Below are 72,089 nucleotides of genomic sequence, written 5' to 3' on the forward strand. Positions count from 1 at the left end.
GGCTCAGGTCATGATCTCATGGTTTGTGGGATCAAGCCCCGTGTTGGGCTCTGCACTGACAGTGTGGAGCCTGATTGGGATACTCTCTCTCCCCTCTTTGCCCCTTCCAACTCATGCACACGCTCTCTCTCTTTCTCTGTCTCTCTCTCTGTCTCTCTGTCTCTCTCTCTCTCTCTCTCTCTCTCACACACACACACACACACACACACACACAAATAAATAAACATTAAAAAAAAAACTACCAACAAACAAAGGTCCAAGACAAGATGGCTTCACAGGCAAATTCTACCAAAGATATAAAGAAGACTTAATGCCTATTCTCATGAAACTCTTCCACAAATTAGAAAAAGGAGGGGAAATTCCAAATCATTCTATGAATCCATCATTACCCTGATATCAAAACCAGATGAAGTTGCCACTAAAAAAAGACCTATAGGCCAATATTCCTGATGAACGTGGATGGAAAAATTCTCAATAAAATGCTTGCAAACTGAATACAACAATACATTAAAAACTCATTCACCATGATGAAGTTGGATTTATTCCTGGATTGTAAGAGAGGTTCAATATCAACAAATAAACCAATGTGGTACATCACATCAATAAAAGAAAATATAAAAATGTATGATTTGTTTCATTCAGCAAAATTTTGACAAAGTAAGATATCACTTCATGATAAAAAAAAAACTCTCGACAAAATAGGTATAGAGGGAACATTTCTCAAAACAATTAAGACTATAAAAACCACATAGCTAATATCCCCAATGGGGAAAAACTGAGAGCTCTTCCTTTATAGTCAGAAACAAGAAAGGGATGTTCAGTCTCACCACTGATACTGAACATAGTACTGGAAGTCCTATCTACAGCAATAGGAAACAAAGAGAAATAAAAGGCATCCAAATTGGTAAGGAAGTAGTAAAACTTTCTGTAGTGGCAGATGACATAATATTCCATATAGAAACACCAAAAGACTCCATCCCAAAATTGATAAAACTGATAAACGAATTCAGCAAATTTTCAGGATGCAAAATCAACATACAGAAAACTGGCATTTGTATACACAAACAATGGAACAGCAGAGAAAGAAAATAAGGAAACAATTCCACTTACAATTGCACAAAAAAACAATAAGATATCTATGAATAAACCTAACCAAAGAGGTGGAAGACCTGTACTCTGAATATTATAAAATACTGATGAAAGAAATTAAAGGTTACACGATGAAATGTAAAGGCAGTCCATGCCCATGGGTCGGAAGAACAAATATTATTAAAATGTCTGTACTACCCAAAGCAAACCAAATAATCTAAAATATCCCTATGAAAATACCAACAGTATTTTTCACAAAGCTATAACAATCTTATAATTTGTTTCAATCCACAAAGGACCCCAAAAGCTAAAGCAACCTTGAAAAAGAAAAGCAGAGCTGGAGGCATCACAATGTTGGACTTCAAGTTATACTGCACAGATGTAGTGAGCAAAAGGGTATGTTACTGCCACAAAAATAGACATAATAGATCAATGTAACAGAGTAGAAAATCCATAAATTAACCCATGCTTATATGGTCAAATAATGTTCAACAAAGCAGGAAAGAATGCCTAGTGGGAAAAAGACAGTCTCTTCAATAAACGGTGTTGGGAAAACTGGACTGCAACATGCAAAGGAATGAAACTGGATTACATTCTTACACCAGACATAAAAATAAATTCAAAATGGATTAAAGATTTATTAAAAAAAATTTTAATGTTTATTTATTTTTGAGACAGAGAGAAACAGAGCATGAGCAGGGAGGGGGCAGAAAAAGAAGGAGACACAGAATGTGAATCAGGCTCCAGGCTCTGAGCTGTCAGCACAGAGCCTGATGCGGGGCTCGAACTCACGGACTGTGAGATCATGACCTGAGCCGAAGTAGGACGCTTAACCGACTGAGCCACCCAGGCACCCCAAAATGGATTAAAGATTTAAATGTGAGACAGGAAACCATCAAAATCCTAGAGAACACAGGCAGCAACATCTTTGGCATTGGCCATAGCAACTTCTTCTTAGATATGTTTCCTGAGGCAAGGGGGAAAAAAAGCAAAAATATATTATTGGGACTTCTTCAAAATAAAAAGCTTCTGCACAGTAAAGGAAACAATCATCAAAACTAAAAGACACACTACGGGATGGGAGAAGATATTTGCAAATGACCTACATGATAAAGGATTAGTATCCAAAATATATAAAGAACTTATAAGACAACTCCCAGAAAATGAATAATCCAGTTAAAAAATGGTCAGAAGACACGAATAGAGAATTTCCCAAAGATGACATCCAGAATGGCAACAGACACATAAAGAGTTGTTCAACATTATTTATCATGAGAGAAATGCAATTCATAACTATCATGATATATCACCTCACACCTGTCAGAATGGATAAATCAACAATACATGAAACTACAGTTGTTAGTGAGGATATGGAGATTATATATATATATATATATGGAGATTATTATATAAATGTAAATATAAATCTATAAGTATAAATATATATAAATAACTATATGATTTCTCAGCCATAAAAGGAATGAAATCATGTAATTTTCAAGCACATGGATGGATATATAGATTATTATGCTAAGTGAAATAGGTCAGTAAGAGAAAGACAAATTCCATATGATTACATTCATATGTTGAATTTAAGAAACAAAAGAAGCAAAGGGGAAAAAAAGAGAGAGGGGCAAACCAAGAAACAAACTATTAACTATAGAGAACAAACTGATGGTTACCAGAATGGAGATGTGTGTGTGGGGGGGGGGCGGGGGGGATGGGTTAAAAAGGTGATGGGAATTAAGGAGCAGACATGTGATGAGTAGTAGTATATGGAAGTGTTGAATCATTATGTTGTACACCTGGTACTATATTACATTGTATGTTAACTAACTGGAATTTAAGTACATACTTAAAAAAATTTTAATCAACATTTGAGTTTACTACATTTTATCCCATTACTCCTCAGTATGCATACCCAATTTTGCTATTATAACTATTTCCCTACCTCCAGTACACGGAGGCTATAATCCTATATTTGACTCCTCTATTAGTCACGGTTCTCCAATGAAGCAGAACTAACAGTGTGTGTGTGTGTGTGTGTGTGTGTGTACATGTGTGTGTGTGTATGTGTGTGTGTATGTGTGTACATGTGTATGTGCGTCAACAAGAATTGACTCACTTGATTTTATAGGTTGACAAGTGTAAATTCTGCAAGGTAGGTAAGCAGGTTGCAGACCCAGAGGAGAGTTGGTGTTTCAGCTGAAGTTCAAGACAGTGTGGAAACAAAATTTCTTTTTCCTCAAAGGATCTCAGTTTATTTTCCCTTAAGGCCTTCAACTGATTGGATGAGATCCACCTACATTATGTAGGGTAATCTTTATCCAAAGTCTACAAATTTAAACATTCATCTTATCAGGGGCACCTTGATGGCTCAGTTGGTTAAGTGTCAGACTTCAGCTCAGGTCATGATCTCCTGGTTTGAGTGCAAGCACCACATTGGTCTCTGTGCTGAAACCCTGGAGCCTGCTTTGCATTCTGTGTCTCCCTCTCTCTGTGCTCCCTGCTCACACTCTGTCTGTCTCTCTTTTTCAAAAATAAATACACATTTAAAAATTTAAAGATTTATCTTATCTGAAAAACAAACAAACAAACAAAAAACAAAACAAAAGTATGTAACATCAAGACTAGTGTTTGACCAAATATCTGGTTAAAATGGCATGGTCATATTGACACGTTAAAAAAAAATTAACAACTTTATTGAGATATAATTTATATACCATGAAGTGGTCTTATTTGAAGTATACAATTCAAATGCTTTTACTATATTTATTTATTTATTTTTAAATATGAAATTTATTGTCAACTTGGTTTCCATACAACCCCCAGTGCTCATCCCAGCAGGTGCCCTCCTCAATGCCCATCACCCACTTTCTCCTCCCTCCCACCCCACATCAACCCTCAGTTTGTTCTCAGTTTTTAAGAGTCTCTTATGGTTTGGCCCTCTCACTCTTTATTTTTTTCCTTCCCCTCCCCCACGGTCTTCTGTTAAGTTTCTCAGGATCCACACAAGCGTGAAAACATATGGTATCTGTCTTTCTCTGTATGACTTATTTCACTTAGCATGACACTCTCCAGTTCCATTCACATTGTTACAAAAGGCTATATTTCATTATTTCTCATTGCCAAGTAGTATTCCATTGTGTATATAAACCACAATTTCTTTATCCATTCATCAGTTGATGGACATTTAGGCTCTTTCCATAATTTGGCTATTGTTGAGAGTGCTGCTATCAACATTGGGGTACAAGTGCCCCTATGCATCAGCACTCCTGTATCTCTTGGGTAAATTCCTAGCACTGCTATTGATGGCATGGTATTGGCACAAAAACAGACACATAGACCAAAGGAATAGAATACAGACTCCAGAATTGGACCCACAAAAGTATGGCCAACTAATTTTTGACAAAGCAGGAAAGAATATCCAATGGAAAAAAGACAGTCTCTTTAACAAATGGTGCTGGGAGAACTGGACAGCAACATGCAGAAGAATGAAACTAGACCACTTTCTTACACCATTCACAAAAGTAAACTCAAAATGGATAAAGGACCTGAATGGGAGACAGGAAACCATCCAAACCCTAGAGGAGAAAGCAGGAAAAGACTTCTCTGATCTCAGCTGCAGCAATTTCTTACTTGACACATCTCCAAAGGCAAGGGAATTAAACCAAAAATGAACTCTCGGGACCTCATGAAGATAAAAAGTTTCTGCACTGCAAAGGAAACAATCAACAAAACTAAAAGGCAGTTAATGGAATGGGAAAGATGTTTGCAAATGACATATCAGACAAAGGGCTAGTATCCAAAATCTATAAAGAACTCACCAAAATCCACACCCGAAAAACAAATAACCCAGTAAAGAAAATGGCAGAAAACATGAATAGACACTTCTCTAAAGAAGACATCCAGATGGCCAACAGGCACATGAAAAGATGCTCAACGTCACTCCTCATCAGGGAAATACAAATCAAAACCACACTCAGATACCACCTCATGCCAGTCAGAGTGGCTAAAATGAACAATTCAGGAATCTATAGATGCTGGAGAGGATGTGGAGAAACAGGAACCGTCTTGCACTGTTGGTGGGAATGCAAACTGGTGCAACCACTCTGGAAAACAGTGTGGAGGTTCCTCAAAAAATTAAAAATAGTTCTACCCTATGACACGTAAAATTAAATATCACACTTTTCTCAAATATTATTTGACCAAATAAAATATATTTTATTGTTTACATGTGTCAACCCCAATAGCCTTTAAATGTTTTTGTTGTTGTTTTTTCTTTAATCTGTCCTATTTCTATGCTTGGTGACGATTTGTAAAATGCCAGTCAGTCATAAATAAAGTCTCAACTATAAATATAAGGCTAAGTGCACGAACCATTGTTCTATTACAAACAAGTAAAAAAGCTTCAGCCTCGCCTGGGTGGCGCAGTCGGTTGAGCGTCCGACTTCAGCCAGGTCACGATCTCGCGGTCCGTGAGTTCGAGCCCCGCGTCGGGCTCTGGGCTAACGGCTCGGAGCCTGGAGCCTGTTTCCGATTCTGTGTCTCCCTCTCTCTCTGCCCCTCCCCCGTTCATGCTCTGTCTCTCTCTGTCCCAAAAATAAATAAAAAACGTTGAAAAAAAAAATTAAAAAAAAAAAAAAAAAAAAAGCTTCAGCCCCTGTTCTTATTGTATATTACTATAGAACTATGACTTTTAAATGATTTCATACATTTTCTATGTTGCAACCAGAGCAAGAAACATCTAACATCACAGCATCATTGTGAAAATTATGCATAATGTGCTTTGGTCAATTGCATGCTGTGTGCAAGATCTTGGAATAGAGCCATGAACTATAGGCAGAATGTTGGCATATCTGTTTGTTATATCACAATTCATTTATCTTTTTAAAATTTCTTAATTTACAGTGGGGCCTAATGTTGAAAGGCACATTTTAAGTGGATAATAAATGCCTATTTACAGTTTAAAATTGTTCAGCAATCTAATAAACAGCCAATACATCTCAGTATATTGAGGAATCACATTACATGATCAATTTATATGAATGTTCTTGGCTATTAAAATTTGCTTAGGGGGAACATGGGTGACTCATTTGATTAAGCATCTGATTCTTGACTTTGACTCAGGTCATGATATCAGGGTTTGTGAGTTAGAACCCCATATCAGGCTCTGCGTTGACAGTGTGGACGCTGCTTGGGATTCTCTCTTTTTCCCTCTATGATACTCCCCCACTCACTCTCTCTCTCTCAAAACATATAAATAAACTTCAAAAAATTGCTCATATTTGAGTTTACCGCATATACTTATTCTCCCTCTCCCTCTTTTTCTGCTCCTCCCCTTCTCTCTCTCTCTCTCCCTCTCTCTCTCTCTCTCTCTCAAAACAAATAAATAAACTTAAAAAAATGTTTATATTTGAGTTTACCACATATAGGTATTCTCCAGTGGAAAAGTATAGAAAAAAAGTCATTGTTCAAAAGCATCCATGCTGTTTTCTAAGTGGACTTATTCACGTGACAGCAATTTATAAGTGCTGAAATTATCTCAGTTATGTTTATTAGCTAAAACTGAAAATATTTTCTCTTTGTAGAAGCACAGTTCAAAAATGCACTCAAAGACACAAATTTTAATTGGAATCAAGTTATATGAAACTGCAGAATTAACCGTTGAAATTTTTTTTGAAAAATCTAGGTTTAATTCTTATGTTAGTTAACATTATTAGTTAGATTTATCCAGAATTATTTTACTGGCGTGAGATTCTTATTTGAGCTCTCCTTCCTGTATCACCTTCTCTAAGTACTTACTGTTACTCAGGTAAGCAAAACTCTACTTGCCCCTAATGTATTAATAACTATGTTATCTTTTCAACCAGCCTAAGCCTGATTACATTAGTTTTCTGTCCCCACTCTTTCTTTTTTATATTTTATTATTTTCAGGCATTCAAAAAAACAGGATGTGTTACTTGCTTACGTTATCAAATATAAAGTATGGAATAACATATAAAAAAAAACTTTATTAAGCAGAACTCAGTGGACTAAAACCATCAATTAATAACTTTTGTGGAAAAACTTAAGTCACAAGCAAATAAGGGAAGAATGTGAACTTGCCTAAAGCAACTATGAGTTCAAGTCATGGAGTTACAAGACCTTGAAAATTCAATTAATACACCTTTTTTTCCATTCTAATAACTTTTTCTTTTCAAATACGAGTATGTAATGACATGCTGCATTAGAGATAACCCGAAATTATCAATACCCAACTCAAAAAAAAAAAAAAAAGCTAGGGAACAAGCAGAGCACGAAAAGCCTAAACATGCAGCAAAATGACAGTTAAAAATGAGGTGGACGGGGGCCTGGATGGCTCAGTCTGTTGAGCATCCGACTTCAGTTCAGGTCATGAGCTCACGGTTTGTGAGTTTGAGCCATGCGTCGGGCTCTGTGCTGACAGCTCAGAGCCTGGAGCCTGCTTCTGATTCCGTGTCTCCCTCTCTCTCTGCCTCTCCCCAAACTCTCTCTCTCTCTCAAAAATAAATAAACATTGCAATTTTTTAAATGCGGTGGGAACAGAATTGCTTATTAGAAATGCAAATTAGATAATCTCACATCTACCTAGTCAAAGGGCTAAAGTTAGGATCCAAATGGAAGTAACTTTGTAAATGCCATGGGTCTATTCTTTCCCTGTGGGTGTTTCCTGTCTGGGTTCATGATGCCTGATGAGAGTAGGATTTTGCATTTATTATCTCATAATCACACTATGTAATAATGGGGAAAGCATTGTTATTGTGGTTCTCCCACTAGTTTATAAGTTCCCAGAGGCCAAAAATCATGGCATACTTTTGTATGTTCACTGAATTTGCCACATAGAAGTTACATAATGTAAGTTTGTGAATGACTTAGCACACATTTAGCCTGATTCCTGTTGGTATTTACATGTTTTCTTTTATTGATAACTTTTTAAAACAAGAGAAAGAATCTTCATATTATTGAAAACATGCATTTATGTTTATTTTAGTGTTAAGTATACATATGTCAGAAAAGTTTTAAAAAGTGAAAATTAAAACAAAAGACATTTTACTTAAGTCCGGCTTAATAAACTGATTAAATCAGACTACCATAGTCACAAACCCCTTCTACAATCTTTCTATAGTTTATTAAACTTCAGTATGCTGACATATAACCTATTTACCCAAACTAATAGTATTAAAATTTTCAAAATTGTTAATAGTATGCATAATTAGTGTTGCCTTCCCAATTAATTCCTACCATCAAAATCTGACTAATAAAAATAAAATTGATTACAAATAGCATTTTACCTTAATCCTGAGTAAATTTGGACCCCTCTTCATAAAAAGTGTGAAGCATTAAAAAAAAAGTGTGAATCATTTATCTAATGCTATCTAGCTCAGGATTCATAGTTAAAATTTACCCCTCATCAATTTAGATTTATTCACTTTCACTCATGACAAACAATTAAAAAAAAACATTTTTCTGTGCCTATTATCTATTAGGCAATACTCTGCAGTAGATATGGATTAAGCATCCAAGGAACAGCATAAGATTTTGAATAACTAATGATTTATGGGAAAGAAAAGCACAAGTTAGAAGAATATTTCTATAAAGAGAAGCGTGAATAGTCAAAGACTTTAATAATTTTATTCCTTTTTATGATATATATCTAATAGTTACATTCAGGATTAATATTATTCACTATAACACTTGGGTCTGTATTCATTCTCCTGGATTGTATTATAATTTCTGAGAATACTAGCCTCACCAAGCTCTACCACCAGAATGTCTTAGATAATGGGTAAAGTTCCTATACATGGATGCTTATGGCTCACATGTGAAATAGTAATTTGGGAAAAAAAGGAACTTCTACTGGCAAAAGTTTTGATGCTAACAACAGGCTAATGCAAGAGAGATATGTTTTGAAGATCATGTGCTTCTTAAAGATGAAGACCAATTATTCTATTTATTCGAAAGAAAACCCTGGGGCGCCAGACTAGCTCAGTCCATGAAACATCCCACTCTTGATTTTGGCTTAGGTCACAATCTCACAGTTCATGGGTTCCAGTCCTGCATCGGGCTCTGCGCTGATGTCATGGACCATGCTTGGGATTCTGCCTCTCCCTCTATCTTACCCTCTTCTGCTTGTGCTTTCTCTCAAAAAAAATAAACAAACTTAAAAAATTCTGAGAAAGATGGGCAAGAATTAACATATGTATTACCATTGTTACTGCTGTGTGGTATCAATAGTAATATTAATTACCTGAAAACTGTGTTGGTATAAAGTCAAGGATCTGATTTAAAACAATTAAAATCTGATTAAAAGATTAAACTAAATTTTTAAGAACTTGGAAACTACAAGAATTTTTACTATTTGGCTTTTATTAAAATGAGTTTTTGTACTTCCACTATCAACTTAGGATGTAGAAATCTTCAAAGAGTACTACATCTACACTTATAAAAAGGAAAAATGCCAATCTCTAAATTCACACACACACACACACACACACACACACACACAAATGACCCATTAAAGATGTAGGGCACCATGGCAACAAAATGACACAAAATCTAAGGAAACAAATGCTTTCAAGGAGAGATGATATGTAAATATTTGTTTGCCTGGAGACGGTGCCACCGAAAGCTATACTATCCAATAAGAAGAATCTTCTTAAATGTTAAATGAATACCTACAGCTTGAGTGAGAAATACATTGAGAATATAATCTGTGAATTCCAGCCACAAGAAATATTCACACCCACTTGTAAACGTTTTGCCATGGACGTAACTGAGTGCTCACCAGAAAAACTGGGAACAGGAAAAGATGCCTGAGAAAGCATGCCTCATGGTGCAGATCTATGAGAAGAAAACATCAGTCTCTGTGAGAAAATCATGACATTCAACCTGTGTCATTTTTTTCTATCTCCTCTATGAAAGAAACAAAAGCCTTTTAAAAAGGCTTAAACCACTGGGAGGGGGGGAGCAGTAAATCTTGTTGTAAAGATATTCAATAAAGACACATTTTCTTGTAAAGATATTCAATAAAGGCACATTTTAGCAGGTGGGGAAGGAAAAGGAAGAGAAAAACTCTATCCTTGAAGAAGGGCAGGGATGCCTGTTGGACCCAGACTATTAAAAGTTTGCTACAGATGAGAGCAAAGCAAAATCATGGAGAAGGTACCCACCCCTGAGACCCAGGAACATAGGACCCACTTAGAAAGAGGATAAATGTAGACAACAGAGAGCATCACTAGAATACCCTACCACTGTGCCTCTAATTGTCAACTAATAAGTGAAAGCAATATATTTCTGGAAAATTAGTAACTGTGTAAACAAAGACCCTACCTGAGAAACAGGCAAAGATAGAAAACATACACTGATGGTGAAGCAGACAATGTGGAAAAACACTGGCAAACTAGTACCCACGGTAGTACCAGGTAATGACACAGGATTTAAAGTCTGTGGTATGTTTAGGCTAGCATAGTAACTACAAAATTCAAGCCCAATGTGGTAAGCAGAATTCAAAAGGTTTATTTCCAAGATTCCCACCCCCCTGGTTATTCAGTCAAACCTCCAGTCTAGGAAGTAACTTTGCAGATTTTTCTGGCTTATATAGTTGTGCTCAATCTAATCACTTGAATCTTTTAAAGCAGAGAAATTTATTTTTTTCTGGCTGGACGTAGAGAGGTGTAGCAGAAAAGGTAAGCGAGGAAATGAGGCAGAGAGAGAGTTCAGAGTTATTCAAAGAGTGGGAATGACTTGATATACCATTGCTGTCTTTGAAGATAGAGCCATAGAACCATGTGAAAAGGAATGTGGGTGACTTCTAGAAATTTAGTAGATTTCCAGCTGAAACCCAGCAAAGAAACAGGACCTTAATCCTACCAACATGTGGAAATAAATTCTTCCAACAATCTGAATGAACTAAGAAGTACAATCTACCCCTAGATAATTGGCTGCAAATAAGCACTAAAAGCAGTTGATATATTGATTTCAGCCTTGTGAAACCCTCAGTGGAGAGCTCAGTCAAGTTCACTGAACTTCTGATCTACAACAGACTAAGATAATAGATATTTAATCCACTATTTATGTAGCAACTTTTATGGCAACACTAGGTAACTAATGCACTCAACTCAACTCCTGACCACACTGACTCAAACTTTTTATGAAGAGGTTAGGAGAAGAAAAAGCATGTACATCTGACCATAAGAAAATATTTACTTCAGAGCAGGAAACCTGCTTTGGGTGAGTCCCACTTCTCTCTCTCTCTCTCTCTCTCTGTCTTTTCTCTGAGCACAAGCCCCATTTCGGGTTAACTTGAGCCCTCCTTCTGGTGAACATGAGCCCCGCTTTGGGTGAGCCCCAACTTCCCTTTCTCTCTTTCTCTCTCTGTCATCCCCCCTCTTTCTCTCCACCCTCATTCACTTGTGTCCTTTCTCTCTCTCTCTCAAAAAAAAACAAACTATTTACCTCAGTTTCTAATGTACTACACAAAGTGTCCAACTTTCAGCAAAAAAACTATAAGGCAAAAAAAAAAAAGAAGAATAAAACAAAATGGTGTTAGGAAATAAACAACAAAAATCAACAGAAAAACACAATATAACATAGGTGTTGGAATTACTAAGCAGGAAATGTTAAATAACTAAGATTAATGCATAAGGCTTTATAGAAAAGATAAACACCATGAATGATGATATAAGTAATTTTAGTAGATAAAGAAGGTGTGAGAAATAATCTAATGTAAATGCAAGAAACAGAAATCACAGTAACACAAATGAAGAATGACTTCTACAGGCTGATCAGTAGCATTGGCACAGCCAAAGAAAGAATGAGTAAGCTTTAAGATTGGTCAGTAGGGGCGCCTGGGTGGCTCAGTGGGTTGAGCGGCCGACTTCGGCTCAGGTCACAATCTCGCAGTCTGTGAGTTCGAGCCCCGCTCGGGCTGTGTGCTGACAGCTCGGGGCCTGGAGCCTGTTTCGGATTCTGTGTCTCCCTCTCTCTGACCCTCCCCCGTTCATGCTCTGTCTCTCTCTGTCTCAAAAATAAATAAACGCTGAAAAAAATGTAAAAAAAAAAAAAGATTGGTCAGTAAAAATTAATCAAAAAGGGATAAAGTAATGAAAAAAGAAAAAGAAAAAGACCATCCAAGAACTATGGGATAATATTAAAACATCTATTATATGCGGAACTGGAATCCCTTGATATTAGGGAGACAATGGGGTGAAAGAAATGTTTGGGAAAACAATGTTATAAAACACCAAATGCATAATTCATCAAACAACTCAAATTGAACTTCATTAAAATTGAAAACTGCTCTGCGAAAGACACTCTTAAGAGAATTAAAAGACAAACCATCAACTGGGGGAAAAACATTTGCAAAACAAATAACAGATAAAGACTTGCATGCAAAATATACAAAGAATTTTTTTTAATTCAACAATAAGAAAACAATTAGCACACTAAAAATAGACAAAAGACTTGAGCTGACACCTTACCAAAGAAGATACAAAAGTGGCAAATACTGAAATGATGTCCAGCCTCACATGTCTTTAGGGATTTACAAATTAAAACAGAATGAGATACACTACATATCTTATTAGAAAAGTTAAAATGTAAATTCCTGACAGTGCTAAATTCAGGCAATAATGTAGAATAACCATGACATCAAAAATAGTTGGTGGGAATGAAAAGTGGTAATCCACTTTGAAAGACAGTGTGGCAGGTCCTTACAGAACTAAACATACTCTTACCATACGATCATGCAATCTTACTCCTCGGTATTACCAAAACAAATTGAAAATTTATCTCCAAACACTTGTACATACATGTTTGTATCAGCTCTATTCATAATTGCCCCAAATTTAAAGCCACAAAGATGTTGGATAGGTTGGAAGACTGATGGATAAACGAAGTGCAGCACATCCATACAGTAGAAAATTATTCAGCAATAAAAATAAGTGAGCTATGAAGCCACAAAAAAGATATGGAGAAATTTAGAAGTACATTACTAAGTGAAAGAAGACAGTCTGAAAAGGCTCCATACTGTATGATTTAAAATATGTTACATTTGGAAAAATGAAAAACTGTGGTGAAAGTAAAAGGATGAGTGGTTACCAGAGATTTGGGAGGAGAAATTATGGAATGAATAGGTGAGCACAGAGAATTTTTAGGGCAGTGAACCTATTATTCTTTTTTAAACTGCAATGGTGGACATGTGTCATTATACCTTTCTCAAAACCCATAAAATGTTCATCACAAAAAAACACTGGGGTAAGGTACAGACTTTAGTCAATAATAGTGTATCAATGTAGGTTTATCAGTTTTAACAAATGTACCACACTAATATGGGAAAAATATAAGAAATGGAGGAGTATGTGGCAACTCTAATTTTGCTAAATTTTTGTTTAAGTCTAAAATATCTCAAAAATATTAAATAATTATCTTTTACAACTAAAAAATGTCATAATTTTCCAATTTTCAAATTCACCAGAGACCTATATACATGATAAAGCATACACAGATTCAAGAAGATGATAGAACACGAAAAAATTAGGAAAACAACAATAATACCACATTCTGACATATTTTATTCCAAACATTTAAGAAAGAAAAAGGCAGGATAGAGAGAGAGAGAAACCAAAGACAAAGCATATATTATATATATTGGGAAAAAGATACAAATTTCAACAGACTTCTCATCAGACATTTTGCAAACCAAAAGACATCTTAAAAGTGCTGAAATAAAATAACTGTTGCTTAGATTTCTGTATCAAATAAAACTTTCATTGAAAAATTAAGGCAAATTAAAAACATTTTTCAGGGTCACCTGAGTGGGTCAGCTGGTTAAGCATCTGACTCTTGATTTTCACTCAGATCATGATATCTTTGTTGGTTGGATTGAGCCCCAAGTCAGGCTGTGCACTGGGAGCATGGAGCCTGCTTTGGATTCTATCTCTCACTCTCTCTCTGCCCCTTCCCCCCTCTCCATCTTTCTCTCAAAATAAATAAATAAACATTTAATAAAACATTTTTAAGGCAACAAAATCTTACAAAATTTATTGACAGACCTACACTACAAGAAATATTAAAGTTCTTTAAACAAAAAAAATATAAACAAATTAACACCTGGGATCTATACAAGTAAATGAAGAGCACTGGAAGCATCATAAATGAATTCAAATATAAAATTCATTTTGTTCTCATTTTTAACTGTTCTAAAGATAACTTACTGTTTAAAGTAAAAATAGTAGCAGGAAGTTGTGTGTCTATAACATATGTGAAATAAAATTGGGGTGCCTGGGTGGCACAGTTGGTCAAGTGTCTGACTCTTGATTTTGACTCAAGTTATGATCTCACAGTTTGCGAGAATGAACCCTGTGTTAGGCTCTGCACTGACAGCAAGAAGCCTGCTTGGGATTCTCTCTTTCTCTCTTTCTCTTCCCATCCCCCCACTCATACTCTCACTCTCTCTCTCAAAATAAATAAACATTTAAAAAATATTATTGACAATAGTAGCACAAAATATAAAGGAAGGATTGGACATAGACTATGGTAAAGAATAAAGATTTAGGAGTATACTACAGTAAAGGTGAAAGGATTTGGAATATATTACAGTAAGTCCTTTGCAGTACACATGAAGTGGTCTAGTAGTATTGGAAAGTTGACTATGATTGATTAAAGATGTGTATTATAAAGCCTAGGTCAACCACTAATCAAATTAAAAATGTGTTAATACTAATAACTTAATGGAGATAAAAAGAAATAAAAATAAATAATTGCTTAAAAATAAGTAATTGATTAATTGAAAGCAAGAAATACAAATATTAAGAAAAAAACAAAGAAATGAAGGAAATAATAAAATAGAGCAATATAGTAGATTTTATTACTTGTTATGTAAAAAGTCAATCACTATATAAAGAAAATAAATTGTCTGAACTTACCAATTTAAAAAAGTTTTTTATATTGGGGGGGAAAAAGGAGCACCCAACTGTATCTGATCTTAAGGAAACCAACTATATAAAGTCATAAATATGTTAAAAACAAAGAATATTATTTAAAAGCTAATAGATGGATGAAAGGCATTTGAAAACTCCAACATCCATTCCTGATTTAAAAAAAAAATGAAACTCTCAGAAAACTAGGAATAAAAGGGTCTTTTCTCAGTCTGATAAAAAGCACCTTAAAAATATTACAGCTAGTACCTTAGTTAATGATGACAATACTGAATGCCCCACACCTACAATAGGGAACAAGGCAAGGATATTTACTTATGACTTCCTCTCATCATGGTACTGGTACAGTGCAATAAGGCAAGAAAAACATAAAAAGTATACATATCAGAAAGAATAAAATAAAACTCTCTCTATTCACAGATATGATTTTTTATTTAGGAAATCCCATCCCAAGTAATCCACAAAGAAGGTGCTAGAAAGTGAGTTCAGCAGCATCACAGGTCAATAACCACACACAAAGCGTTTCTTTTTTTTTTTTTAAACACGTTTTATTATTTTTTTAAGTTTATTTACTTATTTTGAGAGAGACAGAGACAGAGACAGTGACAGTGGAGAAAGGACAGAAAGAGAGGCAGACAGAATCCTAAACAGGCTCCACACTGTCAGCATGGAGCCCAATGCAGGACTTGAACCCATGAAATCATGAGATCATGACCTGCACTGAAACCAAAGTTGGACAGTTAACTGACTAAGCTACCCAGGTGCCCCACAAAACATTTCTATAAGACAGTAACATACTATTGAAAATGGAAATAAAAATAATATCATTTATAATAGAAACATAAAACACACAAAAATGGATACATATTACAACATATATGGAATATCTGCATGTTGAAAACTAGAAAATACTAATGAAAAAATCTAAGTCTATGAAAATACAAATATAGAATGCTAGTAAATTGGAAGACTCAATATTGTTATGATGTCAACTCTCTCCAAAATTATCATTTATTTTATTGTATTTCCAATCAAAATCCTGCAGGATTTTTTTTATGGAACTTGACAAGCAGATTCTAAACATTATATGAGAATTCAATGCAAGTAAAATATACAAAGAAATTTTGAAAAGGAAGAAGTTGGCAAAATGTCATCAGCAAAATATCTAAAACAATAATGCAAACAAAATAAATGAAATGAAATACACTTGGAAAAAATAGCAGTCTAGATGCAACAGAGGAATGAATTAATGACCTGGAAGAGAGAGTAATTGAATGCAACTAGGCTAAGTAAAGGAGAGGAAAGAGAATTATGAAAGTTGAGAATAGTTATAGGGAATTCAGTGACTCCATCAAGCATAATAACATTTGTATTATAAGGATCTCAGAGGAAGAGAGAGAGATAAGAGGGCAGAAATTGTATTTAAAGAAATAATAACTGAAAACTTCCTTAAATCTGGGGAAGTAAACAGATATCCACGTCTAGGAGACACATAGATCCCCCCAAAAAATTCAACTCAATGAGATTCACACCAAGACACATAGTAAATAAAATGGCAATAAAAATAGAGACAGAAAAAATAAAAGCAGAAATACAAAAGAAAACAGTTACAAGGAAATTCTCATGAGGCTATTACTGGACATGTTAGCAGAAAATATGCAGGCCAGATGGAAGTGGCATGGCATACATATACAATGTGTGGAAAGGGGAAAATTTGCAGCCAAGGATGCTCTAGCCAGCAAAGGTATCATTCAGAATAGAAGGAGAGATAAAGAGCTTCTCAAACAAAAACTAAAGGAGTTTATGACCACTAAATCAGGCCTACAAGATATATTAAAAAGGGCACTTTGAGTGGAAAGGAAAGACCATAAATTAGAGTATGAAAGGTAAACAACATAAAAATAGTAAAAATAAATGCCTGTAAAAATCATGCAAGGTACTCATAATATAAAATGATGTTAAAGATGAAACCATATACCTAAAATCTGGAAAAGAAAGGAATAGAACACGAGTTCAAACTTAAGTGACCATTGACTTAATATAGACTGCTATATGTAAGAAATGTTATATACAAACAAATGGTAACCATATATCAAAAACCCAGTAATGATACACAAATAAGGAGAAATAAATCCAAGTATTTCACACACACACACACACACACACACACACACACACACAAAATATGAAAGAGAGAAAGACGAAAAAGAATCACAGAAAATCTATGGAACAACAACAAAACAAGTAAAAATTGCAATAAATGTATATCTATCAATAAATACTTTGAATTTAAATGGATTAAATTTTCCAGTCAGAAGACTTAGGGTGATAGAGTGGATTAAAAAAAATCCATCTATATGCAACTTGTAAGAGACAGATTTCCACCCAAAAGACACCTGAAAATTGAAAGTGAGTGTATGAAGAAACATCTATCATGAAAGTGGATATAAAAAGAAAGCTGGGGTAGCAATACTATTTCAGACAAAATAGACTTTAAAACAAAGACTGTAACAGGAGACAAGGACACTATAAAATAAAAAAAGAGAATAAACCAACAAGACAATATAGCAATTAAATATTTAGGCACCCAACATGGAAGGACCCAAATACATAAAACTTTTAATAACCAACATAAAAGTAACAATCAATAATAATACAAGAATAGTACAGAGGGAGCATGGAAGATGATGGTGTAGAAGGATGCTGGGCTCACCTCATCCTGCTGATCACTTAGATTCCACCCACATCTGCCAAAATAATCCAGAAAACCACCAGAAGCCTAGCAGAACAGACTCTCCAGAGCCAAGCATAGACAAGAGGCCCACGGAAGAGGGTAGGAAGGGTAGAGAGGTGGTGTATGCTACATGGACTGGCAGGAGGGACCCTGGGCAGTGGAGGGGCAGCCTGACTGGCAAGACACAGCCCCGAAGTCTGCTTGCAAAAGATGAGGGGCCTGACTCCGTGAGGTTTGACAGCCAGAGGGACTTAACATCTGGAATGTTAAAAGTCAATAGGTCTGCTCACAGAGAGTAGGGAGGGTGAGAGGACACCGGGAGGGAGAATTACTGAGCCCCGGAAGACAGAGCTCAGCTTGGCGGGGGAACAAAGGTGCTGGCAATTGCCATTTTCCTCTCCCATCCCCCAGCTGACATTCCAAAGAGAACCAGTTCCCCTCACCGAACTTGCTTGCACCACTCAAACGCCCAATGCTGTGCCTCTGTGGATCCATCCCTCCAACAGGCTGGTCTCCCTCTCTGTGCTGCAGGGTCCCTACTGCAGGGGACCACCTATGGCAAAGCTAGCTATGCTGCCCCTTCAGCCCCTGTGCAGCTTGTGGATCTACCCTGTCTAATACGCCTTTGGCCAGATCCCATCCAAGAAGCACCAGAAGCCTGGCAGTGTGCAAGCAGCCCAGACATGGGCCACACCCTTCCACAGTGAGTCCTGCCCCTGGGAGATGGGAATATAAGGCACACACCAGTCCGACTGTGGCCCCAGCTGTGGGCTGTGAGCAGATATCAGGTATGACTGCAGCCCCGCCCACCAACAGAAGTAACTCCTAACAGCACAGCAGAAGTGCCCTGCAGTTTGGAGCCACCACAGGGACAACTCAAAATGATGAAACAGAAAAAATTTCCTCAAAAGAGACTCCAGGAATTTGTGACAGATAACAAATTGATCAAAACTGATTTAAGCAATATAACAGAACAAGAATTTAGAATAATAGTCATAAAATTAATCACTGGGCTTGAAAAAAGCATAGGGGACAACCGAGACTCTATTGCTACAGACATCAAGGGACTAAAAAATCAGTCATGAGGAACTAAAAAATGATATAAATGAGGTGTGAATATAAAATGGAGGCAGCCATAGTACGGACTGAAGAGGCAGAGGAGAAAATAGGTGAATTAGAAGATAAAATTATGGAAAAAGAGAAAGCTGAGAAAGAGAGAGATAAAAAAAATCCACAAGTACAAGGGGAGAATTAGACAACTAATTGATGCAATCAAACGGAACAATATCCGTATCATAGGAACCCAGAAGAAAAAGATACAAACGGGCTGAAGGTGTACTTGAACAAAATATAGCTGAGAACTTCTCATACCTGGGGAAGGGAAAAGGCATTGAAATCCAAGAGGCACAGAGAATTCCCTTCAGATGTAACTTGAATCAATCTTCTGCACAACATATCAGAGTGAAACTGGCAAAATACAAGGATAAAGAGAAAATTCTGAAAGCAGCTAGGGATAAACATGCTGTAACTTACAAAGAGAGACACATAAGGGTAGTAGCAGACCTATTTACTGAAACCTGGCAGGTCAGAAAGGAATGGCAGGAAATTTTCAATGTGATGAACAGAAAAAATATGCAGCCAAGAATCCTTTATCCAGCAACTCTGTCATTCAGAATACAAGGAGAGATAAAGGTTTTCCCAAACAAACAAAAACTGAAGGAATTCATCACCACTAAACCAGCCCTACAAGAGATCCTAAGGGGGACTCTGTGAGTGAAATGTTTCAAGGACCACAAGCACCAGAGACATCTCTACAAGCATGAAACCTACAGACATCACAATGACTCTAAACCCGTATCTTTCCAAATAACACTGAATGTAAATGGACTAAAAGCTCCAACAAAAAGACATAGGGTTTCACAATGGATGAAAAGACAAGACCCATCTATTTGCTGTCTACAAAGGACTCATTTTAGACCTGAGGACACCTTCAGATTGAGAGTGAGGGGATGGAGAACTATTTATCATGCCACTAGAAGTCAAAAGAAATCTGGAGTAGCCATACTTATATCAGACAAACTAGACTTTAAAGTAAAGGCTGTAACAAGAGTTGAAGAAGGGCATTATATAATAATTACAGGGTCTATCCATCAGGAAGAGCTAACAATTATAAATATCTGTGAGCTGAATAGAGGACCCCCCAAATATATACAACAATTAATCACAAGCATAAGCAACCTTATTGTTAAGAATGTGGTAATTTCAGGGGACTTTAATACTCCACTTACAACAATGCATAGATCATCTAGACACAGGATCAATAAAGAAACAAGGGCCCTGAATGATACACTGTACCAGATGGACTTGACAGATCTATTTAGAGCTCTGCAGCCCAAAGCAACAGAATAGACTTCCTTCTCGAGTGCACATGGAACATTCTCCAAGATAGATCATATACTGGGTCACAAAACAGACCTTTATAAGTATACAAGAATTGAGATCATACCATGCATACTTTCAGACCACAATGCTATGAAGCTTGAAATCAACCACAAGAAAAAGTCTGGAAAACCTCCAAAACCATGGATGTTAAAGAACACCCTACTAAAGAATGAATGGGTCAACCAGGCAATTAGAGAAGAAATTAAGGAATATATGGGGACAAATGAAAATGAAAATACAACAATCCAAATGCTTTGGCATGCACTGAAGGCAGTCCTGAGAGGAAAACACATTGCAATCCAGGCCTATCTCAAGAAACAAGAAAAATCCCAAACACAAAATCTAACAGCACACCTAAAGGAAACAGAAACAGAACAGCAAAGAAATCCCAAGGCCAGCAGAAGAGAAACAATAAAGATCAGAGCAGAAATAAACAATATAGAATCTTAAAAAAAATCGTAGAGCAGATCAATGAAACTCAGAGTTGGTTTTTTGAAAAAATAAATGAAATTGATGAACCTCTAGCCAGGCTTGTTAAAAAGAGGGGGAGGTGACCCAAATAGATAAAATCATGGATAAAAATGGAATTATTACAACCAATACCTCAGAAATACAAACAACTACAAGGGAATACTAGGAAAAATTATTTGCCAACCAACTGGACAACATGGAAGTAAAGGACAAATTCCTAAGCACCCACACACTTCCAAAACTCAAACAGGAAGAAATAGAAAACTTGAACAGACCCATAAACTAGCAAATAAATTGAATCAGTTATCAAAAATCTCCCAACAAATAAGAGTGCAGGACCCGATGGCTTCCCTGGGGATTTCTACCAGACTTTTAAAGCAGAGATAATACCTATCCTTCTCAAGTAGTTCGAGAAAATAGAAAGGGAAAGAAAACGTCCAGACTCATTCCATGAAGCCAGAATTCCTTTGATTCTCAAACCAGAGAGCCAGCAAAAAAAAAGAGAACTACAGGCCAATATTCCTGATGAATATGGATGCTAATTTTCCCAAGATACTAGCAAATCAAATTCAACGACATATAAAAAGAATCATTCACCATGATCAAGTGGGATTCATTCCTGGGCTGCAGGAATGGTTCAACATTCGCAAATCAATCAATATGATACATCACATTAAGAAAAGAAAAGATAAGAACCATATGATCCTGTCGATGCAGATAAAGCATTTGAAAAATTCAGCATCCTTTCTTAATCAAAACCCTCGAGAAAGTCGGGATAGAAGGAACAATACTTAAACATCATCAAAGCCATTTATGAAAAGCCCACAGCTAATATCATCCTCAATGGGGAAAAAAACTGAGAGCTTTCCTCCTGAGATCAGGAATATGAGAGGGATGTGCACTCTCACCACTGTTATTTAACATAGTGTTGGAAGTGCTAGCATCAGAAGTCAGACAACAAAAGGAAATCAAAGGCATCAAAATTGGCAAAAATGAAGTCAAGCTTTCACTTTTAGCAGTAGACATGATATTATACATGGAAAACCTTATAGACTCCACCCAACGGTCTGCTAGAACTCATACATGAATTCAGCAAAGTCGGAGGATACAAAATTAATGTACAGAAATCAGTTGCATTCTTTTTTTTTTTTTTTAAATTTTTTTTTCAACGTTTTTTATTTATTTTTGGGACAGAGAGAGACAGAGCATGAACGGGGGAGGGGCAGAGAGAGAGGGAGACACAGAATTGGAAACAGGCTCCAGGCTCCGAGCCATCAGCCCAGAGCCTGACGCGGGGCTCGAACTCACGGACCGCGAGATCGTGACCTGGCTGAAGTCGGACGCTTAACCGACTGCGCCACCCAGGCGCCCCGAAATCAGTTGCATTCTTATACACTAATAACTAAACAACAGAAAGACAAATCAAGAAACTGACCCCATTCACAATTGCACCAAGAAGCATAAAATACCTAGGAATAAACCTAAGTAAATATATAAAAGATCTGTATGCTGACAACTGTAGAAAGCTTATGATGGAAATTGAAGAAGATACAAAGAAATGGAAAAACATTCCATGCTCATGGATTGGAAGAAGAAATATGATTACAATGTCAATACTACCCAAAGCAATCTGCACATTCAATGCAATCCCAATCAAATTTGCACCAGCATTCTCAAAGCTAGAACAAGCAATCCGAAAATTTGTATGGAACCACAAAAGACACTGAATAGCCAAAGTAATATTGAAGAAGAAGACCAAAGCAGGAGACATCACAATCCCAGACTTTAGCCTCTACTACAAAGCGGTAACCATCAAGACAGCATGTTATTGGCAGAGAAACAGACACATAGACCAAAGGAATAGAATAGGGACTCCAGAATTGGACCCACAAAAGTATGACCAACTAATTTTTGACAAAGCAGGAAAGAATATCCAAAGAAAAAAAGACAGTCTCTTTAACAATTGGTGCTGGGAGAACTGGACAGCAACATGCAGAAGAATGAAACTAGACCACTTTCTTACACCATTCATAAAAATGAACTGAAAATAGATGAAGGACCTGAATGTTTCCTGTCTAGGAAACCATCAAAATCCTAGAGGAGAAAGCAAGAAAAAACTTCTCTGACCTCAGCCACAGAAATTTCTCACTTGACACATCTACAAAGGCAATGGAATCAAAATAAAAAAATGAACTCTCGGGACCTCATGAAGATGAAAAGTTGCTGCACTGCAAAAGAAACAATCATCAAAACTAAAAGGCAACCAACAGAATGGGAAAAGATATTTGCAAATGACATATCAGACAAAAGGCTAGTATCCAAAATCTATAAAGAACTCACCAAACTCTACACCCGAAAAACAAATAATCCTGTGAAGAAATGGGCAGAAAACATGAATAGACACTTCTCTAAAGAAGACATCCAGATGGCCAACAGGCACATGAAAAGATGCTCAACGTCACTCCTCATCAGGGAAATACAAATCAAAACCACACTCAGATATCACCTCACGCTGGTCAGATTGGCTAAAGTGAACAAATCAGGAGACTATAGATGCTGGACAGGATGTGAAGAAACGGGAACCCTCTTGCACTTTTGGTGGGAATGCAAATTGGTGCAGCCACTCTGGAAAACAATGTGAAGGTTCGTCAAGAAATTAAAAATAGATCTTCCCTATGACCCAACAATAGAACTGCTAGGAATTTACCCAAGGGATACAGGAATGCTGATGCATAGGGGCACTTGTACCCCAATGTTTATAGCAGCCCTGTCAACAATAGCCAAAATTTGGAAAGAGCCTAAATGTCCATCAACTGATGAATGGAGAAAGAAATTGTGGTTTACATACACAATGGAATACTACCTGGCAATGAGAAAGAATGGAATATAGCCATTTGTGGCAACATGCATGGAACTGGAGAGTGTTATGCTAAGTGAAATAAGTCATACAGAGAAAGAGAGATACCATATGTTTTCACACTTATGTGGATCTTGAGAAACTTAACAGAAGAACATGGGGGAGGGGAAGGGGAAAAAAGTTAGAGAGGGATGGAGGCAAACCATAAGAGACTCTTAAAACTGAGAATAAACTGAAGGTTGATGAGGGGTGGGAGGGGAGGGTGGGTGATGGGCATTCAGGAGGGCACCTGATGAGATGAGCACTGGGTGTTACATGGAAACCAATTTGACAATCAATTTCATATTAAAAAAAAGAATAGTAGGGGTGTATAACACCCCACTTACATTGATCATGGAAACAAAATAAATAAGATATTGGTGAATTTGAATGACACACTGGACCAGATGATGTTTAACAGACATATTCAGAACATTCCATCCTAAAAGAGCAGAATACACATTGTTTTCAATTGTACAGATAGCATTTTCCAGAATAGATTACATAGTAGGCCACTGAACACATCTCAACAAATACAGAAATAATCAATGTTATCCCATACATCCTTGCTGACCATAGTGCTATGAAACTAGAAAGCAGCCACCAGAAAAAATGTGGAAAGAGGTAGTATACATTGGGGTTAAATAACACACTTCTCAACAATAAGTGGTCAACAAACAAATCAAAGAAGAAATAAAAATTTAAATAGAAACAAATGAAAATGAGAAGGCAATGGTTCAAAATCCTTTGGGATTCAGGAAAAGCCATTCTAAGAGAGAAGTTTTTTATAACAAAACAGGCCTACCTCCAGAAGCGGGAAAAACTCCAATAAACCATCTAATCTTACACCTAAGGGAGCTAAAATAGAAGAACAATCAACACCCAAACCCAGCAGAAATAAGAAAATAATAAAATTCAGAGCAGAAACAAGTGATATAGGAACGAAAAAATAAAGCACAATAGAACAGATTAAGGTAACTAGCAGCTGATTCTTTCAAAACGTACACAAAAATAATAAACCTCTAGAATGACTCATTAAAGGGGCTCCTGGGTGGCTCAGTCGGTTAAGCATCCGACTTCAGCTCAGGTCACGATCTCGCGGTCCATGAGTTCAAGCCCCGCATAGGGCTCTGGGCTGATGGCTCAGAGCCTGGAGCCTTCTTCCGATTCCGTGTCTCCCTCTCTCTCTCTGCCCCTTCCCCGTTCATGCTCTGTCTCTCTCTCTGTCTCAAAAATAAATAATATGTTAAAAAAATTTTAAAAAAAAGAATGACTCATTAAAAAATAGAGGACCAAAATAAAATCACTAATGAATGAGGAGAAATAACAAGAAACACTACTGAAATAGAACAATTTAACACAACAGTATGAAAACCTATATGCCAACAAATTGGACAACTTGCAAGAAATGGATAAATTCCTAGAAACATATAACCTACCAAAACTAAAGCAAGAAGAAATAGAAATTTTTAACAGACCAATTACCAGCAATAAAATTGAATCACTAATCCAAAAAATCCCTAAAACTCAGAAGTCTAGGACCAGACGGCTTCATAGGCAAATTCTACAAAACATTTAAAGAAGGGATATTACCTATCCATTTCAAACTATTCCAAAACATACAAGAGGAAGGAGAACTTGCAATTTAATTCTATTAGGGCAGTATCATCCTGATACCAAAACCAGATGAAGACACCACAAAACAATAGATGTACAGGCCAGTATCTCTGAAGAATATACATGCAAATATCCTCAACACAATGTTAGCAAAAAGAATCCAATAATACATTCAAAAATATGACACAATCAGGTGAGATTTATTCCCAGTATGCAGTGTGGTTTAAAATTTGCAAAAACAATTAAAGTGATGCGTTGCATCAATAAGAGAAAGGACAAAAACCATATGATCATTTCAATAGAGGCAGAAAAAAGAATGTGAAAAAGTAAAATATCCGTTCATGATAAAAACCCTCTGCAAAGTAGTTCTAAAGGCAACATATCTCAACATAATAAAGGCCTTAATGAAAACCCACAGCCAATATCATACTCATTGGTTAAAAACTGAGACCTTTTCCCCCAAGGTCAGGAAGAAGACAAGCATGTGCACTCTCACTAATTTTATTCAATATAGTAGTGGAAGCCCTAGTCACAACAGTTAGACAACATAGAGAAATAAAACGCATCCAAATGGGTAAAGAAGTAAAACTCTATTTGCAGATGATGTGATACTATGTAGAAAACCCTAAAGCCCCCACCAAATAATTGCTAAAACTAATAAGTCAATTTAGTAAAACCACAGGATACAATATTAATATGCAGAAATTTGTCGCCTTTCTATACACTAAACTGGAGCTGCAGAAAGAGAAATTAAGAAACCAATCCCATTTGCAATTGCACCAAAAATAATAAGATATGTAGGAATAAACCTAACCAAAGAAGTGAAGGTATATATGCTAAAAACTATAAAACACTGGTAAAATAATTTCAAGATGATAGAAATAAATGTGAAGACATTCCACGTTCATGGTTTGGAAGAAAAAAATACTGTTACAATGATTATACCACACGAAGCAATCTACATATTAAATCTACATTAATATACTACATTAATAATCTACATTATGTAGATTACTACATAATCTACATTAATATAATCCCCATCTAAATACCAACAGCATTTTTCACAAATCTAGAACAATCCTAAAGTTTGAATGGAACCAGAAAAGACCCTGAATAACCAAAGCAATATTAAAAAAGAAAACAAAAAAAAACAAAGTTGGAAATATCACAATTCCGGACTTCAAGTTATCCTATATAATGTTGTACTAATGAAAACAGTATGGTACTGGCACAAAAATAGACACATGTGTCAATGAAAAAAAGTAGAAAACCCAGAAACTAACCCAAAACTATATAGTCAATTAATCTTTGACAAAAGAGGCAAGAATATCCAATGGAGAAAAGACAATCTCTTCAACAAATGGTATTGGTAAAACTGGAAAGCAACATGCAAAAGTATAAAACTGGACCACTTTCTTACACCATGCACAAAAATAAACTAAAACAGATTAAAGACATAAATATGAGACCTGATACCACAAAAATCCTAGAAAGGAGCAAGCACAGACAGCAATTTCCATGACATTGGCAGTAGGAACATTTTTCTAAGTATGTCTTCTGAGGAAAGAGAAATAAAAGTAAAAATAAACTGCTGGGACTACATCAAAATTAAAAAAACAAACAACTTTTGCACAAAAAAGGAAACAATCAAGAAAACTAAAAGATAACCCACTGAATGGAAGAATATATTTGCAAATAACATATCTGATAAAAAGTTAGTATTCAAAATATATATAAAGAACTCGTACAACTCCAACTCAACAGCAGAGCACAACCCAAATAATCCAATTAAAAATGGGCAGAAGACATGAAAAGACATTTTTTCTTTTGTTTAAATTTTTATTTATTTTTGAGAGAGTGAGCGAACAAGTGCAGGGGAAGGGCAGAGAGAGAGAGAGGGAGACACAGAATCGGAAGACGGCTCCAGGATCTGAGCTGTCAGCACAGATCCAGATGCAGGGCTCAAACTCACAAACCCGTGAGATCATGACCTGAGCTGAAGTCAGATGCTGAACTGACTGAACTGGACAGCAACATGCAGAAGAATGAAACTAGACCACTTTCTTACACCATTCACAAAAATAGACTCAAAATGGATAAAGGACATGAATGTGAGACAGGAAACCATCCAAACCCTAGAGGAGAAAGCAGGAAAAAACCTCTCTGACCTCAGTCGCAGCAATTTCTTACTTGACACATCCCTAAATGCAAGGGAATTAGAAGCAAAATTGAACTATTGGGACCTCATGAAGATAAAAAGCTTCTGCACAGCAAAGGAAACCATCAACAAAACTAAAAGGCAAACAATGGAATGGGAGAAGATATTTGCAAATGACATATCGGACAAAGGGCTAGTATCTAAAATCTATAAAAAGCTCACCAAAGTCCACATCCGAAAAACCAATAATCCAGGAAAGAAATGGGCAGAAAACATGAATAGACACTTCTCTAAAGAAGACATCCGGATGGCCAACAGGCACATGAAAAGATGCTCAACGTCGATCCTCATCAGGGAAATACAAATCAAAACCATACTCAGATATCACCTCACGCCAGTCAGAGTAGCTAAAATGAACAAATCAGGAGACTATAGATGCTGGAGAGGATGTGGAGAAATGGGAACCCTCTTGCACTGTTGGTGGGAATGCAAACTGGTGCAGCCGCTCCGGAAAACAGTGTGGAGGTTCCTCAAAAATTAAGAATAGATCTGCCCTATAACCCAGCAATAGCACTGCTAGGAATTTACCAAAGGGATACAGGAGTGCTGATACATAGGGGCACTTTTACCCCAATGTGTATAGCAGCACTTTCAACAATAGCCAAATTATGGAAAGAGGCTAAATGTCCATCAGCTGATGAATGGATAAAGAAATTGTGGTTTATATGGGGCGCCTGGGTGGCTCAGTCGGTTAAACGTCCGACTTCGGCTGAGGTCACGATCTTGCGGTCCGTGAGTTCGAGCCCCGCGTCGGGTTCTGGGCTGATGGCTCAGAGCCTGGAGCCTGCTTCCGATTCTGTGTCTCCCTCTCTCTCTGCCCCTCCCCCGTTCATGCTCTGTCTCTCTCTGTCTCAAAAATAAATAAAACGTTAAAAAAATAAATTGTGGTTTATATACACAATGGAATACTATGTGGCAGTGAGAAAGAATGAAATATGGTCTTTTGTAGCAATGTGGATGGAACTTGAGAGTGTTATGCTGAGTGAAATAAGCCATACAGAGAAAGACAGATACCATATATTTTCACTCTTCTGTAGATCCTGAGAAACTTAACAGAAGACCATGGGGGAGAGGAAGAAAAAAAAAAGGTTAGAGATGGAGGGAGCCAAAACATAAATGTCTCTTAAAAACTGAGAACAAACTGAGGGTTGATGGGGGGTGGGAGGTAGGGGAGGGTGGGTGATGGGTATTGAGGAGGGCACCTGTTTGGATGAGCACTGGGTGTTGTATGGAAACCAATTTGAGAATAAATTTCATATTTAGATAAAATAAAGAAGATATATATACATATATATAAACAAAATAAAAATAATATAATAATTCAAATTCAAAATACTCACAATCATTAAGCATAACTTAGTTTTCTTTTTTTCTAACTATGGTTGTTTCAGGCAAGAGAAGATTGCAAAGATGATCTTCAGGTACAGTTTAAGTTCAGCATTTTCCAGGGGATTTGATAGATTTTAATGTTTCTATGGAACTGATGACTCCTATATAATGAAAAGGGGAAACTAATCAGTACTGAAAGGGAAGTCTTTCAATTTCCATCCTATATTAGCAATAAGTTCTTCTGAAGTCTGACTGAAAACCATTAATATAATGACTAGAGTAGTTCGAACTTCTTTAGTCTTTAATGCAAGCTTACCTACTCTTTAAAGTATAACACAGATGGGGGCGTCTGGGTGGCTCAATCAGTTAAGCTCTGACTTCAGCTCAGTCATGATCTTGCAGTTTGTGGGTTTGAGCCCCGTATTGTGCTCTGTGCTCACAGTGTGGATCCTACTTGGGATTCTCTCTCTCTTGTTCTCTGCCCATGTCCCACTCTCTCTCTCAAAATAAATAAACTTAAAATAATAAAGTATAACACAGATGAAAAAATAAATGAAGTATCAACTTGATGAGTACTGCTACCAAACAAGTTTTCCTGACTCTTATAAAATATGGGATAGGCTCTTCAGTACATTCTTATTTGTAATATCAACCTGCATCTAACTTGGGAATAGTCATATTTGTTACTATGTGCTTGTTTCTCATAATGTTCAGCAAAAGAATACCTTTATTAAAATAATACATCTCCAAAGAACTTTTCAGAATTGAATGAGGCTAAAAGGCTGAGATATATTCTTTCATGATTTCAACAGAATTCACATGAGAAATATTTCCTTCTTAGGTATTACGGATTCCCCAATACCCAATATATGAACTATTATTAGTGCAAAAAGAAATAATAATTACTATAAACATTCCATCTACAAACACATATTGTTCTATATTTTTTAAAACCTGTTAACAGGTTTTAGGTAGGTTTTCCTGTGTCATTCTACTATTGTTTTCATTTTATGCAGAGAAGGCATTTTAACATAATAGAAAAAGTATGACTTTGTAACCTATCAGGCCACAATTCTTATATTTATTGTTTACTAAGTGCATGAAATAAGGCTAATTAATTGATCTTTCTGTGGGTGTTTCTTCATCTGTGAAACAGGATTGTTATATGATAAATTCAGTTATGGAAGCATGATAATGACTACATTAATTGCATGACTCCTCTGTGTCACTTACTGTGCCAAAATCTTTTATCTATTTGAGAGATTTAATATTAATTAAGGGAACATTTGGAGTCATATCTGAGATTAATTCCTAATTCTACTGCTTATTAGCTGTGTAATATTGAGAATATTATTTAACTTTTCTTATCTTCAGGTTCCTCAGTGACATTGTGAAAATATAAATGCCTGTCTCACAGGGAGATTGTCTCACAAAATCAAATGAGTTTTTAAAACTTTAAACTTTATTATATCCAAAATATATAAATAGTTTATGCAACTCAACACCAATCCCCCCCAAATAATCCATTCAAAATGGGCAGAATGCATGAATAGACATGTTTTTTTTTTCAAAGAAGACATGTAGATGGTCAACAGAAAAATAAAGAAATGCTCAATATCATTAACCATTAGGGAAATGCAAATCAAAACAAGACAATATCACCTAACACCTGTCAAAATGGCTAAAATAAGAAGACAAGAAATATCAAGTACTATTTAAAATATCTGAAATATGAAAGCAATCTAAGTGCCTATCCATAGATGATGAATGGATAAAGAAAATACATACACACATACACACACAGTGGAATATTACTCAGCCATAAAAAATGAATTCTTGCTATTTGCAACAGCATTGATGTATCTAGAAGATATGATGCTAAGTGAAATAAGCCAGTTAGAGAAATACAAATCCCATATGATTTAACTCATATGTGGAATTTAAGAAGCAAAACAAACAAACAAAAAGACAAAAAACAGATCTTGAATATAGAGAAGAAACAGGTGGTTGCCAGGGGACGGGGGGAGGGTTGGGTGGATGGGTGAAATATGTGAAGAGGATTAAGAGTACACTTATCATGATGAGCACTGAGTAATGTATAGAATTGCTGAGTAACTATATTGCACACCTGCAACTAATATAAAACTATGTTAATTATACTTGAATTAAAAAATAAAGTATTAACCTTTTTAAAATGTTTAATTTTGAGAGAGAAAACACAATTGGGGGAGGGGCAGAGAGAGAATGGAGAGAGAGAATCCCAAGCAGGCTCCATGACAGCAGCGAGCCTGACGTGGGGTTCGAACTCACGAACTGTGAGATCATGACCTGAGCTGAAGTTGGATACTCAACCGGCGGAGCCACCCAGTTGTGCCAAAGAATTAACCTCTTAATTCTTCATTATAAGTCTGTTATCTCCATTACAATTATCACCATTTGATATTATGTTGCATATATTCTTATTTATTCACTTTTTGTTCTCCCAATAGTATGTAAGCTCCATGAGGAAAAGGATTATATCACTATATTCTTAGTAACATGGTTTATCTAATTGAAGATACTCAAATATTTATCAAATTAATGAGTGAATGTCAAGGGTTTGATGCCAATATATTTAAAAATAAAAATTCAATAAGTGTTCACTTGTCTTATTAAAATACATAGAAAGAATAAATAAGATCCCAAGGCAGCATATTTGCTCAGTAACTGGGAGAAATTAGAACTCAGATTTCTTTAGTTTAGTTCTTTATGCTATTCCAGTTGTTCTCTAAGTGTGATCCAAGGAAAGATAATAAAACATTACCTTGGAAATTTTTTAGAAACACAAATTCTCAGGCCCCAACCCAGACCTATTAAGGTAGAAACATTTGGGGTGAGGGTAAGCACTCTTTGTTCTAACAAGAGCTCTTGGTACTTCTTATACATGGTAAAGCTTTATAACCATGGTACTATAAATCCCAATACTTTCTAGTACCATGATCACTTTCTAATACCATACCTTGTTCAATGTCAAATTGGGCCAAATGATTATCATTAAATTTAGACCAAAGATTCATTACTTGTTATAAAGATTAAGCCATTCAACTATAAGTAAAATGTTTTTCTATTAGAACGAAACAAAATAGCCCTGGTTTTATCTAATCCTTGGTTTCAGCAAAACCCGAGAATGAATTATTATAAGACTATGTCCACATAAATTTTCCCTTTTAAGGTGATATGTCAGTCCTTTGACAGATAAAATTCTATATTTAGATCAGTTAATTCTTTGCTACTCGATCAAATGTGCCATGTGTATTCAATATTTTTAAATATTTTCTTATGCAGAGAATTTGCAAAATCTACTTTGATCCAGCTTTCCTGAATAACTATTGTCATATTTCTTAAATAGTTTTTTAAAAAACTGATAAGGACGAAGAGGGAGGCAAACCATAACAGACTCTTAAATACAGAGAAGAAACTGAGGGTTGCTGGAGGGGATGGTGGGTGGGGGGATGGGCTAAATGGGTGATGGGCATGAAAGAGGTCACTTGTTGGAATAAGCACTGGGTGTTCTATGTAAATGATGAACCAATATATTCTACTACTGAAACCAATACTACACTATATGTTAAATACCTTGGATTTAAATAAAAATATTAAAAAATTAAAACTAAAATAGTTTCAGGGTCATAAAATTCCAAACAGTGAAGAAAAAGCACATTCACTAAATGATTAGATCTGATTATATGGGGGGAAAATAAATATTTTGCATCTTATCTTTTAATTCATTAGTTTCATGGTAAATATTGGTTATGCTTAGAGTTTTCTTGGAAAAATTGAATGATAAAAAAGATAAGGCAATCCTCAGAAAGCATTGATATTTTAATGCTCTGAAGATAATTTTAAGCTTTCATTTATTAGACTTCTTCTCTTTTTCACTTCATAAATCTTGATTTTACACTGACATGATATATTGCAGGAATTCAATGATGAATCTTTCATTCTCTTGGAATTAATAATATCACAATATTTTTTTTAAGTTTATTTATTTATTTATTTTTTATTTTTTTTATTTATTTTTTATTTTTTTATTTTTTAATATATGAAATTTACTGTCAAATTGGTTTCCATACAACACCCAGTGCTCATCCCAAAAGGTGCCCTCCTCAATACCCATCACCCACCCTCCCCTCCCTCCCATCCCCCATCAACCCTCAGTTTGTTCTCAGTTTTTAAGAGTCTCTTATGCTTTGGCTCTCTCCCACTCTAAACTCTTTTTTTTTCCTTCCCCTCCCCCATGGGTTTCTGTTACGTTTCTCAGGATCCACATAAGAGTGAAACCATATGGTATCTGTCTTCCTCTGTATGGCTTATTTCACTTAGCATCACACTCTCCAGTTCCATCCACGTTGCTACAAAAGTCCATATTTCATTTTTTCTCATTGCCACGTAGTATTCCATTGTATATATAAATATCTATAATAAATATATATATATTTATATCTTCTTCAATTACCTTCATAAGCTTTCTATATTTTTTCAGCATACAGACCTTTTACATATTTGGTCAGGTTTATTCGTAGGTATTTTATGCTTCTTGGTGCAATTGTGAATGGGATCAGTTTCTTTATTTGTCTTTCTGTTGCTTCATTATTAGTGTATCAGAATGCAACTGATTTCTGTACATTGATTTTGTATCCTGTGACTTTGATGAATTGATGTATCAGTTCTAGCAGACTTTTGGTGGAGTCTATCGGGTTTTTCATGTATAATATTATGTCATCTGCAAAAATTGAAAGCTTAACTTCATCTTTGCCAATTTTGATGCATTTGATTTCCTTTCGTTGTCTGATTTCTGATGCTAGAACCTCCAACACCATGTTAAACAACAGCGGTGAGAGTGAATATCCCTGTAGTGTTGCTGATATCAGGGAGAAAGCTCTCAGTTTTTCCCCATTGAGGATGATATTAGCTGTGGGCTTTTCATAAATGGCTTTTATTAAGCCATTTTATTTAAGTATGTTCCTTCCATCCCGACTTTCTCAAGGGTTTTTATTAAGAAAGGGTGCTGGATTTTGTCAAAGACCTTTTCTGCATCGATTGACAGGATCATATGGTTCTTCTTTTTTCTTTTATTAATGTGATGTATCACGTTGATTGATTTGTGAATGTTGAACCAGCCCTGCAGCCCAGGAATGAATCCCACTTGGTCATGGTGAATAATTCTTTTTATATGCTTTTGAATTTGATTTGCTCATATCCTATTGAGAATTTTTGCATCCATATTCATCAGGGATATTGGCCTGTAGTTCTCTTTTTTTACTGGCTCTCTGTCTGGTTTAGGAATCAAAGTAATGCTGATTTCATAGAATGAGTCTGGAAGTTTTACTTCCCTTTCTATTTTTTGGAATAGCTTGAGAATGATAGGTATTATCTTTGCTTTAAATGTCTGGTAGAATTCCCCTGGGAAGCCATCTGGTCCTGGACGCTTATTTGTTGGGAGACTTTTGACAACTGATTCAATTTCTTCGCTGGTTATGGGTCTGTTCAAGCTTTCTATTTCTTCCTGTTTGAGTTTTGGAAGTGTGTGGGTGTTTGGGAATTTGTCCATTTCTTCCAGGTTGTCCAGATTTTTGGCAAATAATTTTGCATAGTATTCCCTGATAATTGTTTGTATTTCTGAGGGTTTGGTTGTAATAATTCCATTTTCATCCATGATTTTATTTATTTGGGTCATCTCCCTTTTCTTTTTGAGATGCCTAGCAGGAGGTTTATCATCTTTGTTTATTTTTTCAAATAACCAACTCTTGGTTTCATTGATCTGCTCCACATTTTTTTTAGATTCTTTATTATTTCTGCTCTGATCTTCATTATTCCTCTTCTTCTGCTGGATGTGGGGTGTGTTTGCTATTCTGCTTCTATTTCCTTTAGGTGTGATGTTAGATTTTGTACTTCGGATTTTTCTTGTTTCTTGAGATAGGCCTGGATTGCAATGTATTTTCCTCTCAGGACTGCCTTCGCTGCATCCTAAAACGTTTGGATTGTTGTAATTTCATTTTCGTTTGTTTCCATATATTTTTTGATTTCTTCTCTAATTGCCTGGTTGACCCACTCACTCTTTAGTAGGGTGTTCTTTAACCTCCATGCTTTTGGAGGTTTTCCAGACTTTTTCCTGTGGTTGATTTCAAGCTTCATAGCATTGTGGTTTGAAAGTATGCATGGTATAATTTCAATTCTTGTATACTTATGAAGGGCTGTTTTGTGACCCAGTATATGATCTATCTTGGAGAATGTTCCATGTACACTCGAGAAGAAAGTATATTCTGTTGCTTTGGGATGCAGAGTTCTAAATATATCTGTCAAGTCCATCTGATCCAATGTATCATTCAAGGCCCTTGTTTCTTTATTGACCGTGTGTCTATATGATCTATCCATTTCTGTAAGTGGACTTCTTAAACTATTCCAAATGATACAAAAGGAAAGAAAACTTCCAAATTCATCAATGAGTCCAGCATTATCCTGACACCAAAACCAGGTAAATACTACACTAAAAGTGAAAACTAAAGGCCAGTATCCCTGATGAACAGGGATGCAAGAATTCCCAATAAAATACTATGCAACAGTACATTTAAAGAATCATTCACCATGATCATGTGGGATTTATTACTTGGCTGCAAGTATGGCTCAATATTAGTGAATCAGTCAACATGGTATACCACATTAATAAAAGAAAGTATAAGAACCATGTGAACTCAATACAGGCAGAAAAAGCATTTGACAAAGTACAACATTCATTCATGGTAAAAACCTCAATGGGGTAGAATCAGAAGGAACATTCCTAATGTCATAAAGGCCATATACAAAAAACACACAGTTAACATTCTTCAGTGGAGAAAAACTGAGAGCTTTTCCTCTATGGTCAGGACCAAGACAGACATGTTCACTCTCACCCCTGTTTTTTTTAACGTGGTTCCGGAATTCTTACCCACAGCAATCAGACAAAAAACAAGTAAAAGTCATCGATATCAGCAAAGAGGAAGGAAAACTTTGACTACTTGTAAGTGACATGATACTTTATACATAAAACATGATGGACTCCATCCAAAAACTACTAGAAATGACAAACAGATTAATTAAATTCATAGTATGCAAAACCAATGTGCAGAAATCTGTTGCATTCTTATACATCAATAATTAAGCATTTTTTTTAAATTTTTTTTTCAACGTTTTTTATTTATTTTTGGGACAGAGAGAGACAGAGCATGAACGGGGGAGGGGCAGAGAGAGAGGGAGACACAGAATCGGAAACAGGCTCCAGGCTCCGAGCCATCAGCCCAGAGCCCGACGCGGGGCTCGAACTCACGGACCGCGAGATCGTGACCTGGCTGAAGTCGGACGCTTAACCGACTGCGCCACCCAGGCGCCCCAATAATTAAGCATTATAAAGGGAGTCAGGGTATCAAACCCATTTACAGTGGCACAAAAACTAAAAGATACCTAGGAATAAACTTACTCAATGAGTTGAAAACCTCGTACTCTGAAAACTATAAAACACAAATGAAAGAAACTGAAGATGACAAAAATAAATGGAAAAAAATCCATGCTCATGGATTGGAAGAACAAATGTTAAAATATCTGTAATACTCCAAATAATCTACACATTCAGTGCAATTCCTATCAAAATAATATCAGCATTTTTCACAGAGCCAGAAAAAGAGTCCTCAAATTTGTATGGAACTACAAAAGATCCTGAATTGCCAAAGAAATCTTGAAACAGAAAGCAAAACTGGAGGCATTGCAATTCTGGACTTCAAGTTATATTACCATCCTGGAGCGATCCAAATTCTATGGTACTGATAGAAAAATAGACACATAGATTAACTGACTGAATAAAAACCCCAGAAGTGAACCTACAACTATATAGTCAGTGAATTTGTGGCAAAACTGGTAAGAACATCCATAGGGAAAAAGACAGTCTCTTCAACAAATGGTACTCAGAAAACTGAGCAGCAACATGTAAAAGAATGAAACTGGACCACTTTCTAACACCATACACAAAAATAAATTCAAAATGGATTAAATACCTGAATGCGAGAAAAGAATCCATTAAAATCCTAGAAAGGAACAGAGACAGTAATCTCTTTGACATCAGCCATAGCAACTTCTTTCTAGAAGAAAGAAAGGGAAACAAAAGCAAAAGTAATCTATTGGGATTTCATCAAGATGAAAGTCTTTTTCACAGGAAAGGAAATAACCAACAGAAACTAAAGGCAACCTACATAATGGGAGAAGACATTTGCAAATGATATCCAATTAAAAATAGGCAGACGACACGAATAGGCAGTTTTCCAAAGAAGAGACACAAATGGGCAACAGGCACATGAAAAGAAGCTCATCGCCCATCAGTAGGGAAATGCAAATCAAAACTACAATGAGCTATCACCTTACACCAGTCAGAATAGCTAAAATGAACAACACAAGAAACAACAGGTTTTGGTGAGGATGTGGATAAGAGGGAACCCTCTTGTACTGTTGGTGGAAATGAAAACTGGTGCAGGGACTCTGGAAAACTGTATGGAAATTGCTCAAAAAGTTAAAAGTAAAACTACCCTACAGTCCAGTAATTGAACTACTATGTATTTACTCGAAGATTAAATACTCGTAGATTTGCAGAACACTACTTCAAATGGGTACATGCATCACAATGTTTATAACATCATTATCTTCAATAGCCACATTATGAAAAGCCCAATTGTCCATTGACTGATGAATGGATAAAAAGGACATGATATATATTATAAATTTAATATTATATATATATACATATATAATATTCCAATATGTATATATTGTAATATTGCTCAGCCTTACAAAAGAATGAATCATTCAATTTGCAATGACATGGATGGAGCTAGAGAGTATTATGCTAAGCAAAATTAGTTACAGAAAGTCAAATACCATATGATTTCAGTCAGTGTGGAATTTAAGGAACAAAACAAATGAGAAAGAAAAATAGAAAGAGAGGGATACACACCAAGAAACAGATTCTTAACTCTCCAGAATAAATTGATGCTTACCAGTGTGAAAGTGGGTGAGGATGGGTAAAATAGGTGATGCTGATTAAGGAGTTCATTTGGGATGAGCACCTGGTGTTATATGGAACTGTTGAGTCATTATATTGTACACTTTAAACTTATATTGCCCTGTATGTTAACTAAATGTAACTTAAATAAAAATTACTATAGAATAAAAATAGAAATGAGAGGGATGCCTGGGTAGCTCAATCAGTTAAGTGTCCGACTTTGTCTCAGGTCATGATCTCATGGTCCATGGGTTCAAGCCCCGTGTCGGGCTCTGTGCTGACAGCTCAGAACCTGGAGCTTGCTTCAGATTCTGTGTTTCCCTCTCTCTGCCCCTCCCTCACTTGTTCTCTGTCTCTCTCTCTCTCTCTCTCAAAATATTAAATAAACATTTAAAAAGTTTTAAAAAATACTAATGAGAAAAGGTTAAAGGAACACAGCAAAATGATACAGCATACTAACATTTGCATTATAAGGGTCACAGAATGAAAAGAGAGAAAAAGGACGACATTAAACAAATTTGAAGAAATAATAGCTGAAAACTTCTCTAATCTGGGGAGGAAAACAGACACTCATATTCAGTAATCATAGGCAGCCCCTAACAAGATGATACCAAGGAGGTCAACACTAAGACACATAATAATTAAAATGACAAAAAGTAATAACAAGGAGAGAATTTTAAAGGCAGCAATTGAAAAGAAAACAGTTACATACAAGGGAAAGCCCGTGAGCCTCTCAGTTGATTTTTGAGCAAAAAATGTACAGGCCAAAAGGGACTGGCGTGATATATTCAAAGTAGTGAAAGGAAAAAGTTACAAATAAAAATACTCTAACTGGTGAGATTATCATTCATAACACAAAAAGAGATAAACTATTCCAAGACAAATAAGAATTAAAGGAGTGCATCACCACTAAACATGTCTTACTAGAAATGTTAAAGGTAATTCTCTAAGTGGAAAGAAAAGGCCATAACTAGAAGTAAGAAAATTATGATGGGGAAAAAAATCACAGCTAAAAGCAAACATGGTAAAGGTACTAGATTAATCACTTATAAAGTCAGTACTGACTTTAAAAACAAAAGTAAGATCAATTATATCTACAAAGATTGTAAAGTATATATATACACATATATATATAATGTTTTTAAAGTTTTTTTTAAAGTTCATTTATTTAGACAGAGAGAGAGAGAGAGAGAAGACACAAGTGGGGGAGGAGCAGAGAGAGAGGGAGACAGAGAGTCTAAAGAGGCTCTGCACTGAGAGCAGAGAGCTCAATGTGGGGCTCAAACCCACGAACCGTGAGATCATGATTTGATTTGAACCTGGACGCTTAACTGACTGAGCCACCCAGACACCCCAAGATGCATATAATAAAAAGATGTAAATATAACATCATAAACATAGAAATGGAGAGAGAAGTAAAAATGTGCGTTCAGAATGTGTTTGAACTTAAGCGACCATCAAGTTATTATGGACTGCTATACACATGTTATATATGAACCAAGTGGCAACTACAAATCAAAAAACCTGTAATAGATGCACAATGAATAAAGGCAAGGGAAGCCAGTCATAACACTAAAGAAAGACATCAAATCACAAAGGAAAAGAGAAGAGAGAAGTAAGGGCAAAGAAGAACTACAAAACAAACAAAAACCAACCAAACAAAAAACAATTAACAAAATGGCAAGAGGTACATATGTAACAATTATTTTATTTTATTTTATTTTTTTAAATTTTTTTAATGTTCTTATTTATTTTTGAGACAGAGAGAGACAGAGCATGAGCAGGGGAGGGGCAGAGAGAGAGGGAGACACAGACTCAGGAAGCAGGCTTCAGGCTCCGAGCTGTCAGCACAGAGCCCGACACGGGGCTCGAACTCACAAACCGCGAGATCATGACCTGAGCTGAAGTCGGACGCTCAACCGACTGAGCCACCCAGGCACCCCTCAATAATTATTTTAAATGAATAAACTAATGCTCCAATTAAAAGACATAGAGTGACTGAAAGGATCAAACACAAACCCATTTATATTCTACCTATATAAAGGTTGTGAATAAAATTCTGAGCTACCAATAGTTATATCAGACACAATAAACGTAAGAGACTGTAGCAGGAAACAAAGAAGGGAATTACATAATGATAAAGGGACCAATCCAAGAAAAGAATATAACAGTTTAAAGATCGATATACCCAATACAGGAGCACCTAAGTGCATAAAGCAAGTAATGACATACAAGGAGAAAATGACAATAATACAATAATAATAACAGGGGACTTTAACACCACACATCAATAGATAGAACATCCAAACAAAAAATCAACAAAGAAATTGTGGCTTTGAATGACACATTAGGCCAGATGCACTTAACATATATACAGAACGTTCTATAGAAAAACAAAACAAAACAAAAAACAAAACAAAAAAAAGGTGCTCAGTCAGGTAAGCATCTGACTTTCGCTCAGGTCATGATCTCACAGCTCGTGAGTTCCAGCCCCGTGAAGAGCTCTGTGCTGACAACTCAGAGCCTGGAGCCTGCTTCGGATTTTGTGTCTCCCTCTCTCCATGCCCCTCCCCTTCTCTTTCTCTCCCCCTCTCTCCCCCTCTCTCTTTCTCTCTCTCTCTCTCTGTCTCAAAAATAAATAAATATTAACAATTTTAAAAATACACATTATTTTCAAGTGCACATGGAACATTCTAAAGGATAGATCATGTCAGTCCACAAAACAAGTCTCAATAAATTGAAACAGATTGAAATTATATCTGGAATCTTTTCTGACCACAAAGGTATGATATTAAAATTTAATTATAAGAGAACAAAATCTGGAAAAAAACTCAAACACATGGAGGGTAAACAACGTGCTACCGAACAACAAGTGAATCAACCAAGAAACCAAAAAGGAAATTTTTTAAAATATGGAAACAAATGAAAATGAAAGCAAAATTTTCCAAAATCTTTGGGACACAGAAAAGAAGTGCTAAGAGGGAAGTTTATAATGATACAGGCTTACCTAAAAAAACAAACAAAAAGTGCTCAAACAACCTAGTCTTACAAGTAAAGGAGTTCAAAGGAAAATGAAAAAAACTCAAAGTTAGTAGAAAGAAATTAATAACAAAAACTAAAGCAGAAATAAAAAAAAATAAGAGAGACTAAAAAAGCAATAGGAAAGACCAAAGAAACCAGGTGAATGGTATTTGAAAAGATAAAAAAATTAAAAAAAAAAACAAAACAAAACCTTTGGCCACCCTCATCAAGAGAAAAAGGGATAAGACTCAAATAAAATCAGAAATGAAGGAAGATAAATTACAACTGAGAATGGAGACATATAAAGGATTATAAGAGAATGTTATGAAAATTATATGCCAGCCAGTTGGGCAACTTAGAAGAAATTAATAAATTCATAGAACCACAGTCTTCCAAAACTGAATCAAGAAGATATAAAAAATGTGAACAGATGACTACTATTGAAACTGAATCAGTAACCAAAAATTTAACAATGAACAAAACTGCAGGATCAGATAGCTTCACATATGGATTCTATAAAAATTTAAACAGTTAATACCGGTTCTTATCAAACTATTTCAAGAAATAGAAGCAGAAAGAAAACTTCCAAATTCATTCTATGAGGCCAGCATTTTCCTGTTACAAAACACACACACACACACACACACACGCACACGCACACACACACACACACGTAAAGACACCACTATATTATAGATGTCAAATATTACAGATGTACATAGATGCAAAAACCCTCAACAAAATATAAACAAATAAAATCCAACAATGCATTAAAAAATCATTTACCAAAACAATCAAGTGGGATTTATTCCCGGGATGCAAGTGTGGTTTAATATTTGTAAACCAATCAACATGATACACTGTATTAATAAAAGGGAGGAGGAGAACCATAGGATCGTTTCAATAGATGCAGAAAAAGCATTTGACAAACTATAACATCCATTCATGATAAAAACCCTCAACAAAGTAGGTTTAGAAAGAACATCCTAGCATAATAAAGGCCATATATGAAAAGCCTACACCTCGCATCAAACTCAATGGTGGAAAACTGAGAGCGCTTCCCCTAAGGTCAGGAATAATACAATAATATCCTCTCTCACCACTTCATTCAACATAGTAGTGGAAGTCCTAGTGACAGCAGTTAGACAACAAAAAGAAATTAATGGCATCCAAATTGATAAAGAGGTAGAACTTTCACTATTTTTATATGACATGATAGTATATATAGACAACCCTATGAGCTCCAGCAAAAAAAACTACTAAAACGGATAAGTGAATTCAGTAAAGTTGCAAGATACAAAATTAATATACAGAAAGCTGTTGTGTTTTTGTATACTGATAATGAAGCAGCAGAAAGGGAAATTAAAAAAAATCTATTTTCAATATACCAAAAGCAATAAAATACACAGGAATAAATCTAACCAAGTAAGTGAAAGACTTATACTCTGAAAACTATGAGATATTGATGAAGGGAACTGAAGATTACATGAAACAATGGAAATAAATACTTATGCTCATGGATTGGATGAATTAATATTGTTAATATGTCCATTGTAATATGTCCAAAGCAATCTATGGATTCAGTGCAATACTTATCAAAACACCAATTGCCTTTCTCACAGAACTAAAACAAATAATCTTAAATTGTTATGAAGTCACAGAAGACTCCAAATAGTGAAAGAAATCTGAGAAAGAACAACAAAACTGGAGGTATCACAATTCTAGATTTCAAACTCTACTACAAAGCTATAATAATCAAAACAATATGAGAATAGCAGAAAAACAGACACATAGATCAGTGGAATAAGATAAAGAGCCCAGAAATAAATGTGCAGCTATATGATCAATTATCTATGACAAAGGAGGTGAGAATATGCAATGGGAAAAAGTGTTTTTAATAAATAGTGGTGGGAAAACTGGACAGCCAGGTGCAAAATATTGAATTTGGACCCTTTTCTTACACCCTACACAAAAATAAACTCAAAATAGAGTATAGACCTAAGTGCAAAATTTGAAACCTTCAAACTCTGGAAGAAATCATAGAGAGTAATTTTTAGACATTGCCTTTAGCAACAAATTTATGTATATGTCCCATCAGCCAAGGAAACCAAAAGCAAAAATGAACTATTGGGACTAATCCAAAATAAACTTTTTCACAACAAAGGAAACTATCACCAAAAAAAAAAAAAATGACACCTACTAATGGGAGAAGTTATTTGCTACTAATATATCCAATAAGTTAACATTCAAAATGTAGAACTTATACAACCCAACACTAAAAAAAAAAAAAAAAACTGGCTAAAAAATGGGCAGAGAAGGGTGCATAGGTGCTTCAGACGTTTGGGTATCCAACTTCGGCTAAGGTTATGATCTTGCAGTTTGTGGGTTTGAGCCCCTCATTGGGCTCTATGCTGACAGCTCAGAGCCTGGAGCCTGCTTCAGATTCTCTGTTTCCCTCTTTCTCTGCCCCACCCCTGCTTGCTCTCTCTCTCTCTCTCTCTCTTTTTCTCAGAAATAAATAAACATTTAAAAAATTTTTTTAAATGGACAGAAAATCTGCATAGACAGTTTTCTATGAAAGACCTGCAGATGACCAATGGACACATGAAAAGATATTCAACATCACTAGTCATCAGGTAATGAAAATCAACCACAATAAGATATGATCCCACACCTGTTAGAATGAATAACAACTGTTAGCAAGGATGAAGAGAAAAGGGAGTCTTTGGTGCACTGCTTGTGGGAATGTAAATTGGTGCAGCCACTATGGAAAACAGTATGAAAGTGTCTCAGAAACATAATATGCATTATATATATATTTTTTTTTTTCAGCCATCAAAACAGAAGAACATTTTGCCATTTGTGACAACATGGATAGACTTTGAGGAGGTGAGTGAAATGAGTGAAAGCAATGGAAAGGTGCAAACTTTCAGTTGTAAGATAGATCTTTGGGATGTAATGTATGGCATGGTGACTGTAGTTAACAATAATATATCCTATATTTAAGAGTTGCTAAGAGAAAAATCTTAAAAGTTCTCATAAAAAAATTGCAACTGTGTGCTGATGGATGTTTACTAAACTTATTGTGGTAGTCATATGTAATGTTGTATGTCAAATATGTCTCAATTTTTTTAAAGATAAAAGGTATGACAGAATTAAGTGACTGAGTGAAAGAAAAAAAAAGAGTATTTTTTCTATAAAAGCAATTAAGTCTTATTTCTATCCACAAAGTTTTTGAAAACTAATAGAAGAGTCAAGATTCATGCATATAAAAATAAATGTTAATAATGCCCTAAAATATATTAACATTATAAGATTTAGAGAAGGATTTATATGAGCTGCAAATGATAATATAAAGGGAGTGGCTTTTAATAAAATTATTTATAGTTGGGATGACTCACTTACACATGTATATAAAAAAAGAAATCAATGATATATTTGAAGCTGATCAGGTTTTTTTCTTCCAAGTTTTTATTTACATTCTAATTAGTTTACATATGGTGTACTTAGTTTCAGGTGTAGGATTTAGGGATTCATCAATTACATACAGCACCAAGTGCTCATCACAAGTGCCTCTTTTTTAATTTTTAAAAATGTTTTCCTTATTTTTGAGAGGGAGAGAGGGAATGTGATTGGGGGAGGAGCAGAGAGAAAGGAAACAGAAGTTCCAAAGTAGGCTCTGTGCTAAGAGTAGACAGCCCAATGCAGGGTTCGAACACACAAACTATGAGATCATAACTCGAGTCCAAGTTGGATTCGTAACTGACTGAGCTACATATGTGTCCCACAAGTGTCCTCTTTAATATCCATCACCCATTTAACCCATCCCCCTGCCCACCTCTCCCCTAGCAACCCTTGGTTTGTTCTCTATAGTTAAGAGTCTGTTTCATGGTTTGTCGCTCTCTTCCCTTCCCCCATGGTCATCTGCTACGTTTCTTAAATTTCACATGTGAATGAAATCATAAGGTATTTGTCCTCCTCTGACTGACTTATTTCAGAAATGTTGACATTGGCCAGCTCTAAGGTGGACAATTTGAAAAAATTTCAACATTTACATTGACAAAAACCAGTATGACTTGACAGTTCTATTAAACTTCAGGTTGCCCTAATTTTTATCAGTTATTAAATGTTCAATTATGAAAAGACTGTAGATTCTGCTTCTTAAACTATATTATTCTCAGATGAGGATTTCTCCAATATGGGTATGCAAAATACTTCCTTAGCATACAATTTGTTTATACTATTACAACAAAATAAATACTATTAACAACTTTATGCTCACAAATTTAATAAACTATATGAAATGAACTAATTCCTTGAAAGACAAAATCTGTTCATACAATCATAAATACGTATCTGAGTAAGCATATAAAGAAATTGAATCAATAATTAATAATCATTCCTACACAGAAAGTACCAGGCTCACATGGGTTTCCTGGAGAATTCTACCAAATGTTTAAGGAAGAAATTATTTGTTTTCTACAATATTTTTCAGAGGATAAAATAGATGGGACGCTTCTCAACCTATTCCATGAGGCCAGAAATACCCTAATATCAAAACTAGACAAAGTTACTACAAGAAAACTACAGGATGAAATCTCTCATGAACATAGATGTAAAAATCCTTAACAAAATATTAGCAAACAGAATTCAACATGTAAAAAAATAAACATTCCATACATAGAATAATACATTTAAAAAAGCTGTAATTCCCTCTCTCTTCCTTCTCTTAAGTGAAATAAGTCATACAGAGAAAGACCGATACCATATGTTCTCACTCTTCTGTGGATCCTGAGAAACTTAACAGAAATCTATGGTGGAGGGGAAGAAAAAAAAAAGAGGTTAGAGAGGGAGAGAGTCAAAGCATAAGAGACTCTTAAAAACTGAGAACAAACTGAGGGTTGATGGGGGGTGGGAAGGAGGGGAAGGTGGGTGATGGGTGGAGGGCACCTTTTGGGATGAGCACTGGGTGTTGTATGGAAACCAATTTGACAATAAATTTCATATTTAAAAAAAGCTGTAATTCGCAAAGGAAATAAAACCAAAAATGAACTATTGGGACCTCATCAAGATAAAAAGCTTCTGCACAGCAAAGAAAACAACACTAAAAGGCAACTGAGAGAATGGGAGAAAATATTTGCAAATGATATATCAGATAAAGGTTAGTATTCAAAATCTATAAATAACTTTTGAAACTCAACACCCTCCCCAAAAAAATAACCCAGTGAAGAAATGGTAAAAACACATAAATAGACTTTTTTCCAAAGAAGACATTCGGATGGCTAAAAGACAAATTAAAAGATCCAGTGAAAAATTGAGCAAAAGACTTGAATAGACACTTTTCCAAAGACATCAAGATGGCTAACAGACATAAATAAAAGATGCTCAACATCACTCATAATCAGGGAAATACAAATCAGAACCACAATGAGGTACCACCTCACACTGGTCAGAATGGCTAAAATCAGAAACGCAGACAACAGCAGATGTTGGTGAGGATGTAGAGAAATAGGAACCCATTTGCACTGCTGGTGGGAATGAAATTGGTGCAGCCATTCTGGAAAACAGTACAAAGCCTCCTCAAATAACTAAAAATAGAAGTACCCTATGACCCAGCAATTGTACGACTAGGTATTTATCCAAAGGATACAGGAATGCTGAGTCAAAGGGGCACGTGCACCCCAATGTTTATAGCAATGCTATTCACAATAGCCAAAGTATGGAAAGAGCCCAAATGTTCATCAACCAACGAATGGATAAAGAAGATGTGGTATATTACTCAGTGATCAAAAGAAATGAAATCTTATCATTTGAAACAATGTAAATGGAACTAGAAGGTATTATGCTAAGCGAAATAAGACATAAAAAGACAAATATCATATGATTTCACTTATATGTGAAACTTAAGTTACAAACAGATGAAGATAAGGGAAGGAAAGAGAAGCCATAATATGAAAACAGAGTGAGACAAATCACAAGTGATTCTTAAATACAGAGAACAAACTTAGGGTTACTGGAGGGGTGTTGGGTGGGGAGAAGGGCTGGAGGGGTGTTGGGTGGGGGGGAAGGGCTAAAGCATTGAGGGGCATTAAGGAGGGCACTCGTTGGGATGAGCACTGGATATTAAGTAACTGATGAATCACTAAATTCTATTCCTGAAATTATTATTATGCTATATGTTAACTAACTTGGATTTAATTTAATATAATTAATAAGTAAATAAGTAAGTAAATAAACACTAAAAAGAAAAAATGAAATTAAAATTATTGAGATACCTTTTTGTCAGTGGACATGGAACTGTGGAAATGTGTATTACCTGAAATATGTTCTTTCTAAAGTACTATTTTTACAGTTGATTTCAGAGATGGCTATCATTTTGTTTTCATCATAATGATTTGTGGACATATGGGATAAAGAGAGGTAACATAAATGTGATTGCAGGAAAAGTGTATCTAGAATGATTAATTACATGTATTTTCTAAAGGAACATAAAATGATAATTATGTCACTTAAATTTGAAGGAGTTTAAGCTATATATAAAGTTAGTAATTTTTTAAAATTTTCAAATAGTGTACTTTATGGTTGATTTAAAAAGATGTCAAGAGTTTCGAATGGCAAGAAAGTTTAACAATCTTGATGTTTTGGTGTTTATCAAAATATATATTTTTGCAACTTCTGAATTTAAAAAAGTAAAAAAAAAGAAAAGAAGCTATAATCATTTGGAAAAAAAAAATCACCTTACAAACATATCTTCCTTCCCAATTGTGATATTTGTGTGAAGGTATTTTGCTGAGCATAAGAAAATTGGACCATTTATTTATAACTTAGCATGTTATAATTTTCAGACTTTAGAAAATTCAATTTAAACTGGACTTATGACTTAGAAATTTATAACACTAAATGCATTTTAAAATAGTGGGAAGGTCTCAAATCAAAGACTTCAGGTTTTATATAGGAAATTAGAAAATTATGCTAGTAACATAAAGCCAAATATCAAATCAACTGGAATTTTAACAGAGATAACCATGGAAATAGCCAAAAAAGAGCCCTCCTGAGAGCACAGTACATACAGGAGTTCAAGAAGGATATTAGCAAGTACTCTTCTGCATCCACTTAGGACCAATAAAAGAAGTGTGCGAGGCAGACTTGAAAACACTCCCCAAGTCATACACATATCAATCAACAAAGGGTGGACTCTTCACAAGCATTAAGAGATTATACATAACCTACAATAAAACACTTCCTGAACAATGAGCTGCTTGGACCCAGTACCAACTACAACAAAGTTATATGTAAACATAAAATCAGATACATCCCTGGTAATCTGGAAAATTTATCATGTCCAAAGCTGCATTTTCTTAGAAAAATATAACTTACTAGGCTTTCATTGAACATGAGGCAAAAATTATAAACTCTCTGAATAGCAGCCTCCAAGCCACTTACAGATCCAATAATAAGCAGCAAAAATACAATTGGTCGAGGCATTTTAAGCACAACTTTTGACCAATAGTGGCTTATGATGGTATAGGAGAGACACATGAGTAACCAAGCTAAAACAGAAAATGAAAAAAAAAAATTTTGAACAGGGATATTAGAGTCTGCATACTGTGAGGGAAAAGGGTTGTGGACAATTAGTTCAGCCAAGGCATAAACAAACAAATGAATAAATAAATAAGCAAGCAACAGAAGTATCACCCCCTGCCATGCTGGGTGTATGTGGGGGATCAGTATGTAAGTTGCTAAGTTATCCAGTATTCAACAACAACAACAAAAAAATATGAGGTGGAATATGAGGTGAAATCAACAAAGGGTGGAAGCTTCAGGGGCATTAAGAGCTTACACATAACCTATAATAAAACACTTCCTGAACAATGACATAAGACATAAGAAATGACATAAGAAAGTATAAGCCATACATGGAGGGAAAGTAGCATTAAAAAAAATTGCCCTAAGAAAGCCTAGATGTTGGATTTGGTAGATAAAGACAGCTAACAGTTGTCATAAAAATGTTCAAAGAACTATAGGAAACCATGTCTAAAGAACTAAAGGAAAGTGTGAGAACAAGTTCTCAGCAAATAGAAAATATAAACAAAAAGAAAAAAACACAAAAGAGAGAAATAAAAATTTGCAGTTGAAAACTGAAATAAAAATTTCATTAGAGGGGTTCAACAGAAGATACAATCAGACAGGAAAGATACAGTGAACTTGATAGATCAGCTGAAATTTAAACACAGAAAAATAATAAAGGAAAAATGAAAAGATACCACTGTCAAAATTTTGAAAACTGAAGGCAAAGAGTACCACAATTAAGCAAGATTAGAATGATTTACTATGTACAGGGAAACAGATAAGTTTAATAGCTGTCTTCTCATCAGAAACAAGAGACCATATACAGTGGATGACATATTCAAAGTGTTGGAAGAAAAGTCTGTCAACTAAGAACATTATATCAAGCAAAATTATCTTTTGAAAATAAATGAAAATAAAGATACTCAAGATAAATGGAAACAGAATTTTTTGCCAGCAGACCTATTTTAAAAGAAATACTAAAGAGTATTCTTCAAGCTTAATGCAAGTGATGCCAGTAATCTATGCAAACCCAAACAAATAAAACAAAATAGTAAAGGTAATTATATAGATAATTATACAATCTTGTGTATTCCTGATGACAACCCTGATAATTTCTCCTAGAGCCCTGATTATATTTACTGGGGAATAGTACTCATAAACCTAGAAATGGGTAACACTTGAAGTTGAGTAACATAAGTAATCCAACATTTTTGTTGTTCAGAATCCTTTTTCTCTGTCCTACTACCTTTGAATTCCCATGTAAATTTTAGAATCAACTTCTTTCTGTTACCAAAAATGAAAAAAAAAAAACAAGCTAAGATTTTAATTGATATTGTGTGGAATCCATAGAGAAATTGGAAAGAATTGACATTTCAACAATCTGGAACCTCCTATTCCATTAACATAGTATGTTTCTCCATTTGTTTAGATCTTCTATGATTTTTAAATCAGTGTTTTATACTTCTTTACATATAAATCAGGTATATATATATATATATATACATACATATATATATTAGATTTATACATAAATATTTTATGTTTAGCATGTGCTATTATTAATGATATTTTTTCTTTCATTATTTCAAAAGCAAATTTTTCACTGTTGGTATATAATAAAGCAATTGAATTTTGTAATATTTTTCTTGTATCCTGCAACATAACTTAACTGGTGTATTAGTTCCAGGAGTGTTCTTATATATTATTTGGAATTTTCTACATATACAATCATGTCATCTGTGAATAAAGGCAATTTTATTTCTTCTTTTCCAAATATGTATGCTTTTTAGGTGTTTTTCTTCTTTCATTCCTCTACCTAGACATTTCACTACAAGATTGAGTGGGAGAGTCAAGGATGGGAACTGTCTATTAGCTTAAGGAAATTCCCATTTATTATCAGTTAAGGGTTTAAATCATGAATGAGTATCTTCTGGTCCTGTATTTAACCTTGTTTTCATTAAGCTATTTTCAATAAGTGTATTGAATAAAATTTACGATATTGAAAAACTGCCATAAACTCATTCTTATAAGTGCTAATAGACCTAAACAAAGACTATTATAGGGTTCTAGTTAGTTTGTGTACCAAAAACATCTTTAATTTACAGCTATCTACAACAAAAATTTCAATTAAAAATAATAATCATGTTCTATTGGGAAATTTTGCTTCAGCTTGCACTGCACAATGCCCAACACTGTGCTTCTGTGGATCCATCACTCCAACGGGTCTGCCTTCCTCCCAGTGCTGCAGGGCTCCTCCCACAGGGGACCACCAATGGCAAAGTAAGCTAAGCCTTCCCCTCCTGCCCTGTACAACTTGTGGATCCACCATGGCTAATACTCCAGATCCCATTAAAGCAGCACCACAAGTTTGGCAGTGTGCAAGTAGCCAAGACAAGGGCCACACCACTCCACTGTGAGTCCTACCTCTGGGAGAGGGGAAGATAAGGTACACACCAGTCTGACTGTGGCCCCAGGGTTGGGCTGGGGGAAGACATCAGGTTTGACTGTGGCCCCACCCACCAACATAAGTTACTCTGGACAGCACAAAGGACATGCCCTATAGTTTGGAGCCACAGCAGGGACTACACAAAATGACAAAATGGAAGAATTCTCCACAAAAGAAACTCCAGGAAGGAATGACAGGTAACGAATTGATCAAAAAAGATTTAAGTAATATAACAGAACAAGAATTTAGAATAATAGTCATAAAATTAACGTCTGGGCTTGAAAAAAACATAGAGGAGAACAGAGAATCTATTGCTGGAGAGATCAAAGGACTAAGAAATAGTCATGAGGAGCTAAAAAATGCTATAAACGAGGTGCAAAAAAAAAATAGAGGTGGCCATAGCTCAGATTGAAGAGGTGGAGGAGAGAATAGGTGAATTAGGAGATAAAATTATGGAAAAAAAGGAAGGTGAGAAAAAGAGAGATAAAAAAAATCCAGGAGTATGAGAGGAGAATGAGAGAACTAAGTGATACAATAAAATGAAACAATATCTGTAGCATTGGAATTCCAGAAAAAGAAGAGAGAGAAAAAAAGGGGATGAAAGTGTACTTGAACAAATCATAGTTGAAAAGTTCCCTTATCTGCGGAAGGAAACAGGCATTGAAATCCAAGAGGCACAGAGAACTGCCTTCAGACGTAACTTGAATCAATCTTCTGCCTGACATATCATAGTGAAACTGGCAAAATACAAGGGTAAAGAGAAAATTTTGAAAGCAGCTAGGGACAAACAGGCTATAACTTACAAATGTAGACCGATAACAGTAGTAGCAGACCTATCTACTGAAACTTGGCAGGATAGAGAGGAATGGCAGGAAATCTTCAATGTAATGAACAGAAAAAAATATGCAGCCAAGAATGTTTTATCCAGCAAGTCTGTCATTCAGGATAGAAGGAGAGATAAAGGTTTTCCCAAACAACTGAAGGAATTCATAACCACCAAACCATCCCTATAAGAGATCCTAAAGGAAATTCTGTGAGTGAAATGTTGCAAGGGTCACAAATTACCAGAGACATCACTACAAGCATGAAAGCTACAGACATCACAATGACTCTAAACACATACTTTTCAATAATAACACTGAATGTAAATGGACTAAATGCTACAACGAAAAGACATAGGATATCAGAATCGATAGAAAAAGACCCATCTATTTGCTGTCTACAAAATTCTCATTTTAGACCTGAGGACACTTTGAGGTTGAAAGTTAGGGGATGGAGAACTATCTATCATGCTAGTGGAAGTCAAAAGAGAGCTGGAGTAGCCATACTTATATCAGACAAACTAGACTTTAAATTAAAGGCTGTAACAAGAGATGAAGAAGGGCATTATATAATAATTACAGGGTTTATCCATCAGGAAGTGCTGACAATTATAAACGTCTATGTGCCGAATATATTTGGAAGCCCCCCAATATATACAACAATTAATCACAAACATAAGCAACCTTATTGATAAGAATGTGGTAATTGCATGGGACTTTAACACTACATTTACAACAATGGATAGATCATCTAGACACAAGATCAATAAAGAAACAAGGGCCCTGAGTGATACTTTGGAACAAATGGACTTGACAGATATATTTAGAACTCTGCATTCCAAAGCAACAGAATTTCTTCTCGAGTGCACATGAAACATTCTCCAAGATAGATCACATACTGGGTCACAAAACAGACCTTTATAAGTATACAAGAATTGAGATCATCCCATGAACACTTTTAGACCACAATGCTATGAAGCTTGAAATCAACCATAGGAAAGAGTCTGGAAAACCTCCAAAAGCATGGAGGTTAAAGAACACTCTACTAAAGAATGGATGGGTCAGCCAGGCAAATAGAGAAGAAATTTTAAAAAATGTATATATATGGAAGCAAATGAAAATTAAAAGACAACAATCCAAATGCTTTGGGATGCAGCAAAGGCAGTCCTGAGTGGAAAATATATTGCAATCCAGGCCTCTGTAAAGGAATAAGAAAAAGGCCCAATACACACTCTAATAGCACACCTAAAGGAACTGGAAGCAAAACAACAAAGACACCACAAATCCAGCAAAAGAAGAGGAATAATAAATATCAGAGCAGAAATAAACAATATAGAATCTAAAAAAACAAAAAACAAAAACAGAAAACCAACAGTAGAGCAGATCAATGAAACCAAGAGTTGGTTTTTTGAAAAAATAAACAAAATTGATAACCCTCTAGCCAGGCTTCTCCAAAAGAAGAGGGACATGACCCCAAAAGATAAAATCATGAATGAAAATGGAAGTTTTACAACTAGTGCCTCCGAAATACAAGCCATTATCAGGTAATACTATGAAAAATTATATGCCAACAAACTGGACAACCTGGAAGAAATGGACAAATTCCTAAGCACCCACACACGTCCAAAACTCAAACAGGAAGAAATAGAAACCTTGAACAGACCCATAACCAGGGAAGAAATTGAATCAGTTATCAAAAACTTTCCAACAAATAAGAGTGCAGGACCAGGTGGTTTCCCTGGGAAAAACTACCAGACTTTTAAAGCAGAGATAATACCTATCCTTCTCAAGCTGTTCTAAAAAATAGAAAGGGAAGGGAAACTTCCAGACTCATTCTATGAAGCTACCATTACTTTGATTCCAAACCAGACATGGACCCAGAAAAAAAAGAGAACTACAGGCCAATATCCCTGATGAATATGGATGCAAAAATTCTCAACAAGATACTAGCAAATCGAATTCAACAGCATTTAAAAAGAACTATTAACCATGATCAAGTGAGATTCATTCCTGGGCTGCAGGGCTGGTTCAACATTCCCAAATCAATCACTGTGATACATCACATTAATAAAAGAAAAGAAAAGAACTATATGATTGTGTCAATCGATGCAGAAAAGGCATTTGACAAAACTCAGCATTCAATCTTAATAGCAACCCTGAAGAAAGTCGGGATAGAAGGAACATACTTAAACATCATCAAAGCCGTTTATGAAAAGCCCTCAGTTAATATCATCTTCAATGGTGAAAAACTGAGATATTTTCCCCTGAGATCAGGAACACGACACGAATGTCCACTCTCACCGCTGTTGTTTCACATAGTGTTGAAAGTTCTAGCATCAGCGATCAGACAACAAAAGGAAATCAAAGGCATCAAAATTGGCAAAGAAGTCAAGCTTTCACTCTTTGCAGATGACATGATATTAAACATGGAAAACCTGATAGACTCCGCCAAAAGTCTGCTAGAACTGATACATGAACTCAGCAAAGTGGCAGGATACAAATTTAATACCTTTCTGACCTCAGCTGCAGCAACTTCTTAATTGACACATCTGCAAAGGCAAGGGAATTAAACCAAAATGAACTCTCGGGACCTCATGAAGATAAAAAGCTTCTGCACTGCAAAGGAAACAGTCAACAAAACTAAAAGGCAACCAATGGAATGGGAAAAGATATTTGCAAATGACATATCGGACAAAGGGCTAGTATCCAAAATCTATAAAGAACTCACCAAACTCCACACCCAAAAAACAAATAATCCAGTGAAGAAATGGGCAGAAATCATGAATAGACACTTCTCTAAAGAAGACATCCGGATGGCCAACAGGAACATGAAAAGATGCTCAACGTCTCTCCTTATCAGGAAAATAGAGACCCTGTCTTTTGAAAGGATGTGGATGTGGATAGCGCTAGATGATGAAAAGATGTTCAACGTCGCTCCTTTACAGGGAGATACAAATCAAAACCACACTCAGATATCGCCTCACACCTGTCAGAGTGGCTAAAATGAACAAATCAGGAGACTATAGATGCTGGAGAGGATGTGGAGAAACGGGAACCTTCTTGCACTGTTGGTGGGAATGCAAACTTGTGCAGCCGCTCTGGAAAACATTGTAGAGATTCATCAAAAATTAAAAATAGACCTACCCTATGACCCAGCAGTAGCACTGCTAGGAGTTTACCCAAGGGATATAGGAGTGATGATGCGTAGGGGCACTTGTACCCCAATTTGTATAGCAGCACTCTCAACAATAGTTAAATTATGGAAAGAGGATAAATGCCCATCAACTGTTGAATGGATAAAGAATTTGTGGTTTATATACACAATGGAATACTACGTAGCAATGAGAAAGAATGAAATATGGCCTTTTGTAGCAGCATCGATGGAACTGGAGAGTGTTATGCTAAGTGAAATAAGTCATACAGAGAATGACAGATTCCATATGTTTCCACTTCTATGTGGATCCTGAGAAACTTAACAGAAGACCATGGGGGAGGGGAAGGAAAAAAAATGGTTAGAGAGGGAGGGAGCCAAAACATGAGACCCCTAAAAACTGAGAACAAACTGGGGGTTTATGGAGGGTGGGAGGGAGGGGTGGGTCGGTGGTGGGTATTGAGGAGGGCACCTGTTGGGATGAGCACTGGGTGTTGTATGGAAACCAATCTGACACTAAATTTCATATAAAAAAAATAAAATAAAAGAGCCAAACTTATAAAACAGACAGTAAAGTAGTGGTTGCCTGAAGCTGGGGAGTGGGGCAAATGGGGAGGTGTTGGTCAAAAGGTAAAATATTCCAGTTATAAGATAAATAAGTTCTGGGGATCTAATGTATAGCATAGTAATTATTAATATTGTATTATATAATTGAAAGTTGCTAAGAGTGTTACATGTTCTCACTGCAGGAAAAAAAGTAATTATGTGAGGTGATGGAAGTGTTAGCTAACTTTATTGGGGTAATTATTTTACAATGTGTATGTGTATTATATAAGCTTACATATGCTATATATCAATTCTATCTCAATAAACCACAAGAACAAAGCAGAAAAATAATTTGCTACCCTTAACTGAACAACCAAGATATTATTATCAAGGAAGTTCAATTTTATTAATTTTGTTAAATTTATATATCTTGTATACATAGCGTTAGGTGCTGATTCAATTGAACAATCTCTGTGATGGTGTTAAGAAGTTACCTTGGCTATAGATTTCAAACTTAAGAATGCTCAAGCATTCATTTTTGAAGTTGATCTCATACTTATTTATAAAGTTTATTTATGTTCATGTATTTAAGAGTGTCCAATATAACTGCAAAAGTATCATATTTATTAATATTAATATCTTAGATTTTTCAAGCAGGCAAAGTGCATGTCAATTTTCATACTCCAGCAAAAGTGAAACAACTCAGTTTTCAAGCCACTTATATCAGTATTTTCCTGTGGCTCAGGTCCATATCTGAAATAATTTCTTACTCCACTTCTTTTCTGTATATCCGGTGGAGGTTTTATGTGGCTCTTGAGTAATTGTATAACATTCAGTTCCTAATATTATCCTTGTACTTCCCACGGTGTATTAAAATTATCAGCTTAATTGGATTTGCCTCCTTCATATTACCACATACTCATTGAGGGCTGAAACTATGTCCAATTTTTCTCTATATACCTGGATCCCAGGCAGTGTCTATCGTATAAAGTGATGCTCAAAAGAATGTTTGTAAAACTGAAATGAAGTTTGCTCTAATTAACTTGAAGTAAGTGACCTAGAAGGAATGGGAAGTTCAGAAATTTGAGGATCACAATATCTGTTTTAAATGCATACACAGAGATGTCCAAATTTAGGAAATATATATTCCTTTTTGATATATTTTAATGGCAAACCAGATGGTTCAGGAAGAGACCAGAACATTTCAGCTCACCTGGAATCTTAATCAATCCTAGCCTTAGAATCAACCAGTCACTGGTGAATTAAAAAGAAATCCCTGACCTAGAGAAACCGGTGAAGTAAGCAGTTCACCTTAGCTCTCTCTCCAATTCCAATATGCGTACTCATCTCAATATGCCTCCTTTGGGAGAAGAAAAGTGTCTGATAATATCTTAATAGGTTATCTTTACTGATATAATTATGCTTTTAAATATTAGAGGAAATTTCTGGCAATGTGGTACTAGTGTAAATATTTGGGGTTCAGGGAACTTCCCAATATCTTTTAAACCAAAGCCCAAAATAAAGTCACATTTCTTTCTACTCATAAATTATTTCATGTAATATACAATATTCTGGATACTGATTTATAAGCATCAAAACCTGGCAATAACAAGTTACTATTTGCTGAGTACTTACTCTGTTCTAGACATTGAGCTAAGCATTTTTTATACCTCATCTCTCTTAAACTGAATTACATTTTAGGGAAGTAAGTATTGTCATCCTAGTAGTACTGATGAGGAAATAAAGACTCAAAGGAATTGAATAACTTTCCAAAGTCAAACAGATAGTAAATGATATAACCTTATGAGTTTCTAATTTCTAAATAAGTATGTTATCCATTATTTATTCAGTTTTCTGCTCTATTCACTGGAAAGTAGACAAGGTAAATAATATGAATCATTTTTGTAGATAATTCATGATGGAAACATCTTATGATTCAGGAACATTGAATTTCACAGGAATTTTTTTGAATGTACATAGAAGGTCCAGTGCTCAACAAAGTAAAATTAGATGTAATTAAACATCAATAATAATATTGACACGTTTTGGCTTTTGGAGATTTTTCTCCCCCAAATTTTACTTATGTGAAATAATTTCGGAAGCCATGTTCAATGTTCTCTGAGCCTTTATTATAATAGCTTTATATCCTTTGTCTTATATCCTCATTTTTCCTCAGTCAATCTTTTCAAAATGTTATGCTTGACAGCCATTATTAGCATCACTGCTTGATTATATAATTATTGGAATTATTAATTTCAGCAATAAAACATTCAGCAGAATATATTGAGAACTAATCAATATGGAATATTCAGATCCCAGCACGTGAAGAGCAGGAGTAAATATACATTTTGATATTGGGAATTTAAGGTGTGCAACATTCATTAATATTTGATAATATTTTCTCTCACTTCCCTGGAGTTGAAATTGGCACCCATAACAGAAAATGATTTAAAAGAACATCAAAAAGTATTACCAAAAAAAGAGAGTATTAACCAGAGATCTCATCAAAATAGATATAGGTATTAGGTCTGATGCAGAATTTAAAGGAATAATCATAAGATACTTGCTAGATTTCAAAGAAAACATAAAACACATTAGGAAGAACCTTACCACAGAGATAAAAGAGCTAAAAAACAATCAGGAACAGATGAAAAATCCAATAAATGAGATTCAAATCCAAGTGGATGCAATGTCCACAAGGAAGGTAGAAGCAGAGAAACAAATAGGTGATGTAGAAGACAAAATAATGATAAATAATAAAGCCAAACAAAAAGAGAAAAATGATGGATCACGAGATTAGACATAGGGAACTCATTGATCACATCAAATTTAATAACATTTCTATCACAAAAGTCCCAGAAGGAGAGAGAAAATGTGGGATGTCTATATGAGGAAATAACAGATGAAAATTTGCTAATCTGGGGAAGGAAACAGATATCCAAATCCACAGGTCACAGAGAACTCCCATAACCATCAACAAAAGGATGCCAACACCAATACATATTATATTTAATTTTGCAAAATATAGTGGTAAAGAAAAAATTCTAAAAGCTGCAAGACAAAAGAAGTTCTTATCATACAAGGGAAGACCCATATGGTTAGCAGCAAGTAACTCCACAGAAGCTGGCAAGCCAGAGGAGAGTGGCAGGATATATTCAACATGCTGAATAGGAAAAATCTACAGCCAAGAATACGCTATCCATCAAGGCTATCATTCACAATAGAAGGAAATATAAAGACTTTCCCAGACAAACAAAATATAAAGAAATTTGTGAAAACTAAAGCATCTCTGCAAGAAGTATTAAAGAGAAATATGTAAGTGGAAAGGAAAGACTGAAAGTGACAAACACTAGAAAAGAACAGGGAAAATCACCGGTAATAATGAGAAAGCAAGTAATAAATGGTCACTAAGTACACACCTATCAATAATTACTCTGAATGTAAATGAACAAAATGTTCCAATCAAAATTGACAAAATGTAGATTGTCAGAATGGATAAAAAAAACAATCCCTTTCTATCTGCTCTGAAAGGAGACTCACTTTAGACCAAGACATCTATGGATTTAAAGTGAGGAAATGGGGTAACATTTATCATGCCAATAGATGTCAGAAGAACACCAGAGTAGCAATACCTATATCAGACAAACTAGTTTCTAAACCAGACACTGTACGGAGAGATGAAGAAGGGCAATATATCATTAAAAAAATACTATGCAACAAGAGCAACTAACACTTGTAAATAATTATGCTCCCAACATGAAAACACAAAATATAGAAAACAATCAATAACAAACATAAAGGAAATCAATAATAATAATAAAAACATACTAGGGGACTTTAGCACACCACTTACATCAATGGGCACATCATCTAAGCAGAAAGTCAACAAGGAAACAATGACTTTGGATGACACACTGTACCAGATGGATTTAACAGATACATTCAAAACATTTCATCCTAAAGCATCAGAATACACATTATTTTTGTGTGCACATGGAACATTCTCCAGAATAGATTGCATACAAGGTCACACAGCAGGCCTCCCTCAACAAATACAAAAAGATTGAGATCATACCACGCATATTTTCTAACCACAATACTATGAAATTGAAGTCAACCACAAGAAACAATTTGGAAAGAACACAAATACATGGAGGTTAAACAACACACTACTAAAGAATGAACAGGACAACCAGGAAATTAAAGAATAAATTTACAAAATAATACATGGAAACAAATGAAAATGAAAACATGACAGTGCAAAATATTTGAGAAACAGCAAACATGGTCATAAGAAGAAAGTATATAAAAATACAGGCCTACCTCCAGAAGCAAAAAAATCTCAATACACAAACTAACCTTACACCTAAAGGAGCTAGAATAAGAACAACAAACAAAGCCCAAAGCCGGCTTAATAAGGAAATAATAAGGATTTGAGCAGAAATAAATGATATAGAAAGTTAAAAAAAAAAAAAGAGTAGAACACAGCAAAGAAACCAGGAACTGGTTATATTAAATAAATAAATAAATAAATAAATAAATAAATAAATAAAACTGATAGTCCCCAGCAAGATTTATCAAACAGAAAAAAGAAAGTACCAAAATAAATAAAATCACAAATGAGAGAGGAGAAATAAAAACTACATAAATACAAACTAGTATATCATGAAAAATTATATGCCACCATTTCAGGCAATCTGGAAGAAATAAATAAATTACCCAAAGCATATAATCCACCAAACCTGAAACAGGAAGAAATAGAAAACTTGACCAGGCCAATAACCAACAAAGAAATTGAATCAGTTATCAAAAATCTCCCAAGAAACAAAACTCCCTTGCAAATGGCTTTACAGGGTAATTCTACCAAATGTTTAAAGAGGAGTTAATACCCATTCTTTTCAAACTATTCCAAAATTTGGAAATAGAAGGAAAACTTCCAAACCCATTCTATGAGGCCAGCATTACCTTGATTCCAAATCCAGAAAAAGACTCCACTAAAAAAGAGAACTACAGGTCAATATCCCTAATGAGCATGATTGCAAAAATTCTCAACAAGATACTAGCAAATCAAATACAACAGTACTTTAAAAGAATTATTCACCATGATTAAGTGGGATTTATTCCTGGGCTGCAAGGCAGGTTAAATGTTCACAATTCAATAACTGTGACTCACCACATTAATAAAAGAGAAGATAAGAATTATATGTTCACTTCAATAGATGCAGAAAAGTCATTTGAGAAAGTACATCCATTGATAATAAAAACCCTCAACAGAATAAACTTAGAGGGAACAAACCTCAGCACAATAAAAGTTATATATGGAAAAAAAAACAGCTAATATAATCCAAAATGGGGAAAAGCAGAGCTTTCCCACTACAATCAGGAACAAGAAAGGAATGTCCATTCTCATCACTGTTATTTAACATAGTACTGGAAGTCTTAACCTCAACAACTGGACAACAAAAAGAAACAAAAGGGAACAAAATTAACAAGAAAGAAGTGAAATTTTCACTATTTGCAGATGCCTTCATATTCTGTATAGAAAACTCAAAAGATCCCATAAAAAAATTGCCAGAACTGAAACCCAAATTCAGTAAAGTTCCAGGAAATAAAATCAATGTACATAAATCTGTTGCATTTTTATATACCAATAATGAAGCATCAGAAAGAGGAAAAAAAATGATTCCCTTACTACTGCACCATAAACCATAAGATAACTAGGAATGAGGAATGAGTCTAAGCAAAGAGATAAAAATCGGTTCTCTGAGGGTTCTTGGGTGGCTCAGTTAGTTAAGCACTTGATAACTTGGTTTCAGCTCAGGTCACTATCTCACAGCTTGGTTAGTTCAAGCCCCTTGTCGGGCTCTGTGCTGGCAGCATGGAGCCTGCTTGGGACTCTGTCTCTCCCCTTCTCTCTCTGTCCCTCTTCCACTCATGCTGTCCCTCTCAAAATAAATAAAAAAGTTAAAAGTATCAGTATTCTGAAAACTATAAAAAACTATAAAGACTGATGAAAAATTGAAGAGGAACAAAGCAACTGAAAAATATTTCATGCTCATGAGTTGGAAGACAAAATGTTGTTAAAATGTCTATAGTACCCAAAGCAAACTACATATTTAATGCAATTCCTATCAAAATACTACAAGCATTTTTCACAGGGATAGAAAAAGCAATCCTAAATTTTGTAAGGAACCAAAAGACCCTAAATAGCCAAAGCAACCTTTAAAAAAGAAAAAAAAAAAAAAAAAAAGCCTAGTTGGAGGCATCACATTTCCAGACTCGTAGTTGTATTAGAAAGCTGTAGTGATCGGGGCGCCTGGGTGGCGCAGTCGGTTAAGCGTCCGACTTCAGCCAGGTCACGATCTCGCGGTCCGTGAGTTCGAGCCCCGCGTCAGGCTCTGGGCTGATGGCTCAGAGCCTGGAGCCTGTTTCCGATTCTGTGTCTCCCTCTCTCTCTGCCCCTCCCCCGTTCATGCTATGTCTCTCTCTGTCCCAAAAATAAATAAAAAACGTTGAAAAAAAAAATTTAAAAAAAAAAAAAAAAAAAGAGAAAGCTGTAGTGATCAAGACAGCATAATGATGGCACCAAAACAGACACATAAATAAATGGAACAGAATAGAAACCTAGAAATGTACCCATCACTATATGGTCAGTTAATTTTCAAAAAAGCAGGAAGGAATATCGAATTGAAAAAAAACGTCTTTCAAAAAATTTTGGGAAAACAGGACAACAACATGCAAAGGAATGAAACTGGATCACATTATTTCACCATACACAAAAGTAAATTTAATATTGATGAAAGACCTGTGAGACAGAAAATCATCAAATTCTTAGAGGAGAATACAGGCAAAAAACCTTTTGACATCAGCTATAGCAACTTCTTACTTGATATGTATCCTGAGGCAAGGAAAACAAAGAAAATAATAACCTATTGGGACTTCATCAAGATAAAAAGCTTCTGCAGAGCAAAGGGAACAACCAACAAAATAAAAAAAAAAAAAAGAGCCTACAGAATGGGAGAAGGTAACATCAAATGACATATCTCATAAAGGGTTAGTATCCAATATATAAAGAACTTATGAAAATTAACACCACCAAAAAAAAAAAACACATAGTGTCAAAATGAGCAGATAAAAATGAGCAGAAGACATGAATTGACATTTTTTTCAAACAAGACATACAGTCACATGAAAAAATCCTCAGCATCACTCATTATCAGGGAAATACAAATCAAAACTACAAGCAGATGTCACCTCACACTGGTCAGAATAGCTGAAATAAACAACACAGGAAAAAACAGGTGTTAGGAAGGATGGAGAGAAAAGGGAACCCTATTACACTTTTTGTAGGAATGCAAACTTGTGCAGACTCTGTCACAAACATTATGATGATTTCTCAGAAAGTTAGAAATAGAACTACCCAAGGATCCAAAACCTGCAATATTAGGTGTTTACCTAGGAGATAAAAAATGCTGATTTAAAGGAACAAATGCACCCTGATATTTATTGCAGCACTATAAACAAAAGCCAAATTATGGAAAGAGCCCAAATGTCCATCAACTGATAAAGTGATAAAGAATATGTGGTATTTATATTCAATGGAATATTACTCAGCCATAAAAAATGAAATCTTGCCAGTTGCAAAGAAGTGGATGGAGTTAAGTACTATTATGGTAAGCTTAATAAGTTAGTCAGTGAAAGAAAAATACCATATGATTTCACTCATATGTGGAATTTAAGAAACAAAACAGATGAACAGGTTAAAAAAAACAATACTGAGGCAAACCAGGAAATAGACTCTTAACTATAGATAACATACTAAGATTTACTGGAGAGGATGTGGATGGGGCATGTCTTAAATGAGTGATGGGTTAAGGAAGTGATAAGCACTTGGTGTTGTATATACGTGATCAATGACTAAATTCTGCACCTTAAACTAATATTACACTGTATGTTAATGTACTGGAATTGAAATGAAATATTGAAGAGGCAACTAACGAAACTACACTGTGTATAATGGGTTCTACAATTGACATCTTCTTTCATTAGGATAAGTGTTTTTTAACATGTACGTAGAAGGTAATGGAAATACCTGTACACTTAACTCATTTATTACACTCCCTGTATTTAAAAAATTGTCATTGTTTTAATAGAAACGAGAAGCCACTGGGGTGCCTGGTTGGGCTTAGTTGGTTATGAGTCTGATCCTTGATTACAGTTCAGGTCATGATCTCATGATTCCTGAAATAGACCTTCACATTAGGCTCTGTTCTGACAGCACAGAAACTGTTTGGGAATCTCTCTCTCCTACCCACCCCTCTAAATAAATAAATAAATAAATAAACATTTATAAAGAGAGAAATAGGAAGCCACTGAAGGGTTTTAGTGTGTATGTGAGTGTGTGTATTACTGTGTGTGTGTGTGTGTGTGTGTGTGTCTGCGTGTTTTTAACTCAATGTATTTTGAAAAAGAAGTCATCTTAATTGACTGCCTATGGAGACATAAAGTGGATGAAACAGTGGGCAACTAAAAATGGATGAAACAGTGGATAACTAATATTCAACAAGAATATCCAATGGAGAACAAAAGACACCCTTCAAAAGATTGTGTTGGGGAAACTGGAGAGCAACAAACATAAAAATGAAACCGGACCACTTTCTTACAACATACACACAAATAAATTCAAAATCGATGAAAGACATATATGTTTGACAGGAAACCATCAAAATCCTAGAGGAGAAAACAGGCATCAAACTCTGACCTGGGCCATAGCAGCTTCTTGCTAGCCATGCCTATGGAGGCCAAGAAAACAAAAGCAAAAATGAACTATTGGGATCTCATCAAGATACAAAGCTTCTGCACAGTGAAGGAAACAATCAATAAAACTAAAAGGCAAATTACAGAATGGGAGAATATATCTGCAAATTACATATTGGATAAAGGATTAGTATGCAAATCTATAAGAAATAATCAAACTGAACACCCCAAAATCAAAAATCCAGTGAAGAATTGGGCAGAATACATGAACAGACACTTTTCAAAGACGTCTAGATGGCTAACAGATATATGAAAAGATGCTCAACATCACTCATCATCAGGGAAATACAAATCAAAACCACGATGAGATACCAAATCACACTTGTTAGAATGACTAAAGTTAGCAAGTCAGGAAACAACAGATGTTGGTGAAGGTGCAGAGAATGGGGAAAACATTTACACTGCTGGTGGGAATACAAACTTGTGCAGCCACTACGGAAAACGGTATGGAGGTTCCTCAAAAAACTAAAAATTAAACTACCCTATGTCTCAGTAACTGCATTACTAGGTGTTTATCCAAAGGGTACAAAAATGTTGATTCAAAGGGGCACATGCAGCCCAATGTTTATAGCAACACTATCAACCATACTTAAATTATGGAGAACCCACATGTCCATGGAGTGATGAATGGATAAAGAGTATGTGGTATACATGTACAATGGAATATTACTTGGTAATCAAAAAGAATGAAATCTTGCCATTTGCAACAATGTGCATGGGATTAGAATGTATTATCCTAAGTGAAATAAGTCATAGGAATACAAATATATGATTTCACACATATGTGGAATTTTAGACACAAACAGGTGAACACAGGGGAAGGGAAGAAAAATAAGATCAAAACACAGAGGGAGGAAAACCATAAGAGATTCTTAAATACAAAAAACAAACTGAGGGGAGTTGGGTGGAAGATGGACTAAATGGGTGATGGACATTAAAGAGGACAGTGATTGGATTGGGAACTAGGTGTTATATGTAAGTGATGAATTGCTAAATTCTACTCCTGAAACCATTACTATACTCAATGTTAACTATCTTGAACTTAAATTAAAAAAAAAAAAAGAATGAGACAGACCAATTAGAAGTATGTTTCAGTAGCTCAAGAAAGAAATGATGATCATTTGATGGCAGTGATGATTGAAAACAGTGGATTTTTTTATATATCTAAAATTAGCAGGACCTCTTTGAATATTTAGAGAGAAAGTCTCAAAAAATAACACTAAGTTTCTTAATGTGTGGTACTGGAAAACAGTTGTGTCATTCACTGAGTTAAGGCACATTAAAAAAGAACCAAATTCACAGTGGGGAGATTGTACATTTTATTTTGCATATGTTCTGTGTGGATTAATTTTGAAACATTCAAGAGATATGTCATATTTTTAAAAGTTAATGGGTATTAGAGTTGTACAATCATCCCATTTTGGGTATAGGGATAAATAAATGATTGTATAGGTTTTTTCCAACTCTTAGTCTTTGAATTCTCATCCTGATTCCGTCATCAATCAACTATGTAGTCTTTGGCAAGACATTCATTTTTCTTGAGCCTTGGCTATCTCAACTGCAAAATGAAGAGTTTGAATAATATAATCTACAAAAATGAAGTACTTGGGTTCTCTAAAGTGCTTTGATTTTATGAAAGCAATAAATGAGTAAGTCAAGGACAGGGGCCAATTTTTATACTTTATATTCTAATTATACAATTCTACCTCCTTCTATTCCTTAAATGAATTTCCCAGAGTTAACTGCTACTTTAAATTAGAAGCAGAGTAACAACTAGAATATGCTAACTAGACATACGAAAGTCAATCATTGGACTAATAAAAATCAAGTTCATGGTTATTGTGAATTGAACTTTTGGAGGCTAAAGATTTCTATTTTTTGTTAGCTTTCTTTAACAATAACCAATCAATTCAACTAGTTAATTATTCCAAATTTCCATTTTATGTCCTTTATTTATAATGTCATCACACCTATTATTATTAGTGTTAGTATATCCATAGTTTTATATGAGTACTCCAAAAATGACTTGAGGAAACTAATAATAAAAGGCATCTCAGTGTAATATAGTTGCTAAAATGAAATAAAACAGGTATTAACTATGGAGGAAAGTGTATCAAAGATCTCAAACAGTCCCGTAAGTGAATAAGATTACCTTAAGTGAACATGAGGCCTAAGTGAACTTCTTGGCAAACAACACAGAGAAACATGATAATTTATATAATATTCAGGTGTAATAACAGTAAATATGTCAGCATGTTTGTAGCAAATTTTCTCCCATGGACTACATTTTTAAAGGAATTAATTACTTAGATTCTTAGACTGGGAATACTTTAAAAAATAGCACAGCATTTTCCTGTCTTAATAGAAAATAAGAGTGCCAAAACAATAGAAAGCGGTGTGTATATGAGGGTAATAAGAAAGAAAGAAAATGAACATTATTGGTAAGTACAGATGACTTTTACTGGGTGTTTTTTTTTTTAGTTTTATTCAAATCCAAGTTATTTAACATATAGTGTAATAATGGCTTCAGGAGTAGAATTTAGTGACTCATCACTTACCTATAACATCCAGTGCTCATCCTAACAAGTGCCATCCTTAATTCCCATCACTAATTTAGCCCATTGCTCCACCCAACACCCCTTCTGCAACCTTCAGCTTGTTCTCTGTATTTTACAGTCTCTTAAGGTTTGCTTCCTCCCGTGTTTGCATCTTTTTTTTTTCTTCTCTTCCCCTATGTTCCTCTATTTTGTTTCTTAAATTCCACAGGAGTGAAATCATATGATATATGTATTTCTCTAATTGACTTATTTCACTTAGCATAATACACTCTAGTTCCATGCACACTGTTGCAAATGGCAAGATTTCATTATTTTTGATCAGCAAGTAATATTCTATTGTATATGTACACCACACCTTCTTTAACCATTCATCAGCAGATGGTCATTTGGGACCTCCATAATTTGGCTATTGTTGACAGTGCTGCTATAAACCTTGGGTTTCATGTGCCCCTTTGAATAAACATTTTTGTATCCTTTGGATAAATACTTAGTAGTAAAATTACTGAGTCATAGGGTAGTTCAATTTCTAATTTTTTGAAGAACCTCCATACTGTTCTCCAGAGTGGCTGTACCACTTGAAATTCTCACCAGCAGTTCAAAGTTGTTTCCTTTTCTCCACATCCTTGCCAACATCCGTTGTTTCCTGACGTGTTAATTTTAACCATTCTGTTATGTGTGAAGTGGTATCTCATTGTGGTATTGATTTGTATGTATTTCCCTGATGATGAATGATGTTGGTCATCTTTTAATGTATCTGCTAGCCATTTAGACGTCTTCTTTGAAAAGTGTCTGTTCATGTCTTCTGCCCATTTATTCACTGGATTTTTTTTGGTGTTCAGTTTAATTATTTCTTATAGACTTTGTATACTAATCCTTTATCTAATATGTCATTTGGAAATATCTTCTCTCATTCACTTGATTACTTTTAGTTTTGTTGATTGTTTCCTTTCTAGTGCAAAAGCTTTTTATATTGATGAGGTTCCAATAGTTCAGTTTTGCTTTTGTTTACCTTGCTTCTGGAGACATGTCTAATAAGAAGTTGCTGCGGCCAAGGTATAAAAACGTTGTTGCCTCTATTCTCCTCTAGGATTTTGATGGTTTGCTATCTTACATTGGTTTTTTTACATTTGTTAACATATTTTATCTTCGGTAATTACCTGAGTTACATATTATTCCCATTTTTAGTATGAAAACACTGCAATTTGTAGATATTAAGCATCCATAGCCTATGTTATTGTTATTTGCAATCTTTGATGGTTAAGCATCAAATTTAAGGGTATTGGTTTATGTTGATTTCTACTTATTACTGTTCTTAGTGTTAGCTTCATGCTTCATGTTCTTTTATTTGTGATATAGGGATATAGAATAAACCTATATCACTAATCCCAGGACCCAAGTTTCCTAATTGTATCAAGCATTCAACCCTTTTGAGTTTTTATAACCTCCTGAGGGTGCTGCCATTATTTTGCACATGGATTTCACATATAAGTATTCAACCCTCATTCTGGTTAATTTCCATGAATCTCTCTTCTCTTCCTCTCCATGACCTTAATATGTCAATTCGACCTTACTTCTGTCCCTCAAGTGCACAGAGATTATTTATTTCTTGTATTCATGATTTAACAAATGAGCAAGATTCTTTCTGCTTCATAATTGGCAAAAAACCTGGTCTCCTGATAGAAATGAGGTGAGGGAAAGCTAAGCAATACCATTATCTCAAGATATATCTTGCAATACTAGTAAATTGGAAACTTAAAAATGAAATCCAGGTATACCTGAAAAAAAAGTTGTGTGTATTACACCTGTATAACATAGATCTTGAACACATAGTCTTAGGAATTAAAGAGAAATAGTTTGAATCCCAGTATTCCACTTAAGAGGTTTGTGACTTAGGTAAGTTATATACACTCTCTGCATAACTTTCTGTTTATCCAAAAAGAGATATACAGTGTTTACCTAACAAGACAATTTTCAGTATTAAATGATATCATAGGCATAATGTACTGAGAACAAGGCCCAACATATAAAGTAATAGTCAATTGGAATATACCAAAGCAAATTTTCTCAATTAGAATAAAGAAGAAGTAAATCACATGTAAAAATTAACTCAAAACATGTCAAATATCTAAAATTATAAAACTTTTAAAAGAAAACAGAAAAAGTACTTAATGACACTTGACTTGGCAATTATTTCCTGTGTATTGCATCAAAAGCACAAGTACCAAAAGAAAAATATATAAATTTCACTTTATCAAAATTTAATACTTTGATATATGAAAGGACACTTTAAACAGTGAAAAGGAAACCCACAGAATGACAGAAAATATTTGCAAATCATGTCTCATAAGAGATTTATATCAGGAAAATATAAGAAACTCTTATGACTCAACAACAAAACAACCTCATTTAAAAATGGACATAGGTTTTGAACAGATGTTTCTCCAGAGAAGACATACAAATGGCCAATAAGCACATGAAAAGATGCTCAACACCATTAATTAATAGGAAAATATAAACTCAACACCCAACAAAACAATCCAATTAAGAAATGGACAGAACACATGAATAGACATTTTCCCAAAGACATGCAGATGGCTAACAGAAACATGAAAAGATGCTCAACATCAGTCATCATCAGGGAAATACAAATCAAAACTACAATGAAATATCACCTCACACCAGTCAGAATTGCTAAAATTAACAACACAGAAAACAACAGATGTTGGCAAGGATGTGGGGAAAGAAAAATCCTTTTACACTGTTGGTGGCAAAGCAAACTGATATGGTCATTGTGGAAAATAGTGTGGATGTTCCTCATAAAGTTAAAAATAGAACTAACTAAGCTATGATCCAGCAATTACACTGCTAGCGATTTACCCAAAGGATAGAAAAATGCAGATTCAAAGGGATACATGCACTCTGATGTGTATAGCAGCATTATCAACAAAACACAAATTATGGAAAGAACCCAAATGTCCATAAACTGATGAATGGATCAAGAAGAAGTGATCCATACATAGAAAAAAAAAAAAAAAAATATATATATATATATATATATATATATATATATATAATACTAATTAGCCATAAAAAAGGAATGGAGACTCATTTCCAGAAGAGAGGGAAGATGGCGGCGTAGGAGGACGCTGGGCTCACCATCCGTCCTGCTGATCACTTAGATTCCACCTACACTTGCCTAAATAACCCAGAAAACCGCCAGAGGATTAGCAGAACGGAGTCTCCGGAGCCAAGCGCAGACGAGAAGCACACGGAAGAGGGTAGGAAGGGCGGCGAGGCGGTGCACGCTCCACGGACTGGCGGGAGGGAGCCCGGGCTGAGGGGCAACCTGCCGGCCAAGCAGAGACCCCGAGTCTGGCTGGCAAAAGCAGAGGGGCCAGACAGAGTGTGTTCCGACAGCAAGCGGGACTTAGCATCTGTGAGGTCATAAGTTAACAGCTCTGCGCAGAAAGCGGGAAGGCTGGAGGACAAAGGGAGGGAGAGTTGCTGAGCCCCCGAACAACAGAGCTCAGCTTGGCGGGGAACAAAGGCGCTCACCAGCGCCATCTCCCTCGCCCATCCTCGAGCCAAAATCCGAAAGAGAACCAGTTCCTGCCAGGGAATTTGCTCGCTCCACGCAAACACCCAACTCTGTGCTTCTGTGGAGCCAAACCTCCGGCTGACTCCCTCCTGCTGCCACAGGGCCCCTCCTGAAGTGGATCAATGAAGGAAAAGTGAGCTAAGCCTGCCCCTCCTGCCCCTGTGCAACTTGCCTACCCACCCCAGCTAATACGCCAGATCCCCAGCACCACAAGCCTGGCAGTGTGCAAGTGGCCCAGACGGCCACGCCACCCCACAGTGAATCCCGCCCTAGGAGAGGGGAAGAGAAGGCACACACCAGTCTGACTGTGACCCCAGCAGTGGGCTGGGGGCAGACATTAGGTCTGAATGCGGCTCCACCCACCAACTCCAGTTATACACCACAGCACAGGGGAAGTGCCCTGCAGGTCCTCACCACTCCAGGGACTATCCAAAATGACCAAACGGAAGAATTCCCCTCAGAAGAATCTCCAGGAAATAACAACAGCTAATGAACTGATCAAAAAGGATTTAAATAATATGACAGAAAGTGAATTTAGAATAATAGTCATAAAATTAATCGCTGGGCTTGAAAACAGTATAGAGGACAGCAGAGAATCTCTTGCCACAGAGATCAAGGGACTAAGGAACAGTCACGAGGAGCTGAAAAGCGCTTTAAACGAAATGCAAAACAAAATGGAAACGACGACAGCTCGGATTGAAGAGGCAGAGGAGAGAATACGTGAACTAGAAGATAAAGTTATGGAAAAAGAGGAAGCTGAAAGAAAGAGAGATAAAAAAAAAATCCAGGAGTATGAGGGGAAAATTAGAGAACTAAGTGATACACTAAAAAGAAATAATATACGCATAATTGGTATCCCAGAGGAGGAAGAGAGAGGGAAAGGTGCTGAAGGGGTACTTGAAGAAATTATAGCTGAGAACTTCCCTGAACTGGGGAAGGAAAAAGGCATTGAAATCCAAGAGGCACAGAGAATTCCCTTCAGACGTAACTTGAATCGATTTTCTGCACGACATATCATAGTGAAACTGGCAAAATACAAGGATAAAGAGAAAATTCTGAAAGCAGCAAGGGATAAACGTGCCCTCACATATAAAGGGAGACCTATAAGACTCGTGACTGATCTCTCTTTTGAAACTTGGCAGGCCAGAAAGGATTGGCACGAGATCTTCAGTGTGCTAAACAGAAAAAATATGCAGCCGAGAATCCTTTATCCAGCAAGTCTGTCATTTAGAATAGAAGGAGAGATAAAGGTCTTCCCAAACAAACAAAAACTGAAGGAATTTGTCACCACGAAACCAGCCCTACAAGAGATCCTAAGGGGGATCCTGTGAGACAAAGTACCAGAGACATCACTACAAGCATAAAACATACAGACATCACAATGACTCTAAACCCATATATTTCTATAATAACACTGAATGTAAATGGATTAAATGCACCAACCAAAAGACATAGGGTATCAGAATGGATAAAAAAACAAGACCCATCTATTTGCCGTCAACAAGAGACTCATTTTAGACCTGAGGACACCTTTAGATTGAGAGTGAGGGGATGGAGAACTACTGATCATGCTACTGGAAGCCAAAAGAAAGCTGGAGTAGCCATACTTATATCAGACAAACTAGACTTTAAATTAAAGGATGTAATAAGAGATGAAGAAGGGCATTATATAATAATTACAGGTTCTATCCATCAGGAAGAGCTAACAATTATAAATGTCTATGCACTGAATACGGGAGTCCTC

This window comes from Neofelis nebulosa, chromosome X (genome assembly GCF_028018385.1).
Source record: "Neofelis nebulosa isolate mNeoNeb1 chromosome X, mNeoNeb1.pri, whole genome shotgun sequence".
Lineage (NCBI taxonomy): Eukaryota > Metazoa > Chordata > Mammalia > Carnivora > Felidae > Neofelis > Neofelis nebulosa.